Here is a 60,948-nt window from a genome sequence, read left to right on the forward strand (position 1 = left end):
GGCGTTTCCAAAGACGCCATGAGCCGAGACCTCGGAGCTGCGGCTCGTTTCCGAAAAAAACAAACAAACCCCGGAGCGCGAGGCAGGCCCAGTTGCTCCATCTGCCGGTTGGATATTCCTGGGGGGGCTGGCACGCGCCCCCCACCAGACTTTCCAGGAAAGACACCAGACTCCCAAAGCACAGCAGTCAGATCCATCTCAAACTGGATGGAAGAGGAGGAAAAATGTTTTGACTGCAAACTCCCACACGGTAAGGCAACAAGCCAGGGGCACTGGCAGTGTGGCGTGTCCCCCTGAGGCTGCGGTACGTTTGTCTCTGCCTGCTCAGCCCAGCAGACCCGAGAACACCTCGCCTAGTCACTCCTGACCACCTGCCTGTCCCACAATTCCCCACTATCACCCTGGGGGACTGCATGACAATCAGCACATTCTTCAGACCTGACGAACCGGCTCAATGACAGGCCAGGAGCTCCCTCACACACACACCTACAGACTGGTTAGAGAGGCAGTTAAGAACTGCACTGAACCGTACAGCACCGCACAGCCTTCAACAACCATACAGCACCGCACACTGCTAAATAACCGTACAGCAGCACACACCGCTCAACAATTGCACTAAACTGCTGTCTGTGTCCACATTGATGTCTTCCTACCTGTCCCGCTCCCCGACTGTGTCCTTGTCTTGCTAACTGTATCCCCACCCCGCTGCCCGACTGTATCCCCATTCTGTCCCTTCTGTCCCAGCGGCCCTCTGAAGCGATCAAACCGCAACCCCAACCACAGGAGCCAGCGAGCGCCGTCCCCGCGCCCTGGAGAGGGCACAACCTTTTTCTCCGGTCGCTTCGACGCCGACTCAAAGGAGCCAAAATAAGAGAGGAAAGAAAGAGACCGCGGAGGCGCAGTCCTTTCCAGCAGGAAAACCGCGCGGGCGTACGACGGCACAGGGAGCCGACGTTCTGGATCCGGAGGGGATCGGAAGATGAAGAGGAAACAGGGTGCCAGCCACGTTCCCCAGATGGGGGGAACGATCCGGCGAGGCCCAGCAGAGGCAGCAGGTCAGTGACGGGCTGCCGAGCGACGCAGGCGGGCAGCGGGCAGCGGACTGAAGGATCGTGGGAAGGTTTCCTGGCCAGGGAGATGAAAGAACTGTTGAACCCTTGAACCCTCAGCCCGTGTAGGGCACTGAGACGGTACTCCAGAGTGTGGTTTAACTGCTCTGCTCCCCCAGCCTCACACACACACACACACACAGCGTCACGACCCCGCCTCTGTCCCCCAGGCCCGGCCAGGCCCGTCCCACCCAGTTCCACCATACCTTGGCCACTCTCAGCCAGGTCTGGGGTGAAGCCCGGTGACCCTCTGAGCCTGTCCGTATCGCGACACCCTCGGCCATTCGAACCCGACACCCCGCCGCGGATCTCTACTTTCTTCCCTCCTCTGACAGCTCATCCGCCGCCGCGACCGAGCCCCGGGACAGCTCTTTGTCCTTCGACCTCTTCCTCTCCTCCACTCTCTCTCGCTCTCTTGACTCTGTGCGTGCGTTCGCTCGCTCGCTCTCTCTCCCTCTCTCTCTCTCTCTCTCTCTTTCTCTCTCTGCTGTCTTCCTCTCTCACCGTCTCTTCCTGTTTTTAAGAAAAAAAAAAGTGGTTCAACCTGACGAAGACGACAGGTCCCACTCCTACCCCCCTCACCAATTTCCCAAGCTCCCCGGTTCGCCCACAATCTCTCCCCCCCCCCCGTGCACTGCAGTACCCCAGACGAGCCTCGAACCCAACCCGCTGTCTAACACAGGCCCAGGCCCGCTGGGAGCCTTCTGCAGAACCGGCCTGGTTCTGCGATCCAGCTCTGAGCCATGAGAAACAGAATTTGGGCCCGGCGGGCCGTGACGCTACAGGTCCTGCAGCTCCACTGAACCGACACCGCAGGGCGGGCTGAACCGGGCCGGACCGGGCCCCCGACAGCAGTACAGGGTCTGCAAGGCACCCCAGACCGGCAGGGCGGCACATTTTCATTTCTGCTGAAATGGTTCTTTTTTTTCTTTAAGAAATGGCTCCTCCAGCTCCCGTCGGGGAAAGACGAGACAGGAGCTGCGGCGAAATGAAAAGAGTGAAGCTCAGGGCCCGACAGGAAGGAGCTGAGTCTTCTCCGCCGGCACGCCAGCACACCGGGGTTCTTTAACCGTCTCTGAGGAGGCACGCCAAGGGGTTCGAGAGCCTGACGCGATCTGGTCCTCCCGTCACAAGCGTTCGAGTTTCCCGACGGGCTCAAGAGGTGTTCAGGTCTGGCAGGAGAGCAGTAAGGACACCGACCGTTTTCGGTGTCCGGGTTTTGTCCGAACGGTTTAGCCCGAGGAAAAGCCCATGGCGACGGAGGGAGGAACTGGATATTTACAATGTCGAGCGCGAGTATCAGACCGAAGGCGGGCGTGCGGGTCTGGCCCGGAGCTGCTGGGGTGGCGGCGCGCTCTGCGGCTTGCTTCAAACAGACGCTCGAGAAGACGCCAAGGAAGCGGGCTCGTCTCCTCTCCAGAGGGCTCGGCCGTAGGCGCGCTTCTGAGCGGGCGATCGCGATGTCCCCGACGGCTCTCCGGAGCGCCCCTCCCCGGGGCTGGAATTCCGAGGCCCTAGTCTTCTGCCCGGAAAGGCGGCGGATCGGAGGAGTCGCAGATCCGTTGGGCTCGATGGCTCCCGCCGCCCACGCGCCCAGAGAGAGCGCTGACTGGAAACGGCGAAGCTCAGAGAGAACCGCCACCCTGGCGTGCTCTGCGCCCTGCCTTGTCTTCCTGCACGCGCACGCACTCTGGAGCGAAATGTTAAGGCCTCCTTGGTTTCTGGCTGAGCTTCTGTATTTAGAAGTGTGTAGGCTGGGGGTTTCAGTCGATTCTCATCTTTCAGAAACATGGTGATGGTGCACTCTCTCTCTCTTTCTCTCGCTCACACGCACACGGTGTCTGGGAAACAGTCTTCAGAAAATCTGGTTGGCCAACACCCCCAGCACCACCACCACCACCACCACCGGCAGCCCTCAGGCCTGTCTCTAACCCCCCCTCCCCTCCCCTCCAGCCACGCTGAGGGGTGTCCGCCTGTCCGCCTGACACCTGCCCCTGAGCCGAGCCCAAGCACGATGCAGGACCTGAGGGGGCTCTTCCTGCAGAGGCTGGGGAGCCACCAGAACCAGAACCCGCCCTCTGACCCAGCCTGTCAATGCTGAGGCCTTTGCCCAGATGTGCTGAAGGAAACGGAGTTTCCCCCAGCCCTGCGCTCGTCCGCGGGTCCCCCTGATCCATCGTCCTGTTGCTTTTAGTTCCCAAAATCCTGTGTCCCCGAAACTGCTGCATGGCTGTGAGTCAAATATATGTTTGACTTACGATATCTCGTTTTTAAAAAAAATCAAAACGTTTTCTTAACATTGAAAACCTTTCCTTCAGGGCTGCACGGCCTTAGACATCCGCGGCCCTCCTCTGAACGCTTGCCTGCTGTCCTGCTGTCCTGCTGTCCTGCTGTCCTGCGGTCGCTGTGCCCGTCCTCGCGCAGTCTCGGGTTCTGACCCCAAACCCCCCCCAGACAGACGAGAGTGAGAGCCGCAGGCCCTACAGGGTCAGAGCCCGATGTGCAACTCCACAGCTGTCACGACGTTCGCGAACCCTCCTCCAGGAACAGAGCAAAGGAAGCTTTTCAATGGCACGTGGGTGGCACAGCAAGCGCGAGAATTATTTAGGGCTGTTGGTGTGTTTTGTTTTTTGTGAAACCAAAGGCACCGGCACGCCCTCGACCACGGACAACCAAGTCCCTGTGTCCTAACCCATCCGTCCCCCTGAAACGACAGGATCAGCGAGCAGCACGCTTTCGGGTGCCCCCGTCTGCGCAGGGTTTAGTAGGGTGTGAAAACAACGGCGTCGTTTGGTGGAAGGGTCTCGAGCGGGACGGCGGAGTGAGCTCACGTCCCCTGCTGCTCTCCTTCCCCCTGCATGTCTACAGCGCCCGGACTGGGGTTCGCAGATTTTGGCGGAGACGATAGTTACCAGGCTGTCGCACAGAGGAAGCGATCGCTCCGATAGCACGGTGCTGTTTTCTGTCCAGACGCTGCTGAGCTCGTCTCTCTCTCTCTCTCTCGCAGTTGTTTTGTCTGAAAGGAGGTGGGCGAAGTTTCTGTCCCCGGCTGCTGCCTCAGCACCCTCCCTGCTGACGCGCCGAGTTTCAGTTCCAGCGAAGCCGGCGGAGTCGGGGCGCGCACCTGGCGGCCAGAGAGGACCCGGCAACCCTGGAGCACCCAGTCCTCCCGGATCCTGCCCTTCCGGTTCTTCCCACCGCCCTCCTCCCTGCTCCGGGGCTCGGATTAGACCCGCGCTGACCAGCTCGCTCTGGACTTTCTTCTTTCACCGCTGCTGTGAGCGGCAGGGGTTGAAACAGGTCGGGCACCCAGCCTCCCAGGGCACAGCAGTCTTGATTCCACTCCTGGTTTTTACGGTGTTGTCACATTCCCAGGGCACAGCAGTCTGATCCACTCCTGGTTTTTACGGTGTTGTCAGATTCCCAGTGCACAGCAGTCTGACCCACTCCTGGTTTTTACGGTGTTGTCAGATTCCCAGGGCACAGCCGTCTGATCCACTCCTGGTTTTTACGGTGTTGTCACATTCCCAGTGCACAGCAGTCTGATCCACTCCTGGTTTTTACGGTGTTGTCACATTCCCAGGGCACAGCAGTCTGATCCACTCCAGGTTTTACAGTGTTGTCAGACTTCTAGTACACAGCAGTCCGATCCACTCCCGGCTTCCATTCCAGCACAGGACACCACACAGAAGGACAGTGCGCGCTCCGTGGGATCCTTCCCACTGCCACGCAGTTCCCCCAGACTGTGCAGGAGGGTGACCAGCTGTCCAGCGAGGATGCCCCTGTGCGTGCACGCGAGTCTGCTCCCGGGACGCTGGCTGCTCGGATTCTCGTCACGCGAGTGACAGGACACAGCGTCCAGCCCCTCCCCGCGCGGGACACAGCGTCCAGCCCCTCCCCCCGCGGGACACAGCGTCCAGCCCCTCCCCCCGCGGGACACAGCGTCCAGCCCCTCCCCGCGCGGGACACAGCGTCCAGCCCCTCCCCGCGCGGGACACAGCGTCCAGCCCCTCCCCGCGCGGGACACAGCGTCCAGCCCCTCCCCGCGCGGGACACAGCGTCCAGCCCCTCCCCGCGCGGGACACAGCGTCCACCCCCTCTCCGCACGGGACACAGCGTCCACCCCCTCTCCCCACGGGACACAGCGTCCACCCCCTCGCCTCTCACCTGTTCCCCGAGTTGCCCGGTGCTCCTGTCCGGAACAGAGCAGGCAGAGGAAGGGCTCCCGAGCTCCCAACTACCTTTCACCTGGATCTTTACTCCTGGCACATCCATCTCCATCGACAATCACACAATCGCACTATCTGTCTATAAACACACTATAAACCTACAACAGCTGTCAAAACCCCCTGCTCTGAATCCCCTCTGTCTCCCCAAAACTAGTGGTGTCTCGGCCACTCGGTACACCTGCACATCCTCTCTCTCAGTCGCAGGTGGGTACCCAGCCCCCCAAGAGCAGCAGGGGGCCGAGGTCTCGGGGAAGGACAGGCCTGGTGAGGTCACGAGCGCTGCGCGCTGCACACCACGCACGCCTGCCTGGGAGCCCGAGAGCCTGCCGGAGGAAGTGGGGAGATAAGAGTGCGCGCGTGTGTGTGTGTGTGAGTGTGTGTGATCACAGCGCTCCACCCCTTGTCTGCCTCCCTCTTCTCCCTTCGCACATGGCCTGCAATTACACTCTGCCATCTTGGGGTACCCAGCTCCTACAGTACATACAGCACACACTCGACAATCATGGGGCACCCCTCTCCTACAGTACACACTCTACAATCTTGGGGATCCCCTGCTCCTACAGTACAGACCTCACAATCTGAGTCTGGATCCTCTGTCACCCCTCAGATCAGAGCCCTGCTCAGCTTGATTCAGTGGTTACACGCCACTGAATTCTGTGACTTCTCTGCTCCTACGGTACACACTCTACGATCTCGGGGTCCCCTGCTCCTACAGTACACACCCCACGATCTGAGCCCCTCGGATCCGAGCCTTGCTCAGCTGGGTTCGAGGCTGACTGTACTGGTGACTTGGCACTGAAGTCTGTGACTCCCCCAGCTTAAAGCAGAAAAGAAATCAGCACTCAAGTGTGAAAGAGGTCAGGCTGAGCTCTGCAGCTTTCAGGAAACAAAGCTCAAGACTGGATGGCTTGTGAAACGTGGTTCAGAAAGAGATGCTACTGTACACGTTCTCATCTCAAAGGTTTGCGATTTGAAACCCCCCCCAAAATTCTCAATTTCCAATTCCATCTCCCCTCCTGGACTGACATTTCTCTGGCTTCAATGATGAAACACACACAGGTTTGCTATGTACCGTACAGACATACACACAGACGCGCAATCGCATTTCAAAACGGATCCGAGATTCAGAAATCCGGTCCGAGGCCCTTCACACTGGGTCTCGCCCCTGTGGATACCGGTCCCCGGTTCTGGAGGGACCGGCAGCCACAGACTCGGCTAGGAGGAGCAGTCCGCGCCCTGCTGGTAAACTCCCACTGCCTGCAGAGACCCGGGGCTGATCTCCCACAGCGATAAGACAGCACGCAGCTCTGCACAAACTACCTCTCTCCCCGACCAGCGCTTTCCTGCACGCAGAACAGCAGCAGCTCGCAGTGCTGGGGAAAAGTGTCCTCACGCAGGGGACCCCGAAACCCCCTCCGAACGAGCAGCCGGGGCAAAGCCGGAGTCCCCTTTGGTCACACCTGTACGGCCCAGGCTCCCGATCACCAGCCTGACTGAATAAGCTGCGTGTGTTAGAATCTGCTTTAGCACTGCAATTTCAAAAGTGAAGATCTTCCGGCTACCAATCTCCTTCTAGAATAAATGAGTAATATCACCTCGCCTTGAAATAATCAAAATCGCACCCACTGATCGCGCCGGCGACCGAGAGAAATGAGCTGGCCACAAACACCTGCCATCAGGACAGTGGCAACTGGTATTTTAGAATGGGCAGCATGCTGGCACAGTGGTTAGCGCTGCTGCCTCATAGTGGAGCCCAGGGTTCAGTTCCGGAAGTGCTGTCCGTGTGGAGTTTGTATGTTCTCCCAGTGTTCGCCGGATGCCCCGGTTTCCCCCCACAGCTCGAAGGCATGCTGGTAGGTCTACTGGTTTACGGAATAACTGGCGCTGGCGTGAGTGCGTGTCTGGCTCTGTCCCGTGATGGACTGGCATCCCATCCAGGGTGTGTCCTGCCTTGCGCCTGTTGCTTGCCGGGACCCCGAGATTCTGAACCGTTTAGAAAATGGATGGACGGTATTTTCAAATCTTGGGCGAGTGAGAAAAAGGGGGAGAGAGAGAGAGATTTTCGGGGTCCTGTCCCCTTCCTAAGGGGCACCAGAGGAGCATGCACGATCAAGGAGATCCAAGCGGACCCAGAGACGGATGCAGGCAGGCCAAGCCGAGGCTGGGCGTGGGTGGAAACGAGACTGGAGAGTAAGTGACCCTGCTCTCCCGATGGCGCTGTGGCAGACTGCTCGTGTGTGAGAGTGAGTGCTCTTGGAGGCGTGAGGGAGTTTACCTCTGTTTCTTGGGGGATTTGAAAGTCATCATCAGAAATCTCGGAGCGGCCAGCGGTGGTTAGCAGTACACTGGGGGTCAGCGCTGGACACTGAGGGGCACTTGGATCTCTTACCCTGACCTTCCCCCAACAGGAACTGTACCTTCAGAGAGACGTGCACTCGGTCCTCTCCCAGCGATGAAACCCCAATGCTCGTATAACACCACAGCCCACTCTCTCTCGGTACAGAGAGGAAGTCACACATGAAGAAGCAGGCTGTAGGAGTCGAAAGCTCTTTGTTATTTCAGCACTGCTGCTGTCTCAGAGGTTTCTCAGAGGTCTCTGCCTCCTGACCTCCTGTGTGACAAGAAGGCAGGTCAGGAGAGGAAGTACCCCCCCCCTCCCTCAAAGGGGAGCTTAGGGAGCTGCCCTACATTCTAAACAAACACACTTCAGCACTGCATCGTTCCTCAGCCCCGCATCGCTGCTCAGCCGTGCATCAACATTCCTCAACACTGCATCGCTCCTCAGCGCTGCACGAGGACAGAGTGCACAGGCCACACTGCATCGCTCCTCAGCACTGCACGAGGACAGAGTGCACAGGCCACACTGCATCGCTCCTCAGCACTGCACGAGGACAGAGTGCACAGGCCACACTGCATCGCTCCTCAGCACTGCACGAGGACAGAGTGCACAGGCCACACTGCATCGCTCCTCAGCACTGCACGAGGACAGTGCACAGGCCACACTGCATCGCTCCTCAGCGCTGCACGAGGACAGTGCACAGGCCACACTGCATCGCTCCTCAGCACTGCACGAGGACAGAGTGCACAGGCCACACTGCATCGCTCCTCAGCACTGCACGAGGACAGAGTGCACAGGCCACACTGCATCGCTCCTCAGCACTGCACGAGGACAGAGTGCACAGGCCACACTGCATCGCTCCTCAGCACTACACAAGGACAGAGTGCACAGGCCACAATGCATCGCTCCTCAGCACTACACGAGGACAGAGTGCACAGGCCACACTGCATCGCTCCTCAGCACTGCACGAGGACAGAGTGCACAGGCCACACTGCATCGCTCCTCAGCACTACACAAGGACAGAGTGCACAGGCCACACTGCATCGCTCCTCAGCACTACACGAGGACAGAGTGCACAGGCCACAATGCATCGCTCCTCAGCACTACACGAGGACAGAGTGCACAGGCCACACTGCATCGCTCCTCAGCACTGCACAGGCCACACTGCATCGCTCCTCAGCACTGCACGAGGACAGAGTGCACAGGCCACACTGCATCGCTCCTCAACACAGCATCACAGCATTCGATCTCCCTCTTTTCTATACGCCTAGGGTATAATCTCCAGCCAAAGAACAAGGGTAATGATTTTCAGGCAAAGTACGAGGGGGATATACCTGCCCACCCTGAAACTCTGCAGTTCACTCTACAGGCAGGCCAGATCCCCAGAGGAGGCCATGTGCTTGGACACCGTTCGGAACATCAGAGGCTGCGATGTCACCCCCAGCTTGGCCTCCTGCACACAGAGCCCGGGGTAACATCACCGCTGACAAGGGCAGGAAACCGGGGCGTTATCTCTTTCTGGCTGCGATCAGATGAAGAGGCTGACGGAACAGAAAGAGAATCTCGCCACCCTCAGCTCCCCCCCCCCTTCCTCTCAAGTCCGTGCCGAGTCGACTGCTGGTCTGCCGGTCTCCAGGAAGCTGCCGAGGGACTGAGAATCAGTTCGCTTGCACGGCGCTGGGGGAAAAACCCAGCCCACTCATCTGACCCAGGGAATGGCCACAGGGTAAAAACCCGGCTCTCTTGCCTCGTCAGAGAGGACGTCAGGGTAAATACCCAGGAGGCATGCCTGCAGCTCCTGGTTTACTCCGTCAGATTCCAGAGTTCGCAGTGAAGCCCAGCGAGATCAGGGTAAAAGCACAGTACAGAGCAGTGAAGCCCAGTGAGATCAGGGTAAAAGCACTGTCCAGTGCAGTAAAGCCCAGTGAGATCAGGGTAAAAGCACTGTCCGGTGCAGTGAAGCCCAGTGAGATCAGGGTAAAAGCACAGTCCAGTGCAGTAAAGCCCAGTGAGATTAGGGTAAAAGCACAGTACAGAGCAGTAAAGCCCAGTGAGATCACAGTACAGCCCCTGACAAGCACCTTTGGTCTTCCGACGGGAATTCTGTAGAACCGCCAGCTTTTTTAAAGGCCTTAGGAGGAACAGAAGGTGGAACATGAATATTTCTTGGAATTTTCCTACGCTAACCTCAAATCAAAACTCCGAAACAGAACAAGTTCACAAAAACTACAAAAAATAAAACACGCTGTCGCCGTCTGTTCTCCAGTAATGGTGATGCACCCAGAGAGGGAGTTTTAAAGTGCACAGGCTTCATCATCATCACATCATCACACGCCCTGCAGCCCGGCGGCTCCAAGGACTGACCAGTCCAGCCCGGGTTCTGGCCCAGGAAGGCCGGTACGTCAGGAGTCCACGGGGTGGAAGTGGTTTGAGGGATTTGACCCAGTCCTGGCCCAGGAAGGCCAGGGTCTGGAAAGAGCCCAGGAACTGCAAGCAGTCTGAAGCACAGAACAGTACAGATCCAGGTTTGGGTTTGGACCCAGGAAGTCCGGACTGGCCTGTCCGGATCTGGGCCCAGGAAGTCCAGGATCTGGAAAGAGTCCTAGATTTGCGCGTGTGCGGGGCTCCAGGTCCAGTCCTGTTCGGGGGGGGGGGTTCTGAACGGGGGCTGGGAGAGGGAGAGGGGGGTGGTCTAGACGTCTCTCTCGGACTCGGGGGAGCGAGTTGATCTCGCAGTGCCGACCGGGCCGAGCCTGGAGGGGAGCCCAGGACTCGCCACACGGGCCTCCGGACCGCCACACGCTCGGAGCCGTCCTGACTCAGCGGAAAAGCGCGTCCCGAGCTCCGTGCGTTCTCTGCCTCGCTGGCGGGTTTTTTTGCGAACCCGCTGCGGAGGAGACTTCCTCTGCTCGCACGAGAACAGGTAGCGCTGCGGAACGGAACCGCCCACGGGCAAACCGACAGCGCCGACTTCCTCGTCGCCCTCCCCCCCCACCACCACCACCTCCCTCGGTGCCGGCCGGCGCCGGAGCCGGGATCGCTTCTGCGAAGCCGTGCCTGGAAATTCACGCGGTGATTTCTCACCGGCGGCAGGCCGGGCGCGTCACCAGTGACAGTGCGTAGGCCAGGGGAGCAGCCGCCCCATTCTGAGCTCAGAGGAGTTTGGGAAAATCGGCAGCCGTTTGCCGGCGGGCAGAGAGAGGGAGCGGGCCTGGTTTGGGCTGAGGCCGGAGATCCGGCTCCAGTGACCGAACTGCGCCTCTTTTTCTGGACTCCCAGGAGAGAAAAAAGATCATTTCTGAAAATTCTGTTTAAGGGCAAAGTCCTGGTCGGGCCTCTCTCTGCTGGATTCGCCCACATTAACTTGTACGGGCTCCTTGGGAAAACTCTGGAGAGGAACACGGAGGAGGGGCTGGCCTGAGGGACACCTGACAGGATGGATCTGGAAAGAAGCCAGGGCATCAGCTTTAATAGCTTGGCTAGGCGGCCTGCTCCACACTCCCACCACCCTTTGTATAAAGAGGTGCCCTCTTCTCTCACTATCGGTGTGAATTCACACACTGACACACACCTGACTGGACTGGAGACACTGCTAGAGACACTGCTGTCCCTCTCCTCTCACACTGCCCCTGAATTCACACACTGACACATACCTGACTGGACAGGAGACACTGCTGTCCCTCTCCTCTCACCCAGAATTAACACTGCCACATACCTGACTGGACAGAAGACACTGCTGTCCCTCTCCTCTCACCCAGAATTAACACTGCCACACACCTGACTGGACAGAAGACACTGCTGTCCCTCTCCTCTCACCCAGAATTAACACTGCCACACACCTGACTGGACAGAAGACACTGCTGTCCCTCTCCTCTCACCCAGAATTAACACTGCCACACACCTGACTGGACAGAAGACACTGCTGTCCCTCTCCTCTCACCCAGAATTAACACTGCCACACACCTGACTGGACAGGAGACACAGCTGAGTCCCAGTATTGAGCAGGTTCATGAAATAATTTGAGACAGAAAAGGTAAACCCGAAGAGACAACGTATTTCACACGGAGTCACTTTTGCTAATGGAGTGGTTTATGATCGCGGGCTCCTCTTGTCACTGACTGAGAGATCAGAGTGTCTGTGCGCCCGGAGCCCTCCTTTGTGTCAGGGGTGAGACACAGGGACTCTGTGGGGCTCGACAAAGTTTTAATCATTACTTGACAAAACATGACTCATGGCTTCCACCTTCCAAAGCTCCAGACAGCCCAGCGAGCCAGAAGCCCACCTCCCAAGACTCGGCAGACTGTGTGCTGTTTAATAACTTTGTCCGTGGTAAATAGTTCCACGCTGACAAACAGATGTTGTTTCCAATGGGTGCTGTGGCAGGCTTACAGTAAATATATAATTAGTCAGGAAGAGGTGATCTAGCAGAGCAGGACGTATGAACGATCTCTTCCACAGGAACACGGGAAATAACCGTGCCGACAGGAGAAATCAACAGTTAAACTTTATCAGCTTCCAGAAACCCTCTGTCCTCACAGACACACTCAATTTCTGTCTATGCAAAGCTGTGTGAGTGATTCCCAGAACCGCTGAATCATCGCTGTTCTAGTCTGAGCGCAGCCTTTTGAAGAAAAGACTCCACACACAAAACCAAATGAAGATTCTGAAAGTGGAAAATACACCTAGCGTTCATCGAACCCGAGAGCCGCCCTGCGGATCTTTAGCCTTCCTCCGGGCTGGGCCCGACTGGGCCTGTAGGGTTTCTGGGCTCCGCGCCTCTGTCCGAGATGGCGTCTGTCACCGGGTCGCCTCTGAAACACAAGAGGCCATCTTGTTTCGGCCCCCCGTCTGGGAGCACGAGCCCCCCCACTTCCTGCGGCCTGTTAGATGGACGTGTGGTCAGGGCCGCTTGCCTGCTTGGCCACTGAACGCGATGATAGTGAGAGACGGAGACGCCCCCCCGACCCCCCCCCCCGCGGTCTGGTGGACAGACGCACAGTCAGAGCCGCCGGCCGCCGAACCGAGCGACAAAAGCAAGAAGCCGAGACTCCCCCCGCCCCCACCAGCCTGCGCCAGCCTCCCTCCTGGCCGACCACAATGACATCAGGTATTTGAAAAACAAATCCTCACCGCAGACACCAGCAGAGCCGCCGCTGCCCTGACTGGGGCCCACACGGCCCGGGGGCACAAACACAGCCAGGCCGCTGGCCTGAACACTGCCGCTCTGTCCCCGCAGCACTCCGGGAGACCGAACGGCACCGAGAAGCTAAAACCCGCACCATAGCGCCAACTCACTCTCCATCACAGACACCATAGACAAATAGCTCACATCACCGACAAGATGAACGCTGCCCAGCCTGCCTCCGCTCAATTCAGCCCAGTTCAGCCCAGCCTGGCTCAGCTCAGGCCAGTCCAGCCTGGCTCGGCTCAGCCCAGCCTGGCTCAGCTCAGCTGAATTCAGCCTAGCCCAGCCCCCGTCCAGCCTAGCCCAGTTCAGCTCATCCCAGCCCAACCCAACTTAGCTCAACTCAGCCTAGCCCAGTCCAGTCCAGCTCAGCCAAAAACATGGCGAGGGATCACCTGAGATACGGCCAGAGCATAGCAGTGCGCTGTCCGCTCCAGGGCTTACTGGCCGCTGCGGGGCCCTAATACAGAAGCAACATCAGGGGGCTGAGATTTCAAGCCAGGTAAGAGCAACACCAAGTAGGAGGGAAGCAGAATTAAAAGATGCATTTCTGTGCTTCGTCCGCTCCATTCCGCACGAGAGATCGGACGTCTACGGACCGGCGGAGGATTCTACAGACTGCTCCTCCACGCGAGTGCGCGAGTCTGGAACAGGGAGACCCGAGGTTGAGGGGGGGGGGGGTGGGGTGCAGAGTTCTTAAATGTCACCCCTTAACCTTTGAGGGCGAGCCAAGAGACGTCAGGGCCGCCGCGGGTGGAAAGAGGTTGCCGTGACGCCCGTCTCCCTGCCTCTCGCCGCACACAGATCAGAGATCAAGAGATCAGAGATCACAGGGAGAGGAGAGGAGCCGTTACAGGACGTGACATCACCCCGATCCTCACCGCAACCCCCCACCCCGCTGGGGCGGAAAAACGCCGATTCCTGCTCCGGCTCGGCGCTCCGACCCCGCCGGGCCGCATTTTTCCTATGTTTGTCATCGAGCCGAGCAGCGCGACAACAAGAGCGATAACACCCTCACCTCCCCCCCCCCACCCGCTGCCTCGCCGCCACGCACGCACGCCGACTCCACACTTCTGGGAATTGCCGGTTTCCCCTCCCCTCCCACCTTTCCAGTAACTCCATGCAGGAAAGAGAGGCGGCACTCGGAGCTGATCGGGCCGGGAGGGAGGGCACGGAGCTACACCTGCGTGTCGGGGTGAGGGCAGAGTGAGCTCCCCAGGTCACAGAGGGTGGTGGGGGGGAGCCCCCAATCACTTGTACCTACCGAGCAGCGGAAGACGCACGCTGAGCACAGACGCTCCAGAGAGCGGCACAGCCCAGAGCGGACCACCGCCCGGCTCTGCAACTGGACTCTGAGCCGCCTTCCCACGAGCCCCTGGAGAGGCCGGAGCGGTCAGCTCCAGCGCGGGGCAGCGATGGGCTGGTCTCCCTTCGTTGGCAAAGAAGGAGAGAGCTTCAGAGCTCTTGGGAGCTCCACCTGTTCGTCATGAACTGTATTTAGCTGCGCTGTCGTCCCTCAGTCTGGGGCCTCTGAGCCAAGCTCTGGCTGGGCCCAGACCCCTCTGTGGCCCACTGTGGGCCAGTCCGGCCTGGCCCAGACTCCGGGATTTAGCAGTTTTGCATCATCAGTCACGCAGGTCATGGCAGACCATGGTGATTCAGACTGGAACGGAGGGCAGAGTGGGGCTCAGGAACCACAGCAGTCAAGAAACAGGCAGCTCAGAACAACCCCTACGGACCCCCCCCCACGAAATCAAAGTGCCTTCATCTGCATGGACCCCCTAAGATCCAAGGCACCGCCACCTACACAGAGCCCCCACACTCTGAGACAGGTCGGGCTCAGCAGATTCTCCCCCGTGAGATCAAGGTGCTCCAGAGCGATGAGAACCCCCGAGATCGAGACTCCCCAAAGAGCAGAGCCCCCCGAGATCAAGGCACCCCAGAGACCCCTGAACTCGAGCCTGTCCCCCCAGAGATCAAGCCGTCTCGGCCGCGCAGAGAGACCGAGGACTAACAGGCACTGGCGTGTGCCAGGTTCACCTGAACTTCGGAATATTCAATCCAGGATCCGAGTGCGTCGCTGGCTCCAAGCTGAAACAGCCCCAGGCACAGCGTGGGCGCGGGCCAACCTGAGCCAACACGCCGCCTCGGTTTAAAATACGGGGTCCGCTGGGATCTTTAGACCGGGCTGCTTCCCGCGTCCTCCTTACTCGGGGGTCCAGAGCTGGAGAACGGGGTGCAGGGAGTGCGCCAGGAGGAACAGCACCACCGCGGCTCAGTGGGTCCTCCCTACCCCCCCCACCCCGATCTGACAAGGCTGCCCAGCCCTGCACCCCCTCCTGGATAAACCTGAAAGACGAGCGGCTGACGGCACAGGCCTGGCTCAGATGCGGGAGACGCCAGGGCTACACCTCCGCTCTCCCGACGGGCAGCGGGGGAGAGCCAGTCCCAGAACCGCCGCGGGCCTCTGGGCGGGGCGCTCTGGGGTCCGCGCGGCCTTTAGGAGGCAGCGATCAGAACAGGGCCCCGCAGAGCTCTCTGCCGAAACGAAACGGCGCTCATCCGCAACATCAAAGAGCTCACAGACGAGAGGGGCCCATTCAGCCCGTCTCGCTCGCGTGGTGCGTATTGACTGCCTGATCCAAAGACCGCATCCAGCCGTCTCAGAGCATCGGCTTCAACACCATGGCTGGGCAGCCTGTTCCAGCCTCCCACCACCCTTTGTGTAAAGAAGTGCCTCCGGTTCTCAGATTTCAACGCACGCCCCTGTGTATCACCGGCCCCTCGGCACTCGTTTCTGTCCCCAGTGCTAGAGGCCTCTACACCTGTCACACAGCACCACACCCCGGTTTCTCTTCTCTCTGTCCCCCACTGTGTCTGGAAGACGGAGCCACACAGACCCCTCAGTCTCTCTCAGGAGCAGCTGCTTCAGGCTCAGTGTTTCTCTCTCCTGATGTCTGCAGGCTGTATTACCAATCATGTCACCCTCTGCACTTGTGTGTTCACAAATCAGCCCCCTGAACGCTGCAGTTACTGAGCGCCAGAGACCGCCAGCGCTGACCAGAGCTCGGCCCAGCCTGTGCACAAGAAGGCAGGGCAGCAGGGCAGCGTTTGGGCTAACGGGGCAGCGGATCAGAAACACACTGATCCCAGCCCCGCAGGCTTCGAGCACAGCCCGGCCCAGACAGACACGAGCTCGGCATCGACCCCCTGCCCTCCACTGACCTCACACCCACAGTCCGCTCAGACACCCCCGGGCACGAGCCGAGAGGACCGTATACACACAGGGTGAAGCCACACACACACACACGTGTGCGAGCCCCACACCGCAGCTACGCCACTCATCTCAAGATCGAGTTCAAGAACCAGGGCGGAAGACGGAGGCGCCCCTGTCTATCCCGAGTTCGGCTCTCCTCCCCAGTTTTAAGCCCCAGATCTCAATCTGGTCCCCGGTGCGCCCCCCCCCCCAGGGCCGGAGCGCACGCGCGCGCGCACACACACACACACACACACGCACAGGCCACGCCAGCGGCTGCGCCCGGCTCTCCCTGCCCGCCGCCGGTGAGGGGAGGACACACATGCACACACGCGCGCGCACGCACACACACACACACACACACACACACACACACACACGCGCCGCGCCGCGGAGCGGAGCGGAGGGAAGGAGCCGGCGGCCGTACCTGTGGCACCCCGCGGGAGATGGCTGTGTCTCTCGGCGTCTCTGCGTCTTCACAGGCAGGTGTCTGACTCTGGGGCTGCAGCGCGCCCGGGGGGGGTGTGTTCTCCTGCTGATGCTGGGAGGGGAGGGGAGACAGAGAGAGGCGTCACACACGACTCCGGGTCCCTCCCCCACGCCCCCGCGCCCCTCGCTCCCTCCCTCCCGCCGCGGGCTGGAACAGCCCCCCCTGCAGAGGAGGAAGGAGCCCACCCCTGCCGAGCCCAGCCCGGGCTGGTAACCGGTGACTCGGGTTCAACTGGAGGCGGTGGCTCTCTCCTGCTCGGACCCTGGTGCCCAGCAGTGATGAAGTGAGTGCAGGCAGACTTCTCTGGCGTTGGCGGCTAGATGGGCAAATACAGTTTGATTTCTTTCTGACGAGGGACACGCTGCCCGTGCAGCAGATACAATGTGCACACCAGCCAGATGTGTATAGGAACCATCCAGAGATAGAGGAGGCTGAGGGACAGACAGGCGCGCAGGGAGAGGCAGCGGGTCTGAGGGACAGACGGGCGCGCAGGGAGAGGCAGCGGGTCGGAGGGACAGACGGGCGCGCAGGGAGAGGCAGCGGGTCTGAGGGACAGACGGGCGCGCAGGGAGAGGCAGCGGGTCTGAGGGACAGACGGGCGCGCAGGGACACACAGGAGAGGCAGCGGGTCTGAGGGACAGACAGGCGCGCAGGGAGAGGCAGCGGGTCTGAGGGACAGACAGGCGCGCAGGGAGAGGCAGCGGGTCTGAGGGACAGACAGGCGCGCAGGGAGAGGCAGCGGGTCTGAGGGACAGACAGCTGAGCAGGGAGAGGCAGCGGGTCTGAGGGATAGACAGGCGCGCAGGGAGAGGCAGCGGGTCTGAGGGACAGACAGGCGCGCAGGGAGAGGCAGCGGGTCTGAGGGACAGACAGGCGCGCAGGGAGAGGCAGCGGGTCTGAGGGACAGACAGGCGCGCAGGGAGAGGCAGCGGGTCTGAGGGACAGACAGGCGCGCAGGGAGAGGCAGCGGGTCTGAGGGACAGACAGGCGCACAGGGAGAGGCAGCGGGTCTGAGGGACAGACAGGCGCACAGGGAGAGGCAGCGGGTCTGAGGGACAGACGGGCGCGCAGGGAGAGGCAGCGGGTCTGAGGGACAGACGGGCGCGCAGGGAGAGGCAGCGGGTCTGAGGGACAGACGGGCGCGCAGGGAGAGGCAGCGGGTCTGAGGGACAGACGGGCGCGCAGGGAGAGGCAGCGGGTCTGAGGGACAAACAGCTGAGCAGGGAGAGGCAGCGGGTCTGAGGGACAAACAGCTGAGCAGGGAGAGGCAGCGGGTCTGAGGGACAAACAGCTGAGCGGGGAGAGGCAGCGGGTCTGAGGGACAGACGGGCGCGCAGGGAGAGGCAGCGGGTCTGAGGGACAAACAGCTGAGCAGGGAGAGGCAGCGGGTCTGAGGGACAAACAGCTGAGCAGGGAGAGGCAGCGGGTCTGAGGGACAGACAGGCGCGCAGGGAGAGCAGCGCTGTCATAAGTTTTTTTTTATGAAAACATATTCTTAGAAAAACAGAAAACTCCACTTCTTTGACACACACACATGGCAGGTGTGGGTTTTAATCTGAGAGGAAAATCGGATTCAAAAAATCTGTGCCTCTACAAGAGAGAGGAGCTGCAAAGAGCCACCCACACTGCGTGGTCAGGTTGGGGCACAGAGAGGGAGGGAGAGGGTGAACAGAGGCACAGAGAGAGAGGGAGAGGGTGAACAGAGGCACAGAGAGGGAGGGAGAGGGTGAACAGAGGCACAGAGAGAGAGGGAGAGGGTGAACAGAGGCACAGAGAGAGGGAGAGGGTGAACACAGGCAGAGAGAGAGTCTCTGTGAAAAGGGAAGGAAAGGTACAGACAGTATGAGAGACCAGGGAGATGCAGAGATAACTTTACAGGGGATTTTAGGACAAACCGCCCTGTCACGATGAAAAGGGCAGAGCCTTTGGCTGCTGAGGGCTCTGCTGGCTCAGGTGTATGAGGGTGTGTGTGTGTGACAATGCTGGCTGGGTGCCCGTGCACATGTATGTGTTTGTGTGTGTCAGAGCTGGCTATGTGTGGGTGTAAGAGGAGAGCATACAGTGTCCTGGGACACAGAGTTCCTGCAATAACAGTTATAGCTAACTCTGGCACTGAGTCACAAAGCCCAGAGGTGACATTTCACCTCTCAGAGCTCAGAGGCTTGACACACAGCACAACACCCAGGGATCACAGCTCCCTGGCGCAGAGCCCAGCTCAGAGCCCTGACACAGACGCAGCACAACACCCAGGGATCACAGCTCCCTGGCGCAGAGCCCAGCTCAGAGCCCTGACACAGACGCAGCACAACACCCAGGGATCACAGCTCCCTGGCGCAGAGCCCAGCTCAGAGCCCTGACACAGACGCAGCACAACACCCAGGGATCACAGCTCCCTGGCGCAGAGCCCTGCTCAGAGCCCTGACACCACACACCACAACATGGAGCAGAGACACACTAGTGCAGCACTGTGTCGGGGTTATCTGGCGCCTCACTGAGATGATCAGCTGCTGCAGTGGAGAGAGGTCGTGCTGAGAGGAAGAGGAGTGACAGCGCGAGGGAGATGAAGGAGACACGCTTAGAGAGCGCGGAGTTTGTAGATAGTGGGCTCTCGGGTGACTGTAAGGAGGTCAGAGACGCAGCGTCTTCCTTCCTCACACCCCGCTGTGTGTCAAGAGCTCAGGCGTTGCATAACAGTGGTGCCGCTGATCTGGACGCAGATAAGACCGGATCCGAAGAGTGACGCGGTGCTGGGGGAGGGGCTCTGAACTGCCACCTGAGCGATACCTGCAGAGCCACAGGCCTCAGGCCTCAGCATTTAACACAGTGAATCAGGTGGCTTTGGAACTAAAGACAGGAGGCGCGTGTGTGTGCGAGTCCGTATGAGTTATAGTGTGTGAGTGAGTGTGCACCAATTAGTGACAGTGTGAGTAAGTGTGCACCAGGTGGTGTCAGCATGCGTGTACACCTGTTGGTGTGTAATCTGACAGAATATGCCTACAGCCACAGTACCTCCTCTGTGCTCATCGCCACAAGGTTTTTTATAAATGGCATCTTCTTTAAAATCTAAATGTGTCAAAACATCTCATTTCTGGGTCTGTTTTCACACCGTATAGAAGGGTAAATAAAAACATTTTGTAGGAGTAAGTTGGAATTTCCCACAAAGATAGTGTGCATGTGTGCACGTTTGTATGAGTCTGTGTGTGCCCCCTGTGTTTCCACCTCTGTATTTGACTGTGTGCTTGTGACTGAATGCTCACCTGTTTGTGCGTGTATGAATGCATGCCTAGGTTTGTGTGTGCATACCCGTGTTGGTGCGTGTGCAGGTGTAAGTGTGTGCATACCTGTGTTAGTGTGTGTGCAGGTGTGAGTTGGTGTGCAAACCTGTGTTAGTGCGTGTGCAAGCGTGAGTGTGTGTGCACACCTGTGTTAGTGCACGTGCAGGCGTGAGTGCGTGTGCACACCGGTGTTAGTGCGCGTGCAGGTGTGAATGTGAGTGTGCATACCTGTGTTAGTGCACGTGCAGGCGTGAGTGTGTGTGCACACCTGTGTTAGTGCGCGTGCAGGCGTGAGTGTGAGTGTGCACACCTGTGTTAGTGCGCGTGCAGGCGTGAGTGTGAGTGTGCACACCTGTGTTAGTGCGCGTGCAGGCCTGAGTGTGAGTGTGCACACCTGTGTTAGTGCGCGTGCAGGCCTGAGTGTGAGTGTGCACACCTGTGTTAGTGCGCGTGCAGGCGTGAGTGTGAGTGTGCACACCTGTGTTAGTGCGCGTGCAGGCGTGAGTGTGAGTGTGCACACCTGTGTTAGTGCGCGTGCAGGCGTGAGTGTGAGTGTGCACACCTGTGTTAGTGCGCGTGCAGGCGTGAGTGTGTGTGTGCACACCTGTGTTAGTGCGCGTGCAGGCGTGAGTGTGAGTGTGCACACCTGTGTTAGTGCGCGTGCAGGCGTGAGTGTGAGTGTGCATAGCTGTGTTAGTGCGCATGCAGGCGTGAGTGTGAGTGTGCATAGCTGTGTTAGTTTGTGTGCCTTAATACTAAGGTTCACATAGCCTGCTAAGGGTCTTAATCACCCCGCCCAGCCCCAGCCCCATGAACAGAAAGGGCAGCAGTGCGTGCGCGTACAGTACTGCAGCACTCCGCGCATTACTGCGGCTTCCTCACCGCTCCCCGCGGCAGAGCAGGCGAGCCAGCGAGCGAGGGGACCCCGCGGAGACGAGACCTGCAGGTGAGAGCGAGAGAGAGACGGCAGCAGCCCTGCGGCGAGGGCTTCAGGGGAAACGAGCGACCCCAGCTCGAGTGATTCACGCTGGCGGGTGAATCACCCTGCAGAAACGGCAACATTACTGGAATGTGCTGCTAAATTAGGACGCATGACACCAAGCCTCCCTGCACGGCCGTGGGTGCGACTGACACCCGCCCCAGGTTTCCCCTTCTGAGCCGCGGGACGCTTCACCGGGGTTTCGCTTTCGGGGAAAGCAGGCTGATGGCTCACCCATCGCGAGCGAGAAATCCCCCTGTTGATGTTTGCACTCCGCCATTCCTGCGCTCCGCCTACACTCCCCCCTGCCCTTCCCGGTCCTACTGCCCGTCACTGTACCCCCCCAACACCCCCTGCCCTTTCCCGGCTGCCCTTTCCCTTCTGCCCGTCACTGTACCCCCCACCCCCCCCCCCCCAACAACCCCTGCCCTTTCCCTTCTGCCCGTCACTGTCCCCCCCACCCCCCCCCCCAACAACCCCTGCCCTTTCCCGGCTGCCCTTTCCCTTCTGACCGTCACTGTACCCCCCCACGCACCCCCTGCCCTTTCCCGGCCCTGCTGCCCGTCACTGTGCACCTCAGCGTTACTCAGGCCCTGGACACACAGCTGCCTTACAGTACAGGGAGACAACCCGTCCTGCAGGGGCCGGGGTAACGCGACTGCGCGACTCTCAGCGGTTTGGCCCTCCTGGACTAACTGGGAGCTGCCTGCGGGGGCGCTGTTGTCCGGAGTTGTGCTGTCACCAATTGCGGCACCATGTCACCTGACACACACTCATCTCCAAGGCCACTGACACAGATGAGCCAGAGGACTGCAGCCTCTCTAACAGACAGGAGGAGCTCAGTGCTGTTTGTATCCTTTGAAAGACAGATCATGGGGGGATCAGTAACAGTAATAGCCATGTGTCTTCACCACTGGACCAGCTGTCCCCCTGGTGTAACAGCCCTGTGCCTTCACCACTGGACCAGCTGTCCCCCTGGTGTAACAGCCCTGTGTCTTAACCACTGGACCGGCTGTCCCCCTGGTGTAACAGCCCTGTGTGTTCACCACTGGACCGGCTGTCCCCCTGGTGTAACAGCCCTGTGTGTTCACCACTGGACCGGCTGTCCCCCTGGTGTAACAGCCCTGTGTCTTCACCACTGGACCGGCTGTCCCCCAGGTGTAACAGCCCTGTGTCTTCACCACTGGACCAGCTGTCCCCCTGGTGTAACAGCCCTGTGTCTTCACCACTGGACCGGCTGTCCCCCTGGTGTAACAGCCCTGTGTCTTAACCACTGGGCCAGCTGTCCCCCTGGTGTAACAGCCCTGAGCCTTCACCATTGGACCAGCGGACCTCCCGGTGTAACAATCTTTGAAAACTAACTGGAACTCTCCTCCAACGTTCAGCCATTTTGCTGCTGGGCTCATATCCAGCCCGGTTCTGACCCAGTCCCAGCCCTGGCGATCCAGGCACAGCTCCAGCCCGGTCCCAGCGAGGCGATTCAGCAGCACCCGGCTGGCTGGGGGAGGGCGGCGCGGCGTCTCAATCTCACACTGCCGAGCCCAGCAGCGGCGCTCCGTGCAGAACTGTAACCGCAGCGCCACAGGAAGCGCCCACCACAGGCCCACCGCGCCCCGGGGGGGCTTCAGAGAAACTGCTGACCCAAGAGCGCGGAGGAGATGAGACAGGCACTGAAACCGCAAGCTCAGCGCTCCTGGAAGCGAGCAGAGCTACGACACCAGGCGAGAAGGGGAACTAGGCTCACACATGCCCCGACATGTGACGCCGAGACCTCGCGGGGGCCAGGCGCTGCCTGGGGCCGCCGGCGGGGAGCCTTCCCAAGGTGCACTGCAGCGGCAGCGCCGCGCCGGCCACACGCCGCTGGCGCCGCGGGCACACGTGGAGTCGGGCTGCCCAGCCTGCCCGGCGATGGGCTGGGCTCCGTCACGGGCCAGGAGAACGTCCGGCGGGGAGCGGGGCTCCCCTCGCGGCAGACCTGCCCCCCCCGACCTCCCTGGACTGCTGCCCCCCGGGCTCATCGGAACGGCGAACTCACCCCTCTCGCCTCCGGTCCATGAACCCCAGGAGGGCGGCGGCGGCAGCGGGTCTCTGTGGCGGGCCGGTCTTCCGTCAGCGGAGCTGCGGCGGGGACAGGCGGGGCATTACGACACAGTGAGGGCAGTGAGGGGTGCAGGCGGGGTGTCTGTGTGCAGTGAGGGGATGTGGGGGCTGCAGGTGGGGTGTCTGTGTGCAGTGAGGGGATGTGGGGGCTGCAGGTGGGGTGTCTGTGTGCAGTGAGGGGATGTGGGGGTGCAGGCGGGCTGTCTGCGTACAGTGGGGGAGTGTGGGAGCTACAGGCGGGGTGTCTGTGTGCAGTGAGGGGAGTGTGGGGGTACAGGCAGGGTGTCTGTGTGCAGTGGGGGAGTGTGGGGGTGCAGGCAGGGTGTCTGTGTGCAGTGAGGGGATGTGGGGGTGCAGGCGGGGTGGCTCTGTGCAGTGAGGGGATGTGGGGGTGCAGGCAGGGTGTCTGTGTGCAGTGGGGGGATGTGGGGGTGCAGGCGGGGTGGCTCTGTGCAGTGAGGGGATGTGGGGGCTGCAGGTGGGGTGTCTGTGTGCAGTGAGGGGATGTGGGGGCTACAGGCGGGGTGTCTGTGTGCAGTGAGGGGATGTGGGGGTGCAGGCGGGGTGTCTGTGCAGTGAGGGGATGTGGGGGCTGCAGGTGGGGTGTCTGTGTGCAGTGGGGGGATGTGGGGGTGCAGACGGGGTGTCTGTGTGCAGTGAGGGGATGTGGGGGCTGCAGGTGGGGTGTCTGTGTGCAGTGGGGGAGTGTGGGGGTGCAGGCGGGGTGTCTGTGTTCCTCTGAGGGGGTGTGGGAGTGCAGACAGGGTGGCTGCGCACAACAGAGGGGGTGTGGGGTTCAGGCTGGCGCGGGATCCGGGCGAGGCAGGGCAGGACGCGGACGCAGCAGAGTCCTGGCAGAGCCACCTGAGTCGCCCCGGGATCGGGGAGTCTCTGCCGAGCTCACGCGCGGGTGCCAAGGGCGGCTCTGTGCCAGGAGAGCCTGGGGCACGTGGGGCAGGGCGCAGCTCAGTTGCACAACTGACAGGGCGGGGGGGGGGATGTGGCACACCTTCTGATCACGTCATCCCAGAAGCAAACAGCAATTACAGAAGAAACCGCCGCAGAGGTCTGAGCAAGCAGAGTCTCCCAGCAGCGCCACTCAGACCCCCTCCCCTCTGACCAGTGCTGGCGCCGCACGGGGGGGCCGCACGGGGGGGCACCCACCGCCTGTACCCTGCGCCGGCACCAAGCTCCCACAATCCCCAAAGGGTAGTGCCCAGTGTTTACCAGCTGGTGGCCATGGCAGCAGCCAGCAGACCAGCCCGCAGCCCAGGGCGTCTCTCCCCCAGCGTCAGGTGCGCTGTGGGGAGTTTCACTCCTGATCCGCGTGCGGAGCGAGCTTCCCAATCGGGATTCGGGACTGAGTCCCCCCTCCGTCCCCCGCTGTCCCGGTTCAGCCACCAGAACGAACAGCACGACGGTAACGGACCCGGTGGGAAAACACTCACACGGCAGTTCAGAACCGTGCTGGGAGCCGCTGCGGTGAGGCTAGCACGGGGGTGAGGAGGACAGGCCGCTGACCTCAGAGGGCCCAGGGTCAGCGAGGCACCGGCTCGCCCGAGACCCCAGGGCCCTGGCGCAGGGGAGAAACGGGTGTCTCTCGGGGTCGCTCGGAGAGCAACAGGGTACCCCCCGGCTGAAACCACAGCCAGCCTGCTGGTCCCCAGCGCACACACGCGCGCTCAGGCAGCAGGACAGTGCCTGATTTCAGAGACAAACCTTCTCCCCACCCCCACGCCTCCAGTCTTTAAAACTACACCAGTAAGAAGCATCACACCTCACAAGTTACAGAACTGAAGTCTCTTCCCAGCTCAAGTGAAGGGAGCAGGTTTCTGAGGCTGGGCGCCCGTCACTCCCGGTCACGGGTGGGCTGGGACAGCGCCACACACACCCCCGGCTGGGTGTTCACGGCGCCCCTTCCCACGCGGGACGAGGGGCGAGTGGGCTCGCCGGACCCGTCTCCCACAGCAGCTCGCGCCTGAGGAAGGGGCCTCCACGCAGCTCGGCGCGGCGCCACGCAGCTGCGACCCCACACGCGTGCGCGGCGCTGGAGGGGGGGGGGCGGGTGGAACCGGTCGCGTCAGGGACAGAAACAGGCACCGCAGCCCCCCCGGGGGAGAAGGCTGACCGCCACCAAGCCCGTTAAAACAGCTGTAACGACCTCCCGGGCCAGCGAGCGCGACCCCTGGCCAGGGCGGATATAAATAGCTCCTCAGGTGAGCCGCCACCTGAGCCGAGCCCGTCGGGGCGGACGGCGCTCACCTGGCCCTCGACCCCCCGCCCCCGCACGGCGATATCCGTCTGTCCTCCCCGCTGAACTTCCCAGCGACTCCCCGGCTGAAGCGCTCGCAGCCGCGCGTGTGGTAGATATGGAGGTTGCGTGGGTCGCAGAGGGGAAATCGGAGGACCTGGGAGGCGAGACAGGTAGGCTGTGACGCCAGAGGCAGTTATGGACACCGGTGACGTGGGTGGTCTTCCGCCGTGACCCGTGCGGCGGCGGCGCCCGGCTCGGGGGGTGAGGCGGGGACACCTTGGCCGAGAGCCGCCGGCCACTGCAGAGGGTCTCGGCGGGGAGAGGAAGGGGGCGAACGGGGCAGCGGGAGGCGACCTGAACCGCGGGCTGTCGCGGAGGGACTCACCTGAGCTGTCTACCTGATCCCCGCGTACTTCCTGGATCCTGACACGCACTCCCGTCTCCCCCCGCCGGGGCAGAACTGCGGCGGGCAACAGGCTCTCTGTCCGCCTGCCCCGTCCAGCTCCGCGGGTCCGTCACTGGCTCATTCCCGTGCCCCCTGTGCGCCGCTGTCCGGGGGTGTTTTCGCCGTGCAGAGCCGTTTCCTGGTCTCCCTCGCTCTCTCACATCTCCCTGCGGACCCGTCAGCTCTCAATAACACCCCCCTCCCTCCCCGCTACTTCTCCCCATCCAGCTCCTCCTTAATTCTCAACCAGGAAGCGGCTGTCCTACTTATTCCAAAGAGCGGATTGGCGGAGCCGCCGGGACGGTGGGCCCTGGGAAACCCCCGGCGCGTCGCTATTGGTCGCCGGCGCTGTCGCTTGCGGGGGGGGTTGCGCTCCGGCCAGCAACAGGTTCCCTCGGGATCGCGCGGCGTTAAGGTGGGCGCGCCCTCAGAGGTGGGGCCGGTGTCGCGCTCGTACCCCCCCCTCCGGCGGCGGGTGCGCGACGCGCCGAGGGGGGCGAGCGAGCGAGGGGCGCGCCGCAACAGGTGAACACACGCGCGCACCATGACCTGCCCGCCTCCCTCGTCCTCCTCCTCCTCCCCCCCCTCCAGCGGCCCAGGGGGCTCAGTGGAAAGAGTCGCCCGGGTGGGTCGGAGCAGCCCTGTTTGTCGACAACACAACAGACACCCTGGGCGGAGACCCTCAGAAATAGCGCTCCCCGGAGCCGCCGGCAGGATTTCGGAGGCGAGTCTGCGGCGGGGCTGCTTCTGCTGCTGCTCGGGGCGGCAGGTAGCGCTGAAGCAGGTACGTCTCGGCGAGGAGAGGAGAGGAGAGGGTCGGCGTTGCTCTCCGGCTGCGGGATGTGCAGCGCCCACACCGCCTCCCCCAACGCGCCCTTTCCCACAGGGGACCCATCCTCCTCTGAGCTCAGCCTCTCCCCCAGCCTGGCTGTCCGTCCGCCAGTTCCAGCCCGCTCCCCCGGAGCGGAGGGGCGCTGGGCGGTGTGCGGAAGAGCCTCCTGCCCTCCCCCCCCAGAGCCCGTCCCGCCGCGGTGACACCAGTGCGGTCAGTTCGCGCCGAGGCAGCTTGTCCGGCTGGTCGGAGAGCCGTCGGTCCTGCGCTGTAGTCTGCTCATGACACGCTTGCGGTTCGCCGGCTCACGCCGCTGATGGCCGCCAGAGGTCGCTCTTCGTGCGGTGTCAGCCCTGGAGCCGTGAGGGACTTGAACGTCTTTCAACTCTACTTGGGCTCCGCTGCTAACTTTGACCCCCTCGGCGCTGGAAAGCCCTTTTGACCCCCCCAGCGGTTCCAGCCTGCTCCTTTCCCGCAGCGCTAATCTTGCCCCGGCTCGGGAAAATGATGGCTTCGCGCCAATGTCGGCTCCCGGCGCGAGTTCCCGAGCCGGTGCTGCCGCGTCTGCGAGCTGCTTCGGACAAAAAACATCTCCTCAATGACGAATTGCCACGGATGACTGCAACATTTAATCTGATAAATGTTAGCTCTGTAGCTGACTACACCACTTAGCAATTAAGAGGGTGCTGGGATCCCCCCTCACAGGTACACTGTATCTCCCAGAGCCACCAGCACATCTGCAGACTGGCAGAGATAGTCTTCCTACATGATGTCACTTTTATTACAGTCAGAGCCCCCAGTGCATCTATAGATCAGACAAGGTGATCTTCCTAGATAATATCCTGTTTTATTACAGTCTCAGCTCCCGGTGCATCTAAAGTCCACACAAGGCAGTCTTCCTACATAATTTCCCTTTTATTACAGTCAGAACCTCCAGTGTATCTACAGTCCAGACAACACAGTCTTCCTATGTAAATCCCTTTTTATTACAGTCTGTCGGGTGACAGCAGCGTCTCTGTGCCTCTGGGCTGTTAACAGCCATGTGCTGTGTCCTTGTGCTGTGCAGGTGAAATTTGTGCTCCTAGTCTTTGTTGTGCAGGCAAGCTCTGTGCTTTCTGATTCTCTTGCTATGATAAGGCTGAGTGGCTCTAATCCCTTCCTGTTCATACAAATTAAGGGGGTTGGTGATTTGCCTGTTGGCAGGATGCTGAAATGACCAGTTTACACTACTTTTGGCTCCAGGTTTACTGTGCTTGCAGTATTTGCTTTGCTTTGACATGATTTCTGCAAAGTTTGTGTCATTCACGACTTTACCTCAGCTGAGTGTGCATTACAGTGATTACAATGTACCTGGCTGCTACTCTTACAGTCCCTGTGGAGTCTGGCACACTGACACAGCCCAGTCACAGGGCTCTAGACTCTTACAGTCCACTGACACAGCCCAGTCACAGGGCTCTAGACTCTTACAGTCCCTGTGGAGTCCGGGACACTGACACAGCCCAGTCACAGGGCTCTAGACTCTTACAGTCCACTGACACAGCCCAGTCACAGGGCTCTAGACTCTTACAGTCCACTGACACAGCCCAGTCACAGGGCTCTAGACTCTTACAGTCCCTGTGGAGTCCGGGACACTGACACAGCCCAGTCACAGGGCTCTAGACTCTTACAGTCCACTGACACAGCCCAGTCACAGGGCTCTAGACTCTTACAGTCAGTGTTTGGTTCCTGTATTCAGCTACAGCAGAGGTCTCCTGCTACATTCCTCCCAGCAGTCTTCTGAAACACGCTGGTATGGACAGTTTTACATGACGGGAATGGACTGGACTGCCCTGTGGAGTAAGAGGTGAAGACAGCAGTCTACGCACAGGCAAACCTGAGCAGTGCAAGAGACCTGTGAGAGCTGTGGGGCCCTGTGTGTCCTCTCAGCGAGCACTGGGGCACGTTCACACTCCTCCAAGCAGTCAGATTGTGATCTCGTGCCGAAATGAGACTCTCCACTGGAGGAGGTGAAAAACAGTCTGCACTAAGACTGAAGTTTGACCATTTCATGTTCCCAGGTGGCACAGTGACGCTTTGCTACCTCCCAGTGCTGGGGCTCAGGGTTCAGTTCCAGACCAGGGGTGCTGTCTGTGTGGAGTTTGTATGTTCTCTCTGTGTTCGCACGGCTTACCTTTTAGAGCTCAGGTTTTCTCAAACAGTCCAAAGATCTGCTGGTAGGTTTATTGGCTCTTGGGATAATTGGCCCTGGTGTGTGTCTGTGTTTGTGTGCCCTGTGATGGACTGGGGTCCCATCCAGGGTGTATCCTGCCTTGCTTCCATTGCTTGTGCGTTGAGGGTGACAGCAGTGTTTCTGTGTGTCTGTGCTGTGAGGGTGACAGCAGTATCTCTGTGTCTCTGTGCTGTGAGGGTGACAGCAGTGTCTCTGTGCTGTGAGGATGACAGCTGTATTGTAAAAAAAGGGACCGTCCTTCAGATGAGACATAAAACCGAATTCCTGACTCTCTGTGGTCATTACAAATCCCAGGGTGTTTCTCGAAAAGAGTAGGGGTGTTATCATGGTGTCCTGGCCAAATTTCCCCCTGGCCTTTTACCAGTCATGGCCTCCTAATAATCCCCCTATCTGAACTGGCTCCATCCCTCTGCTCTCCTCCCCACTGAGAGCTGGGGTGTGGACTGGTGCATCATAGGGCTACTTATTCGTGGTGGAGAGGAGTCCCCATCACCTGTCAAGCACTTGGAGTGGAGTTAAGCACTATACCAGTGTAAGGAATTCACAGAATTATTAGTAGTAGTTTTCCAGCATCTTTCGGGCCCGGTGCAGGGGTTTGTGCTGCAGGGGGTGGTGTAGCAGTCTAGGAAACGGCTGCTGTGAGCCTCTCTGCATCATCCCTCCCCCCTCCCCCCGCCCAGCACCCACCCCGCTGCTCCGCTCTCCAGGGGCGACGCGACCCTGCTCCGAGACACTTCCTGTTTGATGTGGCTTCTGCAGAGGAACTGGAGCTGCTGTCGCGTGTCTCTGTCTCCTTTCCTGTTGCCTCCCCCTCAAACCTCTCCACCCCCAGCTTGCCTCCACGCAGGAATCGGGGGGCTCTGGGGGGGGGCTATTTATAGCGCAGTGTGGTCTGCCGAGCCCGACCCAGCCCACCCACCCAAACCCCTGCAATCTGTGCTCGGCGCGCTGTGGTGAGGTGCTCGTCAGCTACTGTGTTACACACACCTACAAGCGCACACAGGCGTGCGGGCAAACACCGACAGCCTGCAGAGATTCACACATACGCGCACGGGGCTGCACAGCCAGCTCTCACAAACCCTGCAGTGCTAAACTGTGGCAAACACGGCAAGAGGCACAGTACAGAAAAGTACAGATGTACAGTACAGGAAGGCCTGGTGAGGTCAGGGTGGAAGTACAGTACAGTGCAGTAAAGCCCAGTGAGATCAGGGTAAAAGTACAGTGCAGTAAAGCCCAGTGAGATCAGGGTAAAAGCACAGTACAGTGCAGTACATCCCAGTGAGATCAGGGTAAAAGCACAGTACAGTGCAGTAAAGCCCAGTGAGATCAGGGTAAAAGTCCTGCAGTAAAGGCCAGTGAGATCAGGGTAAAAGCACAGTACAGTGCAGTAAAGCCCAGTGAGATCAGGGTAAAAGTACAGTGCAGTAAAGCCCAGTGAGATCAGGGTAAAAGCACAGTACAGTGCAGTAAAGCCCAGAGAGATCAGGGTAAAAGTACAGTGCAGTAAAGCCCAGTGAGATCAGGGTAAAAGCACAGTCCAGTGCAGTAAAGCGCAGTGAGATCAGGGTAAAAACTGGGTTCCTTTGGGATGAACAGTAAATGCGAGGCAATGCAATTCTAATTGCACTCATCATGAAATGTGTTACAGAAACCAAGGCCATGTGCAGGAGAGACCTCATGCAAACGGCTCAAGATGTTTTCAGTTTCAGTTTTTTCAGTTCAGTTTATTGTCACATGCACAGGTGCAATGAAATGCTTATTTGCATGTATGCTCCAATTCAAAGACATTAAGGAATCACCAAAACCATCAACACAGTACAGCATAAAGACAGAACAGCAGCGGCAACAATGAGTTAAATAATACACAATTTAAAAAAAGCTTATGGGAAGAAACTGTCTCTGATTCTGGAGTTCCGTGCCTTTATGCTCCTATAACGCTTCCCAGAGGGAAGGGGGGAGAAAAGTGAAACACCCGGATGGCTGGTATCCATAGTGATACTCCCAGCCTTCCTGAGGCAGCGAGTTGTAAAAATATCTGAAATAGAGAGGAGCTGTGCTCCAGTGATGGACTGGGCTGACCTGATCACCCCCTGTAACGCCTTCCAGTCAGACAACGAGCTGCAGCCAAACCACACTGTAATACCACACATGAGCACACTTTCGAAAGCGCACCTGTAAGGTTTATTCATAATGCCAGAGATGAGCTGCAAACGTTAGTTTTTACTTTTAATGATATGTTTTAGTCACACAGTAACGTGTAGTTAATAATAAAAACAAACTAAAGTCAACGTATTTCAAATGTATTTAGTTCAAAAGGGCTCACAGGACCAGCCTGTCTTGACTGGTAGAATCGCTGGCTGCTGAAGTAGTATGGTGGTGTAGCGCCCCCTCGTGGAAAGGATTACAATAGGGCTGACCCCACTGTAGCCGAATTGAGCAAGGTCATTTATCTCCGCTTTGACAGTGAACTCTGAAACAGAAATGGTCTGGGAAGAGACCTACATCTGAACAATTCAAAACAGACGTACGGACATCTCCAGAATTCATTTAAAAATTTAAAAGAACATGAAAGCTGTGACTACCTTATCTTAATTTACCTCATTTAATCTTCTTTTTTTGTCAAATGCAACTGTATTATGTACCCTTGGTGCTGTTATTTGTAATATTGTGTGTATTGCATGTACTTTTTATTGTTGCGATAAAAAGTTTAAAAGAGAATCCTGTTATGATCAAGTGATGTTTCCGTATTGTACTCAAAGTGCCACTGTTTTGACATCGAAAGATGTCAGAAATATTCATTCAAACATAAAAAAGTCTGAAACAACACAGAAACCACTGGCGTAGAGCCTCCCAACTCCCGAGAAACTTCTCGTTGTCTGATCGCCAATCCTGAACGCACTTTGAGCTTTCTTTTTTTATTTTTATTTTTAGTGCCGATAAACCGCCTCACGCCTGCGAAAGACATCTCGTCGTCTGGGGTTCCTTTTCCGAGAGCTTGGGGGATTAGGTGTGTGAAAACTAACTTCTTAGCCAGGGCCTTTTTAAAAAATCACCATGGCAAGACTTTGTTACTTTGGATAAAGGATATGTTTGTATTATTAATCTGTTCATTATTTTGGCGAAATACTTCATCCACAAAAGTAAATGGTCTCATACTACTCCCCCTATTAATGCTTTTCAGGTAGAATTCCTTTTTTATTTAAATTCCATTAGAAATGTAAAGAATCAAAAAGCAAGACATATAATTAAAATATTTAAAAAGTATAATTTTCAGCTTTTGTAATTGTGAATTCCTCTGGCTGTGAAGTGTCTATTTTTGTATCTATTTGAATATTCTTTATACTTTTTTTTAATTTTTGGTGTTTAAATAAAAACAACAACAACAAAAAAAGACATCGGTACAAAATGGCACAGAGCCCCTGCCATTTCCGGCTGAGGAACTGCGCTCCCCAGCGCTGCTGCAGGTGACGCAGACTCAGTCCGGTCGCCCCGGTGACCCCGGAAGTAGTTCGTTGCCAGGTTCCGGACTCACTGCTTACAAGGCTGCGGATTTGAGTTGCAAGAACAGCGAATTTTTTAAAGCTTTTAAAAACACAGCAAGGAGGCGAGGAACAAAAAGGCGAAGTGATGTCGTCGGGAGGCGCTCAGAGCGGCGGGTAAGGGAGGAGACTCGCCGTGTTTCGCTTACTGGGGTCGGCACAACATGGCGGCCCCGGACAGGCGAGTTGTCTGGGAGTCGGCGGACAGAGATATTATTAGAAATGTACAAGTATTACATAGAGATGCTTGCGGCCATCGACACACGCACACGGGCTGGGAATGTAGCAGCTGCCAGACGGTCGTGTCCATCAGATCAGACAGAGTGATGTGTCGCCCTGGCTTCGTGTGGGTATTTCGGGTTTGTGGGTGTTCCGACTTCCAGAGAAAAGTTTAGGATGACCGCTCGTAGCTGATAAACCTCGCCTTCGGTGGCTGGTCCTGCGTATAAAGACTGCGCCAGATGAACTCCATTCGTTGCTATATACTAACGTAACTCCAGCTCACCCATTCGGAGGAATTCGGATAATAAAATACATCGCAGAATGCCCGGTTCTTATTGTGAGAAGGGATTGGCATTATCACAGTGCAGTACATAGCAGTTTCATCCATTCCAGAAGTTACAGTCAGTCCTCCAGTATTCAGTAGTCTGATTGACAGCACTGTAAAACCTAGAGTGAGTTAGACTCCTAGTGCACAGCAGTCTGATGCTCTCCATAATGATGAAGACATCATAACTAAAATTTAGGGGGCCGCTGTGTCTGCTCGAGTTGGCTGTTAAGGAACAGTCAAGGTCAATTCAGTGCTGAAAAGTAGAAAGAAGAAGCACAGCGTTCGGGGGTTAAGGTTCCCCGGGTTCCAGCAGGCCTGCTCTCTGTCCTCTCCACAGGCGGCGCAGTAAGTGGGACCAGCCCGCCCCTGCCCTGACTCCTGGCTCCCTGGCCCAGCCGGAGATGGGCGGCGAGGGCATGAGCGCCCCCTCTGGGGCCCTCGACGCGGCCGCCGCCGTCGCCGCCAAGATCAACGCCATGCTGGTGGCCAAGGGCAAGCTGAAGCCCTCGCAGATCGGTGCCTCAGGGCCGTCGGACAAGGTGTCTCCCCCACTCAACCGCTGTGTCAGGGAGAGCGAGGGATGGGGGAGGGAGGGAGAAGGATGAGGAGGGAGGGAGTTGAGAGAAGGAGGGGGAGGGAGAAGGATGAGGAGTGAGAGAAGGATGAAGAGGGGGTGGGAGTCAGAAGTATGAGGAGGGAGGGAGTTGAGAGAAGGATGAGGAGGGGTGGAGTCGAGGAGAGAGAGAGAAGGATGAGCAGGGAGGGAGTTGGGAAGGGAGAAGGATGAGGAGGGAGGGAGTCGAGGAGAGAGAGAAGGATGAGGAGGGAGGGAGTCGAGGAGAGAGAGAAGGATGAGCAGGGAGGGAATCGGGGAGAGGGAGAAGGATGAGGAGGGAGGGGGTCGAGGAGAGGGAGAAGGATGAGGATGAGGAGGGGGAGGGAGGGGGTCGAGGAGAGAGAGAAGGATGATGATGATGATGATGATGAGGAGGAACAGAGTGGCGAAGGGGGCGGGGGGAGGCTCTGGCTGAGCTCTTGTGTGCTGTGGGGCGCAGGTGACGGGCGCCGGGAAGGTGCCGACTCCGGCCAAGACGAAAGATGACCTGGTGGTGGCCGAGGTGGAGATCAACGATGTGCCGCTGACCTGCCGCAACCTGCTGACCCGCGGGCAGACCCAGGACGAGGTGAGGAGCGGGGGGTTTCTGTAGCAGGGACAGTCTAGCTCCCGGTGCACAGCAGTCTGATCCAGTCCGGGTTTTAGTGAGGTCAGTCAGACTCCCAGTGCACAGCAACCTGATCCACTCCTTGTTTCACCTGCTGAGGAGCTCTTGTACTAAAATTCTCAGATGAAGCATGAAGGCAAGTGCTGCTTGTGCTGTAAATATAGTTTGGGCTTTGTGTGTGTTGATTTCTGCCATACTGGGGCAGCAAGCAGGAACCATTCGCGTGATGTGCAGTGTAGTGAGCTAGGAGCTGTGGGTCCTCTCCCATTTGTAAACTGCCTTGGGATTCTTCAGTGTGAAAAGCACAATATAAAAAGCATAAGCTGAGTAGAATCCAGGCAATCCCACCTCTTGTAGAATTTGTGGGAAAGAACAGAGTGGCTGTTCTTGGTGGTTTCCAAATGTCAAGAGGTTGGCAGCGCAGTTGTAAACTGTCCTTTGTGGGGTTTGGGGGTTCTGACCTGCCCAGAGCCATGACTGGAGTATTTGTCTGTGGTTCAGATCAGCAGGGTGAGTGGCGCGGCTGTGTCCACCAGGGGGCGCTACATGACCTCGGAGGAGAAGGTGAAGGCAGGGCCCGGGTGAGTCTTACGTCTGCCTCTGCCTGTGATGCGCCGACCCGTCTCACGCCATTCTTCTCCCTCTGTCTTCCCCGCTGTTCTTCTCCTCCTTTCCGTCGTCTCCGGCTCTTTTGTTTTGCGAAGCTGCCCTGAGTGCCGGGCGTTGGCTCGGCGCCACGGGCCTGTGCTGCTCCCCTGCGCGGCTTAGTGACTGTGTGTTTTTGTCCAGGGACCGGCCACTCTACCTGCACGTGCAGGGCCAGACCAGAGACCTCGTGGACCGTGAGTACCGTTCTCTCCACCCTGGTTCTTGTCAGGGCGGGCTCCCCTGTGTGCACGAGTGCAAGGCGTGCTGGAGACGTGCAGGAGTGCAAGTCGTGTTCGAGTGCCTGTCGTGCTTGTTGTCGTGCTAGTGGTGTTACAGTGCCAGTGTCGTGCTTGTTGTCTTGGAGTGCTAGAGTGCAGGTCATGCAAGTTGTGCTGGGTTCTGTATGTGGCGTTGTCTCTGTTGTATTCCCCCGTCCCTGTGAAAGGGCTCCCTAACAACCGTGACGCTGTGCTGGTGTTCACGCTGCCCTGCGATCACGCTGTGTGATGCAAGCGCTGACTGACCAAGGAACGACGCCAGCGCTGATGCCCGTGGGTTTCGGTTCTCCTAGGGGCTGTGAACAGAATTAAGGAGATCATCACCAACGGGGTGGTGAAAGCCGCCACCAGCTCCAGCCCCACCTTCAACGGCGCGACGGTGACCGTGTACCACCAGCCCGCCCCTGCCGCCCCCGCCATGCCTCCCCTGGGGCAGAAGCCACAGTTTCAGTCAGGGGTGAGAGAGGCATCCGGGCGGTTCAGGGGCGAGACCGTGGATCTGACGGGGTTGCTGGGCCGGGGGATTTGGTTTGGGCTGGGTTTTCGGGTCTGGGACCGGGCTGCGGATTCGGAACTGGGCTGGTACACCTTGGGGCTGGACCCAGGAACCAGGCTGGGGATTGGGTCAGAGTTAGGCTGTGATCTGGCCTGGGAATCAAAACACGGGGCTGGACAGGAGTGAAGCCGAACGCTCCAGAAGATTGGAGTATGGAATCTGAGCAGGATTTATATCCTGCTGTCTGAAGAAGGGGGGCTGGAGGATTGAGGTGTGTGAAATGGGCCCTGCCTTTCAGATGCACTATGTCCAGGACAAGCTGTTCGTGGGGCTGGAGCACGCCATTCCCAGCTTCAATGTGAAGGAGAAGGTGGAGGGGCCGGGCTGCTCGTACCTGCAGCACATCCAGAGCGAGACGGGGGCCAAGGTCTTCCTGCGGGGCAAGGGCTCCGGCTGTCTCGAACCCGCGTCCGGGAGGGAGGCGTTTGAGCCCATGTACATCTACATCAAGTAAGTCCGCAAAGTCTCTGCGAGCTGGATCTCTCCCTGGTCCCAGGAGACATACATTTACACAGGGAATCGCTTGTCTTCGAATTGACATCTGGTTGATACCTGACAAAAAACGATGTCCCTGCTATAGAATTGGAAGAGAAACAGTCAACCAGATCTAATATTGGGGGTTAAAGGAATGCTAATTCAGAAAGATAACCCAGTTGATTTCTTCTTCTTCGTGAAACAGTAACCAGAGGGCATGCATGAAACTACGGGGGAAATGCATTTAAATTGAGAGCTCCTTTACACAAAGAGTGGTGGGGGTATGGAATGGTCTGTCCGTCTATGTTGTTGGAAGCTGAGACCCTGGCTTTTCTCCAGGAGCTGCTGGAGTAGCTCAGCTACTGGCAACCAGACGGGCCAGGTTGGTGTCACGGTTGTGACTGCAATAAGAGAAACTCTGTGCCTCCGCAGTTAAAGTGCCCGTGCTAGTGCCGTCAAAAGCCTTTACGAGCAGCTCTCGTTACGTTAAATAGAAAAGTATTCTTGGTTTTATATTTGTTTACTATCTTTTATTGCGGTACCGTTTTATAATACACCTTGATTTGTAATACACCTTAATCTTAATTTGTTGGCATTTCTCTCTTAAAAACAATGGGCATTTCCAGAGCGGGTGGCCTCTAAGCAAAGGCGTGACTGAGTAATTTCCTCTCCCTCCACAGCCATCCCAAACCAGAGGGCCTGGCGGCGGCCAAGAGGCTGTGTGAGAACCTGCTGCAGACGGTGAGCCCTCTGTCCGCTCTGCATGGCTGCTGTGCAGGGGAGGGAGCACGACAGTGTCTTCTATCGACACGCAGCGAGTGGGTCAGAGACGAGGGCTGCCCCCTTCAGGCTGAGTGCATGCTCTCTTCCTGTGTTTCAGGTTCACGCTGAGTACTCCCGTTTCCTCAGCCAGATGAGTGCCATGATGCCCACCCCAGGTAGGTGCATGCACTGCAGGAATGCCCCAGCGGGCAGTAGGCCCTGCAGGGATGCACAGTCGCGTTCTCAGCACCTACTCAGTCAGAGTGGCAATTATCAGTTATTAACTAACTGGTGACGTTTCTGTGTTGATTGGCTAAAACGTTGGAGTAAAGGGTAGGGAAAATGTGTGTTGACTGGGAGTCCCCAAAAAATGTTTGATGATGTAAAATATTTTCTGGGACAAAATAAGGAAAACGGCTCTTTTCTGTTCTGCAGGGTTCATCCAGCCGCCTGCCCTGAATGGGATGCCCCCTCAGCCACCATACTACCCTCCCAGTGGGTACCAGCCCAGCTATAACATGCCTGTGCCACCCCCACAGTCTGGGATTCCCCCCTATGGAGTGCCCAGCTCTCTTCCACCACCTGTACCTCCAGCCTCTACCACGGTGATGCCCCCCAGCACACAGTACTCTGTCTCCGCAGCCCCGGAGTCGCTGCCCCAGGTACAGCTGGCACTACCAGTGCGGTCCTGACTCTGGAGTGGACAGTCAGTGTGGTCCTGACTCTGGAGTGGACAGTCAGTGTGGTCCTGACTCTGGAGTGCAGTCCTGTACAGACCCTGACTCTGGAGTGGACAGTCAGTGTGGTCCTGACTCTGGAGTGGACAGTCAGTGTGGTCCTGACTCTGGAGTGGACAGTCAGTGTGGTCCTGACTCTGGAGTGCAGTCCTGTACAGACCCTGACTCTGGAGTGGACAGTCAGTGTGGTCCTGCCTCTGGAGTGGACAGTCAGTGTGGTCCTGCCTCTGGAGTGGACAGTCAGTGTGGTCCTGACTCTGGAGTGCAGTCCTATACAGACCCTGCCTCTGGATTGGACAGTCAGTGTGGTCCTGCCTCTGGAGTGGACAGTCAGTACAGTCCTGTCTGACCCGTCTTATACAGGCCCTGGCTCAGGAGTGGACAGGTAGCGTGGCTCTGACTGACTTGTCCTGTACAGACTCTGACTGTGAACAGCCAATGCAGGCCTAACTCTGGAGTGGACAGTTTATCAGCGCAGTGTTGACTGTGGAGTGGACAGTCAGTGCAGCCCTGACTTTACCGTTCCTGTACACACTCTGGCTCTGGAGTGGACGGTCAGTGCAGGCCTGACTGTCTGCTCCTGTACAGGCCCTGCACGGAAGTGGTCAGTCGGTCAGTGCGGTGCTGTCTCTGGAGTGGACGTCAGTCCTGACTGACCACTCCTGTACGGGCAGCCTGACCCTTCTCTCCCTCTGCTGGCTTCCCTGTAGCCTCTCCTGCAGGGCCCCTTTGCCCCTCCAGCTCCGGTCCAGCCGAAACTGAGCCTGCAGGCCGGGGCCCCCAGCGCCAACCCCCCCCAGAAGAGACGCTTCACGGAGGAGGTGCCGGAGGAGAGGGACGGCGGCCTGCTGGGATACCAGGTGGACGAAACGCTCTTTTCCCTTCGCCCCCGTGTTCTCCTGCGCTCACTCTTGCGGCGGCACTGTGTCAGCTCGACCGTCGTGACTTCCACATGGCCTGCCATGCCAGTGTCAAGCCAATAGGGAGATAAGCAGAGTCCTTGTATTTCTAACTGCTTGTAGTGATGCCCTGATTCATCTTGCCTGCTGGGACAGAGTTATTTAGGAGGATCAGGGCAGACGGGGGTCAGCCTCCAGCTCCCAACTCTTCCATCACGCTGTTGTTTGACATCCACAAAGCGAAACCTGGCAGCTCCTTCAGACTCCCCTAGAAGACTTGTGCTTAACTTCTGTGCCCGTTTCCCAGGTGGCTTTGCAGGGGAGGAACTAAATGAAAGCTAGCGTGTTACTCGATCTCATTGTCTGATGTGGCATTTGATTCTTTTTTTTTTTTTAGAAGAAGAAGCATTTCCTTATTGATGTGTTAAGACGAGCGGATGTGTGGTCTCCTGGCCACTGCTTGTTGCACGGGGGGGGGCGACAGTGTCAGACAGGCGGGAGGGGGGAGGGGGGCGGCTGTGAGCTGCAGGAGTAGAGAGAGAGTGGACGTGGGTTTAGGATGCCAGCTAATGCAGTTGTGTTTTTCTGCTCATAGCATGGACCCATTCATATGACTAATTTAGGTGCAGGCTACTCTGTGGGCAGCTCTGACGGATCAGGACCCGCTGCGAGCAGCTCTCCTGGCGTGCAGAGGGAGAGGGACAGGTAACTTCAGTCGTCCTGCCTGCACCACCTGTGTTGGAGGCAGTCTGAGCAGCTGTGTCATTCTGCAGCTCACTGACGCTCAGCAGGTGTGAGCCTGGCCAGTACCTGGATAGGAGACCTCCTGGGAAAGCTGAGGCTGCTGGTGTTAGTGGGACCAGTAGGGGTCTCTCCCCCTGCAGTCTGTGTGGGTCCTAATCCCCCAGTGTAGCGATGGGAACACTATACAGCAAAAAACAAAATGGTGCCATCCTTCAAATGAGATATAAAATGGAAGTCCTGACTCCCCATGGTCATTTTAAAACCCCGGGGTGTTTATCGAAAAGAGTAAGGGTGTCCCTGTCCTTTACCGGTCATGGCCTCCTGATAATTCCCATCTCTGGACTGGTTTTACCACTCTGTTCTCCTTCCCACTGCATTGGTGGCGGCAGTGGGATTCCACGTTACCAGTAAAGCACTTTAAAGTGCAGTGTCCAGAAAAGTGCTGTGTAAGTGCAAGGATATTATAAGTTGTGATTATTTGGTATTATTGTACGTTGTGATGTGACACCGCAATGGAGAGGAAAGGTGATTCTGCTCTCTCTTTTGCTCCATCTCACCATGCAGGCAGCTGATGCCCCCGCCAGCCCTGCCAGTGAACGGGTCCCGTCCGGAGATGGAGGAGAGGAGGGCGGCCGCCGCCTCGCTGGGTGAGTCACCGCCCCCTGTAGCGTCATTCCCTGCGCCCCCAGACCCCCCCCCCGCCTGGCCCCTTGGGCGGCAGAACTCGGCGCAGTGACTGCTGGGTCACCCCTGTCCCTCCCCCTCCTCCTCTCCGGTGCCGCTGGGAGAGCGGGTGGGGGCGCTGACCCCCCCCCCCCCCTGGGGGCTGGCCGGCCCGCGAGCCCCAGAGCGTGGCGCAGCCAGGCCGGCGTCGGGACGGAAAGCAGATGCGTCACGGCTTCGACTCCCCCCAGCTAACGAGCCTCTTCTCTCTTTTGTGTTTTTTCTCTCTCTCTCTCTCTGTTTTTTGTTCTTTTCCATGTCTCCGGGGCGCGATCCCTGCCCTCCCCTGGCGCGGCGGACGGACGGATGGGCGGGCTGCTATCATGGCGCCATCCCGACACCGCCGGCTTGCGATGGGACCCAACTTTGCACTCCCCCCCTTCTCCCCCTCTCTCTGTCCCGAACGTGCCTCTCTGGCAACATCGACACGCGTCACTAACTTGTTTTATGACATGGCTGGGATTCCTGTGGCTGCCGTCCTGTCCTGTCCGCCTCTCTCTCTCCCTCTCTTTCTCCCCCCCTCTCTCTTGCAGAGCCCCAAGCCAAGCGGGCGAAGACGGCGCCCAAGGGGAGCGGGCTGGTGGCCTACACCGGCGACTCCTCCGACGAAGAGGAGGACCACGCGGCCAGTAAAAACGCAGGTAGCTTTGCCCAGGCGTCCTGGAGCTCGGGGTACCGCGGCGCCCCCCAGAACCCCAGGACTAAGCCCGCGCCTCAGCAGCAGATGCCCTTCTGGATGGCTCCCTGACCCTGGGATCGCTCCGGATCCGGACTGCAAGAAGCCTTTTCCTTTCCTTGGTTTTGAATCTGTTGTCGTCCTCCACGCCCCGGCCCTGCTCCCTTTCACACTGCATGCCCTTACTGTAGCGCTTCTCAGCGCGGGGTGGGAGGGGTGGCTGGGCACGCCCTCACGGCGCCCCCCCCCCCCCCCTCTGGCTGGCGGAGAGCATTGCGCCAGCGCCCCGCCAGGCGTCCCGGTTCCCCCGATTATCCCCCGGAGGCAGGAGGTTTGGAGAAACGCTGTGCGGGAGAGACATAACAGGTCCGCCTGCTGTAAAGGACTGTGGGATACATCTCGATCCTCCTCAGGTTCGGCTCCCTCCGGCTGCGCGGCCTTGGGCCTGAGCGATGCTGCTGCTGCAGCCCTGCTGTCCTGGGTTCTCTGCGCGATGGGGTCTTGACCAGCAGTGTTTGCATTGTTTAAGGATCTTAAATCTGTGTTATTAACCGATATGCATATTTTTGTACATACGTTTATTCTTGAATGGTTTTTTAACGTTCTTTCGGATGTACGGGGTGGAGGGTGGGAGGGCGTGCATTGTTGCTGGAGCTCAGATGAGAAGGGAGATCTGGGGGGGGGGGGCTGGCTATCGGGGTTGGGGTCCCTGTCGTGTGTCACCGTGAGCGAGGAAGATGAAGTTGGGGGTCCCAGAGAGAGAGTATGAGAGCCATGGTGCAGAGACTGCATTTTGTTCCCCGAAATATCATTAAACAAAAAATGTTCAACTTTTGTCTGTCGTTGTTGTAGAATCCATGAGCTAGCTAACCCTGGGCCAGATACAGGTCCTGACTGGGCTCTGGTCTCACCTGGTTTGGTCTGAACACTGCCGAGGAAGCCCAAAGTAGGCTGTAGCAGATCTGGAGAAATCGCATCCCTGTCCTGAGACAACTGTGCTTTCAGAGGTGGCAAACGATCTAGTCCTCTTCTTTTCTAGAGCCTCGCTCAAGTCCCACTTCTAGAAAGGCAGGAGTAGGGAGGATCTGTAGGACTTCCGGACACTTCCGAGTTGTAGTTTCACAATCAACCTTTATACATGTATTCCAGCAAGGTCACATCAGAGGAAAGTGCATTTCTATAAATTATATTTATCTAAATTTTCTTTTCTGTACACCAGAGGTGAAACTGGTGCTGCTGAGAGAGTGGTAGCACACATGGTCTCTAGGCTCTGTCTCTCCCCCGGGCTGAGACACTGATACAGCCCAGGTCACTACACATGCAGGCCTTCCCAACCTGTGCCTAACCGTGAGTAAGGGTGGATGTGACTGCCCGCTGCTCAGAAACCAGAAATGGGAATGATGCTTTAGTTTCAGTTTCACGTTTATTATTGACCATTGACAACATGCGGCGAAAACATCAGTGGTCAAATGCAGGGAAGGAAGAGAGGGGGCTGAGCTCTTCAGGCTCTGGCCTGCTGCTGCGGCAGCTGCTGGAACTGGGCGATCCTGCTTTCCATCTCCGGCCGGAAGTGTCGGATCAGCCCCTGGGGGAAGGAGAAAGACGAGACCGACTGACCGCGATGCAAGAACGTTGCAGATAACAGCATGCCGCTGCCTCACGGAGACTGGAGGCCAGCGAACACTGGCTAGATGCACCTTCCCAGTGTGGCGGGCCTCAGAGAGAGAGAGCTCTAGTATTAAGCATGCCCCTTTGTACCAGCTCTGCTTTTTCCTGTGCTGTGATTACCTGTACGGGCCAGGCTGCTCCATCCCCCAGGGCGCAGATGGTGTGTCCCTCGATCTGTTTGCTGATTTCCCAGATCATATCGATCTCGGACACGCGGGCGTCACCCTGGACAAACCGCCACATCATCTTGTTCATCCAGTCCACGCCTAGGAGGACAAAAGATAATGCGGTTCAGAGGCACTAGCTCTGCACAGAGGGTGCTGCTGGACAGTCGTGTCTGCTTGGCCAGCAGTAGGAGAAGACAGTTCAGAGGGCAGCACAGTGTTTAGCACTGGGGCCTTGGGTTACTATCTGTGTGGAGGTTGCATGTTCTCACCAAGTTTGTGTGGCTTTCTTCCATCTGACCAAATCCAGAAGGGTTTCATGCAGACACACTGAGTGAGCTTTGCAGCAGAGTAATAGAGCAGAATGTACTGATTTCTGCACTGTGCACTACCTCACCTTCCCTGCAGGGGGTGCACTGTCCACAGCTCTCGTGTTTGTAGAACTCGATGAGGCGAGCGATGGCTTTGATGATGTCGGTCTGAAACAGAAGACAGTGTCACCGCAGGTGAAGAGCTGCTCTCGTACAGTGCACAAGCACGCCCCCGCCACCCCCCGAGTGCAGGAGCACTGTTGTCCTGAACTGGCTGATCGAAACGGGCAGACGGGATTTTGTTACAATCACCACACATTGAGGGATATAACAAGGGTCAAATTTGAATGCTAAACCACATCCCACAAACTAGCCTAAACTAAAACAAACTGAAGAATGCACCGGTCATGTTCTTAATGTACATCCCCAGCTCAGGGTTCAAGGATTCAAGTGTGAAGGCAACACTGAGAACTGGAGACTTTTCTACACATGAATCCCAGTGGTTCCTGGTTCAGCATCCTTGGGTTTGGAAAGCCTCTTTATGATTAATAACCATAATCATAATTCATAGACAGGGATTATCAGGAGGCCATGATTGATAAAAGCCAGGGGGGGGGGAGTCTGGCCAGGGCATCGGGGTAACACCCCTACTCTTTTCGAGAAACGCCCTGGGATTTTTAATGACCAGAGAGTCAGGACCTCGGTTTTGTGTCTCATCTGAAGGACGGATCATCAGCAGCAGCCTGGCCCTAGCGCTCAGCCTGGTCTTCAATGCTTTTAGGAAACGGCTGGACAGGATCGTGCGACCACTCGGCCGAACCTCTTGGCCACATCGCAACGTCGCGCGCAGAATCAGCGGCCCGCGCGCCCAGTACCGATTTGTCCATGACGATGATGGCGGCGGTGCCCAGGCCGGTCTGGGCCTGGATCAGCGCGTCGAAGTCCATCATCACGTCCTCGCACACGGACCTGGGGATCAGGGGCGTGGACGAGCCCCCCGGGATGACCGCCAGCAGGTTGTCCCAGCCTCCCCTCACTCCACCTGAAGCACAGGGCCGGAGGGTCAGGAGGGTCAGGAGGACCCGGGAAAGCCCCCCTGGGGAGAGGACGGACCCACCCAGAGTGTGCGCCGGACCGTACCCGCGTGCCTCTCGATCAGCTCCTTCAGGGGGACGGACATCTCCTCCTCCACAGTGCAGGGGTGATTGACGTGACCCGAGATGTTGAACAACTTCGTCCCAGAATTCCTCTCTCTCCCAAACCCGGCGAACCAGGTGCCCCCCCGACGACAGATCGCGGGCGCCACGGAAACGGTCTCTACGTTGGCGACCGTTGTCGGGCAGCCAAAGACCCCTGGCAGGCACAGAAAGGTGCAGTGAGTTTCGGGTGAACGCCGCGCCCCGGCTGCCCTGTGAGGGGGGGGGGGGGGGGGGCCACCAGAGGGCGCACTCACCCACATCGGCTGGGAAAGGGGGCTTCAGCCTCGGCTTCCCCTGCTTGCCCTCGATGGACTCGATCAGCGCCGTCTCCTCTCCGCAGATGTACGCCCCCGCCCCCCGCGTCACATACACGTCGAAATCGTACCCCGAGCCGCAGGCATTGTGGCCAATCAGCCCTGCTGCGTAGGCCTCATTTATCGCCACCTGCAGGGCACAGAGAAAAACTGCAGTTAGAGGAGAAACTGCAGACCTGCCTCCTGTATTGAGGCTCAGCAGGACGAGTGCAGACCCAGCAACAGAACGTTCCTGTAACACCACTCAGCTGGACACGGCTTGGGAGGCTGGTTAGGAGCTCTGCAGCACATGAACAGGATTTCACTGCTGTGCGCTGGGAGTCCGATCGCACTGTGAAACCTGGAGTGGATCAGACCCACAGTGCACTGGGAGTCCGATCGCACTGTGAAACCTGGAGTGGATCAGACCCACAGTGCACTGGGAGTCCGACCGCACTGTGAAACCTGGAGTGGATCAGACCCACAGTGCACTGGGAGTCCGACCGCACTGTGAAACCTGGAGTGGATCAGACCCACAGTGCACTGGGAGTCCGACCGCACTGGACCGGACCACTGTGCAAGGCTGCAGGGGGTGGAGGGCGGAGGGCGGGGCGACACCTGCAGGTTGGAAGACTCATTGTAGAACTCCCCCCGGATGTAGATGTAGGCGGCTCTGGCCCCCATGGCCCTGCCAGCGATGAGACAGCCCTCCACCAGCTTGTGGGGGTCATGCCTCATGATCTCGCGATCCTTGCACGTCCCCGGCTCCCCTTCGTCCGCGTTCACCACCAGATACTTCGGCCTGAGGGAGGAAAGAGCAGGGGGGTCACTACAGCACCCCACGTCCCAGCTCTTCACCCTGGCACTGAGCAGCGTGGCTAACACTTGTCCCAGGGCCTGTGGACTGTTTGTGTATTACGACAGAGCGGTGTATCTGTATTAAAGACCAGAAAACAGCAGTACTACTAGGCTGTAAAGTGTCAGTGTATTAATGGGCAGAGGGAGTGTCATGATCCACTGTATCACTGAACGTGAAAAATAAAAATGAACTCCATTCAACTGCAGTACAGCATTATTCACCGGTGTGTTTCTGGGGTACAAAGCGGTTCTGAGGCGCACACCTGCCATCGCTGGGCTTGTTCATGAAGCCCCACTTCATGCCGGTGGGGAAGCCGGCGCCCCCTCGACCCCGCAGGCCAGACACTTTGACCTCGTTGAGGATCCAGTCTGCTCCCTTCAGCAGGATCTCCTTTGTCTTGAACCAGTCACCCCGACTGAGAGCCCCCTTGAGCCTGAGAGAGAGGGGTTCATACAGACACACTGACTGACTGGACACTCCAGTACATTAACACTGCACTGAGAGAGAGGGGTTCATACAGACACACTGACTGGACACTCCAGTACATTAACACTGCACTGAGAGAGAGGGGTTCATACAGACACACTGACTGACTGGACACTCCAGTACATTAACACTGCACTGAGAGAGAGGGGTTCATACAGACACACTGACTGGACACTCCAGTACATTAACACTGCACTGGGTAGTATAACAGAGTTCAGATAAACTACAAGACAACATCAGTGCATCACTCAGCACGAGTGCTAGGCCACTACATCGCCCTGGAACTCTACCTCCAGTCATGTCGGCCATAGAGGTTGGTGAAGATGCGGTCCTGGTCACTCAGAGGCCCATATTTCGTTTTCTTCGGCTTCTCCTTAAATGAAAGGTAGACAGAAGTAATTCTTTTTGGACAGGAGACTCTGGCCATGGGCAGCAGATCAACACATTGAGTTTCCTGCCCGCAGTCCAACAGCACCAGTGGGCGTTTCGGCTGCGGGCACGTTTCTCTCGGCCGTCGTGGGCGCTGGGCGACGGGAAGAGACACGGCACCTGGCCGCATTCCGAGGGGCCCGGTCCGCCAGGGCTCCAGCGCCGAGTCTCTATCCCAGCCCCAGAGCGTGGTGGGCTGGTCTCACACTGGGCTGCGAACCCATGCAGGTGACACCAGCGTCTCCCGGTCCTGGTCCTGGTGACCCACACACCCAGCCGAGCCCTCAGTCACACACTCACGCCCTTCCTTGACTCGCCAGCAGGAAGATCAGTGTGAACTGTTTGCTCCCAGCTCCTACACATGCTGGAGCTTCAACCCTTGGATTCTGAAAGTGCAATAGAATCCCAGACTTGCAACCAGAAACAAAATGCAAATATTAAACCGAACTGAGGTCAAGTAAGGCTTCAATGACCTCATGAAGGTGTGTGGATCACCAGGACTGGGGACCATATCCACCTGGTGTGAAAGTCAGGCTCAACCCCCCAGTGCTACCCCTGGGGTATTAATAACGTCTATCTGATGGGCTTCAGCATTCTCCATTCTGCCCCGATTACAGGGGTCCTGGCCCTCTAGGTAGTCCAGGATTGGCCCCTCTGACGCCGCCTGACCAGTTGTGGTCTTACGGGCAGACAATGAGACTCGGATCAGCGCAGCTTTCCGGGCCGCCGGATCACATCTTATGGGTACTGTACCTGCCCGGCTGCTGTGCTGGCGAAGCGGGTCAGAACCGCAGAGCCACACTGACTCAGTGCAGCCTGGGAGCGCGATCCGGAGCTCAGAACCAGTCGAGACAGGGAGAGCATCGTAACAGCTGCAAGAGAGACGGATACACTTAATAAGCACTGCTGGCAGACAGACAAGCTCAGGAACACCAGCCTACTGCCAGTGAGACAGACAGAAATACAGACACCAGCTCACTGACACTGAGAGACAGACAAGTTCATCAATACCAGCCTACAGCCAGTGAGACAGACAGAAATACAGACACCAGCTCACTGACATTGAGAGACAGACAAGTTCATCAATACCAGCCTACAGCCAGTGAGACAGACAGAAATACAGACACCAGCTCACTGACATTGAGAGACAGACAAGTTCATCAATACCAGCCTACAGCCAGTGAGACAGACAGAAATAAAGACACCAGAGAGAAAGACAAGCTCACGAATACCAGTCTACTGAGAGAGAAGAAGTTCACCTGTATGCAGTTACCTTCAGCGACTCCAGGAGACCGCTGTCGTCTTTGAGCTAAATTATCTAACAGGAACAGGTTTCATAACAATACCCACGTGAGTCTGGGTTTGGTAACAGACTTGTGTAACCGAATCAGACCAGACCCAGCAGTGCACTGATATCACACGTCACCGAACCAGAACCAAGCGTGCGAAAAAAAACCCATAACGAATTAGATAATTATCCGCGCAATTAACCCGCTACAGGAATGCTTATCAGCACTACTTACAGAAGAGAGCTATCAAACTTTATAAACGCACCCGCTTTCGTGTAGCTCATGCAGCTTGACCCCTCGCCTCTCTTCGCGATTGCATTAAAAGCACAACAAATCCGATGCAAAAATAAATACAGCAAGTCTAATCACCTTTTCTTTCACCTTCTCCGGCGACACCGCTCTGCAGGAAACTTCACAGAGCACCGGAAATACGTCAGACTCACGTCCTCTCGTAACGAGACCGGGGGGCTGTCAATCACACTTTAGCCCCGCCGCTGGACCAATCATATTCGGGTTTACATCAATCTCCGACATCGGATTGGCTTCTGCTCTCGTCTGCCAACTCCGTTCACGAGACAGAATTGCTAGTCCATAGATATTTCAAAACAGACAAGATAGGTCGAAGGAAACGGCCACCGGGCAACCATGTTGTTACGGTCCGTAGTGTAGACTGGGGACGACTTCTGATGACATGCCAGATATTTAAAATGATGAAAATAATAAAAGTTTTACCTTCGAGAAAATCTTTTTTACAGAAAGCTTTGTACATTAAGATGAAAACGTAAGAAAACCGCGCTGTATTTGATCAACGGGAATTACATGTTTTCGTCGATTTAACCGTCTAAGCAGTAGATAGAGTGTGACACTTCCGATACATGGCCACTGGGTGGCGGCAGTTACACACGACTCTATCGAGGGCTGCTTTAAAATTCGCACTTAAGTGCGTCCGCTGATCTTCCGCAGCAGGCGGAGGAGAGAGTTTCCACTGCAAACAAGAGAAGCCTGGAGGACAACGCACACCTACAGGCTGACCAACACACACATCTGACCAGGGTAAAAACAGTGAGAAACAGTCCCTGAGGAAGTTCAGACTCACTGACCACAGCTTGGTCAAACTGGACACAGACATGAGACGTGAGAGGCTGTTCTGAGAGGACAGTCTCAGTGACCACATCTTGGAGATAGAAACTGGACACAGACAGACTTGGCTGTTCTGAGAGGACAGGCTCAGTGACCACAGCCTGGACATAGAAAAGCCTGGACATAGAAACTGATCCCTGAGTTCCCACACCTCTCAGAACCAGAACAGCTCCCAGTCCTACGATGAAATGTTACACTTTCCAGCTCACATGAACAGAATCGTTACAAGCATTGGGACACTCACGAATACTAAACGAGACTCTACCGGAGGAGGTACTGTGATGGTTTACAGAACGTGCCACTTTCATACACTTAGATTATAATCACATAATGACATGATAAAGTACTATCACATAATGATCAACTATCATATAATGTAATTACATGAAACACATTTAATGTTTTTCCCTGGTAGCAGCAATGCGCTTCTGAAAATAGTACTGTATGTAGCCCTAACTATTTTTACTGTTTTCTTAATCACACCACTGTTCTGTTTTTAAGCGTTACTGTAATATTTCTTAATAAGAAAATTAATTGCCAGTCAGAAAGCTACAACGTTGTAAACAGGATGGCATGATAAGGATTGATTGTGTTCTACCAACAAGAGAACAACACCTTAGCCAGGCCGTTTTCACCGTCGCCTGGCAGGTAAACCTGTTCAGAATGAACATAATGACATTGTTTTTATCCTGGTGTGTGATTGCAGGGTTGATGGAGTCACCACCCCAGGTCTCCAGCCCTGGAGCCCTGTTCAAAGCTGGTTTAAGACACGATTCAAGCCTATTATTGTTTAAGGACGAATTATAAGGCCTTGTGGTGCAATGCAGGGAGTGTCTGGTTTGGGGGGGAGGGGGGCGGAGCCCCGGTTTAAGGGAGACGCGTTGCCGTGGAAACCACACCTGACGTGAGTAAGCGGAATGAACGGCAGGTGGAGAAGAGGTTTAAAACCAGCCTGAAGACTGCCTACAGGGGCGGATGCAGCGGGACCCCAGTTTGGGTGTGGCTGCGGTGGTGAGAGAGCCGGGCTGAAGCATGCCGGTAGCGGGTGTGAGACGCTACTAGTCGGGGCGAATGAGTGAACAAGGACTTCATCAGCTCGCTGTAGTAACAACCCCGTGAGCGGGTGGAGAAGAACGACAATTCCGGAGGGGATTATGAGCCTGCGAGGAAAAGAGTGGAAACGTCAGTTTGGGAGGAGACTGACAGGAGAAACGGAGCTTTTTGAGCTCGCTGAAAGGCTTAAAGGGACCGCGTCCCGCTAGGCTGTGAGAGCAGGGCTGTCGTGTCCTCTGTATGAGCGAGTTGTGTGTGGTAGAGGGGCCCTCCCCCTACCAATACATGAGTATGGGGGAAGTGAGTGGGGTCTAACTAGCTACACCCTCTGGGAGATAGTGTGGTGGTGACTGTGCATGATATGAGGCGTACTGGCAGCTGTGAGTTCACAGCCTAAGGGTGTGAGAGTGAGGCGCTGGAGACTGTTAGAGAGGGACAGTGTGTAGTGCACAGTAGGGCTGTATGTGTAATAGAAATTAATTGGGGGCACTAAGAAATATATTTGATTGGCAATGTACATCTCTCATTCTGTCTTTAAGACTGTTATGATTCATATACATTCATCATCCATTTCCTAACTACTTCTTGCGCTGCAGGGGAGCTCTATACCAGCAAGCAACAGGCTCAAGGCAGGGCACACAGACACGGATGTAGACGTAGACACACACACACACTTGTGCTAAGGACCATCTTCCAGTGAACCCACCAGCCTGTCACTGTGGGAGAAAAATGGAGCAGCCTGGATGTGTAGCACCCCAGGTTTGGAATCGAACCCAGGGCCCCAGTGCTGTGACGCAGCAACACTGACTGCAGAGCCACCATATCTCCACATTTTGATTCATATCTTCATGTCATATCAGAAAGAACTTTATAACTATTCTTCCCCTCTTTTCTGTTTTTCCTGGCTATGTACTGTATGTGCCTTTATTTAATCAGGATTAAACTACGGCAGTGGGTATCTAAATTGACTCCACTGCATTGTCTATTAAGAGTTTGGCAGCCTGGGTGCTACACTGGCTAGATTAGGCAGCAGTGTTCGTGATCATTCTGACAGGAAAGGTGACTAACTGGAACCATGGGTACATGTCTCAGGGTCTCATGTGGTGTGTGGCTGCCTGAGGTTCTTCTCACCAGAAGTCAGCTGTCTCGGTGGGCAGCGTTCTTCTGAAGACTGGTTTTCACACCTCGTCGTCTCGCATGAATGCGAAAACCACTGGTTTTCACTCTGCAGTGAGCAAGTGGAAGCAGAGGGGAGGACACAAGAGAGAGAAATGCGTTAAGGAGAAAGTATGGTAGATGCTTTTGGCTGGGGGCAAAAGAGAAAGATTCCTGTGTCCGATTTTAAAATTTAACAAGCCAGTTCACGCTTTGGTCCACAGTCTGGTGCTTCATGTCCCTAGGTGCCTTGTATTTTTTGGCAGGCAGCTCTATTGGGATGCTACTAACTATGGGAGTTGAATTTGATTGACATGCTGCATCAGACTGGTATAAAGCAATTGGCTTCAGTTCAGAATGAGCCCTCAGTGCTGAAGGAATGGAATCAGATCAGCAGTTTCTAGATAACGGTGATGTACTGTTCTTTAATTGTAAGCCTTAAAAGTCAACTGTCTGAAGAGTGCTCTGGATTGAAAGACATGATATAAGAAAACAACCCATTGATTGATTGAGATCTTCCTGTCCTTCTGGCCATGGACTCATGGGTCTTGGTCCATGGCCAGCGCTGCGGGGCTGAGGTGTGACCTTGTGTCTCCGCCTGGGGACGGAGAGGAAGACGAGCCGGGCGTGAGACCTCCTCCTGTGGCTCCGGGTTGGGGTCGGCTCTCCTGCGGGTGAGAGCTGTAGCCCTCACATCGCTGGGGTGTGAGGGCTGAGTCAGCCCCCGTTTCCTGCCAGAGCTCCCAAAGCCAGGCCCAGTAAACAAAGCTTTGACCAAAAGTGACCTCCACTTTGACCTCGGTTCATGCATGCAGACCTGTAATGCTGCAGAATAATTCAGCTTTCCAGCTTGGGCTTTAAACAAATGCGGACACCACCTGCCCACACTGTGTTTTGTTTTTACAATCTTGTCTTTAAGCTCAGGTCACACACCAGGCCTTCAAGATGTCTTAACTAATAAATGTCTCCTAAACTCTGGGGATGTTAGCAGGCAGGGGACTGACTGGCTCTATTGATAGTGGGCTGTAGGTGAAACAGCACTCAGGGTAAGATGGGGCTGCTGAGGGAATGTCTCTGCCTGGACTCCCGTTAGCCTGCAGTGAGTGGCAGGAGACTGGAGTTCTGCTGTAACGGATGTCAGTCGTAGGAGACTGGGTTTCAAGGTGCCTTGAAAATGGCAATCTGGTCTTGACTAGGGAGACAGTGCAGAGGCTGCAACCCTGTCTCAGAACTGCCTGTCTCTACACTTATCCCCTTTAACCAAGCAGATATCCTCACCAGTCAAGCCCTGGCCTCTTTAATTCACTGTTTTCACTTGCACTGTGCTCCTTTCAGCACCCACCTTCTGGGAGGACTGGGTGAGGGCTGACGTCATATGTTGCACTCGCTGTGCTTCAAGTCTAGTAACCAAACCCTACTGTCAGCACTGCTTCAAGTCTTCATTGTCCACTAACCCAACCCCATACCAAACCCTACTGTCTGCACTGACTCAAGTCCTCAGTGTCCAGTAACCAAACCCTACTGTCTGCACTGACTCAAGTCCTCAGTGTCCAGTAACCAAACCCTACTGTCTGCACTGACTCAAGTCTATTGTACGGTACTGCTTGGCAAGTCCCAGACACATCAGGCTAGTGATATGACTGCAGCTCGATTCCCAACTTGATTTCTGTGTTTCTTTACTCTGGAATCCACCTTTTCTGAAGTAATATCCTTTACTGAAAGAAATGTGGACACAGCGGAATGGTGTCATTTTAAAATGCTTTATTGTGTATCTTAAGACATATAGCTCATGCAGCAAAATGCAAAAAAAAAAAACAGTCCTGTTCTTCTGCCACACGACAGCAGTGGAAGGAGTCATTGCAACACAAGTGTCTCGTTCCTCCCACAGCCTGTACCAGAAGGCAGGCATGCATGGGCTGATCAGTACTGGGATGGATACCAGGGTGCTGGTGGCATTGGTGGACCAGTAGGTGGCGCTCATGCCCACTCCCCCTAGAGCAGTCTTTTCAAATCAGTAAACAGTAAAGGGGTCTAAGTACTATGTGATTTGCTGCACTTTGGATGGGATGTTAAAACGTGGTTCTGACTAACTGGTGATTAAAGATGACTCTGTTAGCCCAGGTCCTCTGGCTAAATTCAATTCTGTGTCTGACTGCCTAAACTTTCCCTTTCATTCACTTAATGGGGTCATTTCTCATTTGGTCCCTTCCTATATACAAAGCACATTTGAATCTGATGAGATGAAAAGAGCTTTAAACAGTACTGTAAATGCAAATCATTATTACAACCGAATAAACCCGGGGAGTATAAAAACAGTTTTAATCTTAGTGGATAAGTACCCTTGACCTCCAGGGCAGAGGCTCTGTGGTCACTGTGTAGGCGGACAGTCTGTACAGAGAGAATTGGTTTCAATATTATATTATATACGATTTGATATTGTCTGCAAAATGAGACTGGAACAGCGTAGTTGTACCACTGCTGTATATCCATTTTCTAACAGTAGTTTTGAGGAAACATTATAAAAAGACTTCTGTGCAATTGCATAAAACTCGTATTTTAATCTAGGAAATGTTGTATTATAATATTTTCTTGATTGCAATTATAATCTATTATTGTTCTTTTTATGTTCAGTAGACCTTTTCCACTTACAAACTTAACTTGCAACTTTATAGCAAACAAAAAATGGGTTTTAATGCCTTTGTTTCCCCTAATGGGGTGTCAAACACCACACAATTCTCATGAACAGGCTGTATTAAACATTGGAGTCTGTGTCCATTTCAAACTAGGAAGAGTCCTTAACGAAAACCGTGTATATTAACTGTTACCCTTTTTGGATTATTTTCATATGGGGTTTACGATGATGTTCATGATGCACTTCATCTGGACTATAATTTGAAGGAATCCGAGATGATGAAACCTGAGGAGGTGCATTCAAGCTAGCAGCGTCTCCAGCGTACTGCGAGCTGGATAAGGACAAGGAAGCGAAGCGTGGAGGTGGCCGTTTCCTCTTGGAAGCCTCCTGGAATCTAACCTTGGGACATACTGTACCCGATCTCTTCCTCGTGGCTGGCGCTGGAGTTGCATTTCAGATTACGGCTCTTGGCTTGATTTTTACGGAACTCTGGCACCCAGCTCTCCGAGGCCAGAACTCCGTTCCTCGAGTGGAACTTCGTTGCCAGGCTGGGACTCATGGGAGAGGGGATGTACTCATTGCACTGTGGGCCACCCAGGCTGGGGGCGCACTCCACTGTATAGGAGAAAAAGAAGGTGCCGTGCTTAAAATAGCACACATTCTTATTGGTTCCACTCTTCAGAGCAAACGAGCACTCTCCCAGCAGGTCGCTGTTCCATCTGCTATCGGCATCGAAGACTTCAACCTGGAGTTTAGTCGCCATGTTTATCACAATGTTTCCAAACTCAAATTTTTCAGGCCAAACAGGATTGTCGTTTTCATTAATAACTTCAGTCCGTCTTGACTTCTCACCAAACGTAACTTTAACAGAACCGTCGGTTTTGCTCACTCGGTCTCCGTACAGTTGCTTTGCCTCGAGCCCGTACACCTGCAGCTGCGCCAGGCCCTTCCCCGCCGGGCAGCAGTTGGACTTGACGTTGTTGTTGCCTTTGCAGACGCAAGCGCAGCAGTCCCTGGCACTCACCCTGTCCCCCACCTGGCATGGCTCCGAGCACTTCTTCAAGAGGGCGTTCTCTAGGACGTAGTCTCCCAGCGCCCGCTGTAGCTGTCTCGCCCTGGGGTCGTTGGGAGGCATCAGCTTGTGAAGGGGCTCCAGAGAGTAGGACACCACATCCGGGACGGTCTTCAAGGTTTCGAGCCACTGCTTGTACGCGCTGGGATCCGACGCCCCAGAAAAGAAGAGATCGGCTGAGTCGATCTGCCCTCCGGTGATTTCGGTCTGGCGGTCGCTGAACATGCTGCCAAAGCTCTGCACCGGGTTCATTTTCTTCTTCAGACTTTCACAGTGATAGAACTCAACCTTCATCGAGGGAGCCATTCCAATATTGGCAGAGGCCTCCACATCAAGGCAGTCCTTCACCGCCGTGTCCGTCAGCCCGTTCATGGTGGCTTGGCAGGACTTGATGGAGGTGATGCTCTTCACCTTGCCTCCCAGGCTGACCTGGGTGATGAAGTGGGTGCCATAAATGTTGATCAGACCGCGGTACTGCTCCTTTGTGTCAGAGGTGTAATTCTGGGGGAGCATCTTGAGGGACTCGAGGAACTCAGTGTGGACTGGCGGCTTTGTAACCAGCCTATACCTGGAAAATGCAAACAGTGAAAGAAATGAAATTGAGTTGAGCATGGTTTGACCTGGAAGATTTACCTGGAAGTTTTTCTTCAGAAAGTTTCACAGGGCCTAAAAATCTTTCCCTTTATATGTTATTTTATTTTGCATTCAGTCACCTGAAATTGACATTTTGCAAGCATTTTATAGGATTCTTTGTATGTTAGCATTACAATCCAGGTGTTACCTTGTTACAGAGAGTTTGCTGTCCTATTTATTTGAGGAAATTCTGTTTTCCTGTGTTATGGAATCCTCAGGCTAAAAACATTCTCTACTAGTTTGACGATGCATTTTCAGGACAGAAACGTTGACTCCCATTCACTTTGGGAACTTCCATGTTACTGGCAGGGAGTTTAAATTCCAAGCCATTTTCATTTAGTATTTATTCAGTGCAGTTTTTCAGCTGGAGTGTTCAAGTGTTGTACTGTGTTGCCGGATCCAGAGCTATGGTTTCTGGGACTGCAGGATGTACGTTTCTGAAGCACAGAAACTTGCTTGAATATACAGTGTGTGTAATTCTGCAAATGATGTACAGTATAATTTGTGTTAGACGGAATGTGTTGCTTATTTGTGTTATTTTGTAGTTAATTAGTATTGATTCTTCTTTTTCGAGTGTTGACTCTGTGATTTTGTTACTATCTCACCAGAGCTGTGTCAGAGAACATGAACTCCTGTTTACTGCCTCAGATTTACCTACTGCTCAAGTAACATTTAATTAACTGCTACTCCAAGTTTGTAGTATTAAATGTGACATCTTTTCATTATAATTTTTCTTCAAATACAAAGATATCAAAAAGTGAGATATAGTTCCATATATATATAAATTAACATTATTTAAACTAGAAACAATAGAACTTGTGAGGAAACAATTTCTCAGATCACTACATTGTATCTTGTTTAAAAGGAGTCAAGTATAGCTAACAGCTGAAGCTTTCATTATGTCCCATGCTGTCCTTCAAAGAATTCTGCCATGATACCTAGAAATACCATACATTCAGGTAAATGTATACCTACATCAACACAGTTTTCACAGCTGTCTGTCTTTTTGATGCATTTATTTCAGGGTAGAAAACACCCATGCTATATTGTTTTCACTTCCCAAAGATGTCTTAAACCAAAATGCACTCACATAAAATGCATATTTTTGAAGATAAGAATATGAAACTTTTAAAAAATGTTTTAAAGTTAATATTTCTGAAAATATAGAAGATCCTATTATGCAATTCTGAATGCACCCACCTTACACTGCATGATACAGGTCGAAAATGTTTTTGTAGTATCAGCATGGATGAACTATTGGATGGACTATTTACATGGACACAATATTTTTTTTGTTTGTCCTCCACGCAGTTGAAAAACTTGCATGTTTGGGTACAGGTCCATGTCATGAACGAGCTTCAGCGCTTTGACATGCGGTAATGGGTTTTTGTTCTTCCTTCTGAAACCATATTGTGACTGCGGTGTTTTAAAGAAAGTAAACCACATCTCTGCCTGGTAATAAACATTCACTTTGAGATAAGATCCCCGAATCATTATTGCTGGCTTTTCCATCAGAAATGTCTAGCTCTCTTAAAAGCTGATCATCTCTTGTTCTTTATTTCATCAGATGTCCAATCTAACTAATATTTCTTGACTGACATATACAGAAATAATTCTAATGAAATAAATGATTTGTGCCTCATGATTAGTTGTGTGGGAATGATATACAGACTCTGGAAGGTCAGAAAAGAGGGAAACCTTTGCCAATGTTGCTGCTCTGTACCTGTAGAATTTGCAGTGGACCTCATGGCTGGTGAAGCTGTATTTGTCTTGCTTTGACTTCTGCATGGCGTAAGTGGCGTCCCGGGAGTGGGTGCCCCCAAGAGTCACCCCTACTTGGACGTTGGGGTCGACGTTGAGATCCAGGCCAACCTTCCAGTTGTTTTCCACGCTGGAGGTGCTGTCGTTCACAAGGGATTCGCTGGAGTCATAGATGGTGCTGGAGAGTTGCCTCTTGCAGTTGGGGAGGGTTCTCCAGTCCACTATGGCCAAGGGGATCTTCTGCTTCTTCCCCTTTAGGTATCGGTTCTGCCTCAGGTTGCAGGAGCCGTTGGGCTTCTTCCAGTCTTCCATGTTGACCACGTAGGCCCCCTTCCGCTGCATCGTTACGATGTCAAAGCCCTCGCCCGCCAGGTTGTAGCCGGGCACAAATTCGGCCGTCTCGCACTCGGCGGGTGTGCCCACGAAATCTCTGGCGAAGGTGCCCGGCCGAGAAGAGAGAGAAAGGGCCCAAAACAGCAGAAGAAATTGCCACATCCTGTACGGCACGGGAACGATCTGGACAACAAGAAAATATTTCCACAATAGTTCAGTACAGTATGTGGTGTCAAAAAGAGAGAAGGGTTTTTGAACCTGTGACTAGACTTCAGTGAAGATGGGTGGAGGTCTGGGGGCGGCGTGATGGCACAGTGGTGAGCACTGCTGCCTCGCTCTGCTGGAGCCCTGTGTCCCTGTCCTGGGGTGCGGTCTGCGAGGAATTTGTATGATCTCCCCATGTTTGCGTGGGTTTCCTGTTGGGTGCTCCATTTCCTCCAAACTGTCCGATTACCAGTCCACACACGTGCTGGTACGTTAACTGGCTAGTGGGAAAATCGGCCCTTGTGTGAGTGTGTGTCTGTGTGTTCCTTGCAATGGACTGGGATCCCAGCCAGGGAATACCATGCCTTGTGCCCGTTGTATGCCAGTTTAGGCCCCGGCTTCCCAGCGACCTTGAATTGGATGAAGTGGATAGTAAATCGCGAACACATTTAGCCATCCCCCTCGGACCACACCTACACCATCACCATCTACCTCATTGTAATTTATTTATTGTATGTCTCCAGTCATTGTTTACACGTCTGTATTGTTTACATTCAAACTGTCTACATGTTTACTTGCACATTGTCTATTGTTTGTTTGTACATTGTCTTGATCCACTGTTTGCACTTTGTTTTGTTTTTTACACTTGTTTTTACAATCGAGAGACTTTCTGTAAGTAAGAATTCCATTGTACCAGTACCGGTTACATATGGCAATAAAGTTCAAGTTCAAGTAAATGCACCGATGTAGACCTGCTACTAAGCTAGAACTTCTACAAGAAACAGACTGTTAATATTCTGAACCTTGATTAGCTGTCTGCACATCCTTGCAGTGACAGGCGCTCGTTTGTGGCCACTTTGCCCTATTACAAAAGCACAGAGCTGCCTTACCTACCAGTAGTGCGCAGTGAATCAATTTCACAGATCTGTCCTCAGGGATCAGTATGTTGAAGCGAGGGACAAAATCATATTAAATTTGTCAATTAGACATCTTCCACTGATGGTTTAAAAACGAAGATCAATACCTTCAATCCAGCAATTACTATATTGGATGTGATGTGTGCATTTCATGTAATACATATCCCCGATGCAGATAGTAAAATTCTTCTAATAGTTTGCATGTGCCAAGGCAGACTGGGTTCGATTGATTAGTCATGTGAAATGGAGATCTCGCAACACATGCTAAACTCCAAACATATGACTGGGGCACCATTGATCTGTATTGAAATGATCTGCCAAATGTGCTCAAATTCTGTCTTGTGCATATCTGTGTTTTAATTTTCACCCTCTGAAGAAGGCTCCACAGCCAAAACGCTGTGTTTCTTTCCTTCTCTTTTCAGCAGGGAATAAACCTTTACTTGTTCCCTTGCAGCCTATGCATGCTGACACAACTGCCTACTTGAACATCTATGTTTTGACTCGGTTGTTTTGTTAATTGGCTGTTTTTTTATTTTGTTCTGATCCCTCCATTCATTTTCTAAGCTCTTTATCCATTGCAGGGTCGCAGGGGGAGCAAGCCGGATACACCCTGGACGGGACACTAGTCCTTCACAGGGCACACTCACCACCCCGGCTTTCCCAAAAGCCCATTAAAATCCCAGCATGCCTTTGGCTTGTGGGAAGAAACCAGAACACCTGGAGGAAACCTATGCGAACTTGGTGGGAACATGCAGACTCCACACAGATTGCACCCCAGGTCCAGAATCGAACCCGTAACCCAGCGCTGTGAGGCAGCAATGCTAACCACTGTGTCACAGATACAGATCAGATACTGTTCCAGTATGTAACAATAGTGATGCTCCAAGTCATATACTCCAGACTGCTGATGCTTCCTGAATACAGTCAATATTGAAACATCTACTGTGTTATTGAAGGACAGACCCTCAATTACAATTGTTTTACAAAAAACTGCAATTAAAAAAACATTAGAGAACAAAGCAATTTTCCTTACATAGTTTTCAAAATAAATCAGCTCTTGGTGCGTCACATACCTTACAGGGAGCTGTGCCGAGAAGAGACTGGTGAGATCTCAACAGCAGGTCTTCATCTGATATAGTGGAGCCTGGCTGTGTATATATATACTGTGGAACTCTCAAGATGTTTATTTTTAGATCACAAGTCAGAGCATCTTAAAATGAACACATTTATATTGGTAACAACCCCCCCCAACCCGCTCAGGCCCAAGTTGCTGGTTTTTAAAAAAAAGGTGTGATGATTATGATTAAAGCAACAAAATAAATTAATCAAAAGACAGCAGAGCTCAGAGCTGTGCGGAGCGGTGCTTTGCTGATGGGGGACAGCAAATTTAACAACAGTCCATTGTCGTGAGTACTTGTATAATCCCGTGATCCAATCGCTGGGATATTGCTGCTCCTCGTTCACCCAGCTGGGTGGACTGGAGCCACTGGGATCAGTACTGCAGGGATAATGGGAGTCACAGCTAACAAGTTTGAAAAGAGGTTTAATTTGTAACAGAGAGACCCGGAGATCAGACCGACTTTCACCTTCTCTCTTGGACCCTTGTTCCCTCTGCGTACTCTTGTTCACAGGCACCATATACAGGTATATCTATTACACCTCCTTCAATGATCTAAATGCCATTTGGAGAAGCAAGCCTTTTAGGGCCAGTGTATTTAAAGTCAGCCTTTTGATCTTTCTACAGATTCCCATGATTGTGAGACAACAATAGGCCTCACTCTTCTGAGCTGTCGAGTCCTTCTGTGAAGACCACAGCGTGTCTGCTTCTGCAGCACACAGGAAAACCCTACAGACCTCGCTCGAGCTCTGCAGCAGGCACTCAAGCCCACACCCCAGCGGTTAGAGACTAGAGAAAAATTGTTATTGGTGGGAATAATACAGCCTGTGTCTGCAGTACAATTCTGTAAAAGACTGAGTAAGCATTAAAAAACCCTGCTAAAGGCAATACTGAGTCCCTTAGCAGGCCCAGGCAGCTGACTAATGTCCCTGAATATGGACCTCAACAGCTCTATAATGCATGGTGCACATTATAGTGTTGGACAGAAAAATAAAACAGCTCTGTTAAAGCTTATATACAGCATCTTCATTTCACGCAGATGTTCCTTATTTCAGGAGGAAGACATCTACAAGCCTTGATAAGATAGTAGGATCTTCCTGTGATATCACTGACACTTGCTGGTGTTCCCCATATTCTCTGATGACATAGAGATTATGCAAAGACTTCAGGAGTGTAAAAATAACAAGGGATCATTTTAAATGCGCACAGATATCAAATATAAATGCTTTACAAGAATAACAACTCAAATATCTGCTTTACCCAGTGAAATATAATTTAAATACCCTTTAGTCAATGTTTTAACCCATGGAAAGTATTATTTTCATTCAGAACTACGAATATATTATCAGTATATATTTGTCAACTCGATAAATAGTATTGCAAATACCAGGATCTATATTCCAATAGCTACACATTAACATAGCCTAAAACTAAATAATTCCAGTTAGTGAGAATGGTTTTCAAGCCTTTTTTCTGTGCGATCCAATTAGAACAGTACCAAACAGTACTCAGTGGTTTTTACCAACTGAACAAATTAAGTACTCATCCTGACACCAAAGATCAGAGCTAAAAAGTAATAAAAAGATCAGGAACCCGAAGTAGCATGACTGTTGGTTTGTAAAAGCACGAGACTGTTCTCCTTCAACATGGTATTGAGGGCTGAGAGACGTCATTCCATTAAACATCCTTAGTCTGAATTTAA

The 60,948-nt window shown here is 55.1% G+C and overlaps 4 protein-coding genes across 14 annotated transcripts in view; 1 reads left to right on the forward strand and 3 right to left on the reverse strand.

The window, feature by feature from the left end:
* Positions 1-26,215, reverse strand: part of LOC138225289 (zinc finger and BTB domain-containing protein 7B-like) — a 31,451-nt gene extending 5,236 nt beyond the window's left edge. Inside the window, exons 1-4 of one of the 5 annotated variants that reach the window (XM_069185043.1) lie at positions 25,601-26,215; positions 25,224-25,369; positions 22,897-22,979; positions 16,545-16,658 (exon numbers count right to left, since the gene is read on the reverse strand). Coding sequence is in view for 2 of the 5 variants with exons in the window: in XM_069185040.1 (XP_069041141.1) it covers positions 1,316-1,393 (78 nt within the window). In the remaining 3 variants the exon portion in view is untranslated. The other 4 variants (XM_069185042.1, XM_069185044.1, XM_069185040.1 and 1 more) reach the window with 4 other exon arrangements.
* Positions 26,216-32,195: 5,980 nt separating this feature from the next.
* Positions 32,196-41,366, forward strand: khdc4 (KH domain containing 4, pre-mRNA splicing factor). Of its 4 annotated transcripts, none has more exons than XM_069185038.1 (14): positions 32,196-32,378; positions 33,149-33,350; positions 33,867-33,995; positions 34,536-34,615; positions 34,824-34,876; positions 35,254-35,417; positions 35,755-35,966; positions 36,671-36,731; positions 36,871-36,928; positions 37,188-37,414; positions 38,200-38,349; positions 38,984-39,093; positions 39,697-39,779; positions 40,389-41,366. In XM_069185038.1, exons 1-14 carry the CDS (start codon positions 32,350-32,352, stop codon positions 40,601-40,603), a joined length of 1,773 nt encoding a protein of 590 aa, XP_069041139.1. In that variant the 5' UTR covers positions 32,196-32,349; the 3' UTR covers positions 40,604-41,366. The 4 variants fall into 4 exon arrangements, 3 of the variants coding, with proteins under 3 accessions (XP_069041139.1, XP_069041138.1, XP_069041140.1); XR_011183832.1 differs by lacking the exon at positions 32,196-32,378 and adding an exon at positions 32,411-32,607 and having other exon boundaries at positions 39,012-39,093; positions 40,389-40,405; XM_069185037.1 differs by lacking the exon at positions 32,196-32,378 and adding an exon at positions 32,411-32,607.
* A 569-nt stretch (positions 41,367-41,935) lies between these two features.
* Positions 41,936-47,687, reverse strand: ndufv1 (NADH:ubiquinone oxidoreductase core subunit V1). 4 transcript variants are annotated; one of them, XM_069185046.1, is made up of 11 exons: positions 47,599-47,687; positions 46,694-46,812; positions 45,802-45,884; positions 45,288-45,458; positions 44,785-44,968; positions 44,128-44,317; positions 43,815-44,027; positions 43,550-43,716; positions 42,761-42,842; positions 42,320-42,465; positions 41,936-42,116 (listed from the first exon to the last, which is right to left on the reverse strand). In XM_069185046.1, exons 2-11 carry the CDS (start codon positions 46,802-46,804, stop codon positions 42,033-42,035), a joined length of 1,431 nt encoding a protein of 476 aa, XP_069041147.1. In that variant the 5' UTR covers positions 46,805-46,812; positions 47,599-47,687; the 3' UTR covers positions 41,936-42,032. The 4 variants fall into 4 exon arrangements, with proteins under 4 accessions (XP_069041147.1, XP_069041146.1, XP_069041148.1 ...); XM_069185045.1 differs by having other exon boundaries at positions 47,495-47,651; XM_069185047.1 differs by having other exon boundaries at positions 47,464-47,650.
* A 4,631-nt stretch (positions 47,688-52,318) lies between these two features.
* On the reverse strand, positions 52,319-59,245 carry LOC102695891 (perforin-1-like). Its single transcript, XM_015336506.2, has 3 exons — positions 59,203-59,245; positions 56,638-57,191; positions 52,319-54,849 (listed from the first exon to the last, which is right to left on the reverse strand). Exons 2-3 carry the CDS (start codon positions 57,168-57,170, stop codon positions 53,604-53,606), a joined length of 1,779 nt encoding a protein of 592 aa, XP_015191992.2. The 5' UTR covers positions 57,171-57,191; positions 59,203-59,245; the 3' UTR covers positions 52,319-53,603.
* Positions 59,246-60,948: the final 1,703 nt, after the last annotated feature.

This window comes from Lepisosteus oculatus, chromosome 27 (genome assembly GCF_040954835.1).
Source record: "Lepisosteus oculatus isolate fLepOcu1 chromosome 27, fLepOcu1.hap2, whole genome shotgun sequence".
Lineage (NCBI taxonomy): Eukaryota > Metazoa > Chordata > Actinopteri > Semionotiformes > Lepisosteidae > Lepisosteus > Lepisosteus oculatus.

Bases quoted from the DNA above. Each gene is read 5' to 3' on its own strand.
- khdc4 (XM_069185037.1), top strand. From the start codon at position 32,426: ATGGCGGCCCCGGACAGGCGAGTTGTCTGGGAGTCGGCGGACAGAGAT. The intron at 32,608-33,148 runs GTGGGTATTTCG...TCCTCTCCACAG, and splicing joins ATGTGTCGCCCTGGCTTCGT to GCGGCGCAGTAAGTGGGACC. The intron at 33,351-33,866 runs GTGTCTCCCCCA...TGTGGGGCGCAG, and splicing joins CCTCAGGGCCGTCGGACAAG to GTGACGGGCGCCGGGAAGGT.
- ndufv1 (XM_069185045.1), bottom strand. The intron at 45,885-46,693 runs GTACAGTACCCA...CTTTCATTTAAG, and splicing joins CCAGCACAGCAGCCGGGCAG to GAGAAGCCGAAGAAAACGAA. The intron at 43,717-43,814 runs GTACGGTCCGGC...CCTGTGCTTCAG, and splicing joins GCTGATCGAGAGGCACGCGG to GTGGAGTGAGGGGAGGCTGG.
- LOC102695891 (XM_015336506.2), bottom strand. From the start codon at position 57,170: ATGTGGCAATTTCTTCTGCTGTTTTGGGCCCTTTCTCTCTCTTCTCGG. The intron at 54,850-56,637 runs GTACAGAGCAGC...TGCATTTTCCAG, and splicing joins GTCCACTGCAAATTCTACAG to GTATAGGCTGGTTACAAAGC.